At 37.3% G+C, this 66,615-nt stretch overlaps 3 protein-coding genes across 4 annotated transcripts in view; all 3 read left to right on the top strand.

Moving 5' to 3' along the window:
- Positions 1 to 10,450: 10,450 nt before the first annotated feature.
- Positions 10,451 to 39,495, top strand: LOC149812759 (Protein kinase superfamily protein). Of its 2 annotated transcripts, none has more exons than XM_089992474.1 (18): positions 10,451 to 10,615; positions 12,033 to 12,708; positions 13,245 to 13,388; positions 14,134 to 14,259; positions 14,768 to 14,855; positions 26,058 to 26,151; positions 26,584 to 26,677; positions 26,864 to 26,918; positions 27,102 to 27,193; positions 28,697 to 28,867; positions 29,077 to 29,133; positions 29,276 to 29,359; positions 30,630 to 30,714; positions 34,073 to 34,134; positions 34,234 to 34,308; positions 35,653 to 35,757; positions 36,063 to 36,204; positions 39,216 to 39,495. In XM_089992474.1, exons 2-18 carry the CDS (start codon positions 12,049 to 12,051, stop codon positions 39,287 to 39,289), a joined length of 2,208 nt encoding a protein of 735 aa, XP_089848600.1. In that variant the 5' UTR covers positions 10,451 to 10,615; positions 12,033 to 12,048; the 3' UTR covers positions 39,290 to 39,495. The 2 variants fall into 2 exon arrangements, with proteins under 2 accessions (XP_089848600.1, XP_089848601.1); XM_089992475.1 differs by lacking the exon at positions 10,451 to 10,615 and adding an exon at positions 11,340 to 11,469.
- Positions 39,496 to 50,409: 10,914 nt separating this feature from the next.
- On the top strand, positions 50,410 to 50,919 carry LOC149812758 (nuclear transcription factor Y subunit B-6-like). The gene has a single exon (XM_089992294.1). It carries the CDS (start codon positions 50,410 to 50,412, stop codon positions 50,917 to 50,919), a length of 510 nt encoding a protein of 169 aa, XP_089848420.1.
- A 4,214-nt stretch (positions 50,920 to 55,133) lies between these two features.
- The window catches only part of LOC149812757 (uncharacterized), a 14,328-nt gene continuing 2,846 nt past the window's right edge, over positions 55,134 to 66,615 (top strand). The window contains exons 1-5 of the mRNA XM_089992069.1: positions 55,134 to 55,538; positions 56,558 to 58,695; positions 58,960 to 60,460; positions 60,611 to 60,951; positions 61,052 to 61,246. Coding sequence (XP_089848195.1) covers positions 55,343 to 55,538; positions 56,558 to 58,695; positions 58,960 to 60,460; positions 60,611 to 60,951; positions 61,052 to 61,246 — 4,371 coding nt within the window. The 5' untranslated portion in view covers positions 55,134 to 55,342. The remainder of the gene's footprint in view (positions 55,539 to 56,557; positions 58,696 to 58,959; positions 60,461 to 60,610; positions 60,952 to 61,051; positions 61,247 to 66,615) is intronic.

Below are 66,615 nucleotides of genomic sequence, written 5' to 3'. Positions count from 1 at the left end.
AAAAATAAAAGAAAAAAGAAAACTTCAAAAACTCATTTAACACCTGCCCATTACTCATATAGGGTAATGGGTAGGGGTGGCAAAACCTGACACCACCCGCCAACCCGCCTCTTAGGCGGGTTCGGGTTGGGCTAAAGCCAACCCGTTTAATAAACGGGTCGACCCGCGTAACCCGTTTATTAAACAGGTCGGGTTCGGGTTGGGGGTATGCCAACCCGCCAACCCGGCTGACCCGTTTAATAAATGGGTTAGGCGGGTGGGTGAACCCGCCAACCCGACCCGCCAACTCGACCCGTCAACCTGACCCGCGAACCTGAGAACCCGTTTACCCGACCCAACCCATTTATTAAATGGGTTGGCGGGTTGTGTCGGGTTACCCGTTTATTAAACGGGTCGGGTTCGTGTTTGCCACAGCTGACCCATTTAATAAACGGGTCGGGTTCGGGTTGAGGTATGCTGACCCGCCAACCCGACACGATTGCCACCCCTAGTAATGGGTATGTGCCAAATTGATAAGTGTTAAATGGGATTTTCTGCCCTTTTAATGTTTTTTTGCGGTTCTGACCTCATAAATGTGTCGGGAATAGTCGACTTTGGCAGAATTCACACCTGAATCATGTGTCTTTGATGAAAAAAAGACATTTGAAGCCTAAAAAATTTACAAAGATTTTGGATCGTTGATTTTTCAAACCTTATAAAAACTCACCCGTATAAAAAATCAAACACTTCAAGAGATGATCCCTATAAAATCAAATACATAGATAACATCTGTATGGTGAAAAATTAAAAAAACCTTGAAAAACTCATTTAGCATGTATCATTTAGCACCATTTATTTCAGTGATTGGGCCGATTACATTGGAGACCCTAAATTTGTTCCCGACGCTCTTTGTTTGTATTGCTGAACTGGAGACGATGACCAAGAGTGGATTTGCTGCATTCAATTCCGTTTCATGCGTGGCTTGGTGCATTTAACACACGCATCTACCTAATTAAATGCTTTTCAATGCATAAACCCTTATTTGAAATGTAAACCCTTTACGCTCATAAAAATCCGATTAAGATCCATAAATAAAACCAAATCTAACTCCTAACCTAATCAGATTCTATCAAACAATACCGAGTAAATCCTCAGATGCTTGTTTTCCGACTACCAAACGGATTGAGGTTGGTCAGTTACCACCAGTCAACTAGGGATGGCAGTGGACTGAGGGACAATGGGGCCCGCCTCACCCCATTTGGACCGGGGATGAAAGGCATGAAACAGGGATGAAGGTTAAAATCTATCCCCATGCGGGAATGGAGGCGAGGATGGACTTATGCTTTCCCCCCGGCCCACCCCCTCATCATCTTAATCCCCGCCTTTCTCCACCCTGCCCTGTCCCCAATCCTTTAAGGAATGACTATAGATCGAGGGGAAATGGGGCCCCACCCCGCCTCACACCCATTTGGACCGGGGATGGAGGCCGGGGTGGAGGTTAAAATCCACATGAGAGGTGTGAATTGAAAAGCCTCAAGATTCGCGTAAATAAGGTCGTCCAAGCCTAAGTGAGAACCAAACAATTAAGTTGGCTCTTTGACAAGGAGACTAGAAGCCTAACACATGCCACTGTAAGGAGCAAGCTAGACCTTCATGAGAGGTGTGAATTGAAAAGCCTCAGGGAATGTTTTTTCTCTTTCAAAGAGCCCCATCTAATTAGTTAGTTATTATTTTATATAAGGTTTTTTAATTTTGTTTCTTAGTAGTTAGGGAGGTATGGTTAGTGTATGCCTCTCTTTTTTGTCCAATCTTTTGTTTCTTTTTCTTGATTGGTCTTTTGAGTAGTTACAGTTTGTTATGAAAAACTTTTACTCTATAAAAGACAGCTGAAAAAACATTACGAAGATTATTGAATAATATTGATTTATTCTTGAATTTCTTTCTTCCTCTCTTCTCTTTTCACACATTTGTACCTTCTTGACGTTTCTCAATCATGAACTATACTCAATTCTTTAGACAACATCAGGATTCGTTGGTGAGAAAAAATCTCATGGTAACTATTATGAGTATATCTTGAATTCTTTAACCATTTTGTTACACGATAAGTTCCTAATATATTGTGTATGTGTATATGTAGAGTTCTATTTGCCATAGTATTTGTCTCTTTTATTAGTTGATTTTCTGCTTTTATTTATGGGTTCTTTTCTTTTCTACATATTTTCTCTTCTCAATATCTCTATCGCTTGATTTATTGTTTTGCTTATTTCACAACTCTCTAAAAAAAATATCAATCTATAAAATCTGAATTTTTAAAACTATATATCTAAAGAGTTGTTTAAAATGCAAAAGTTAAAGGGATAAATTTCAAAAAATATCATAATTTATATAGATCTTATTATCTTTTTTTTTAACATCATGTTAAAATTATAATATTTTCAAAATATTAATGATATTTGTGATCATAGGAAACACACACCAACCAACATAATGATCATCATGATTTTGAACATCGAGTTATGGGTCCTTACAATTTGTCAAAACTGTTGGATCGAAATTCAGATCACACGGTTTCATAATCAACAGCATGAACGAAATCAGAACATGTACAAACATGATATTCATGATAGACAGTTGATCAAAACATAAACAAGGAGCAAACATGTCGGTTTCCGCATCATACCAAAATCCAGACAAAAGCAAAGCAACAAATAGTTGCATAAAACACAATAAAAACAACCAAAGCATGTTAATATTATGTAAAAGGCTAAGGCGTACGAAAGTACTCTCCTTAGAGAAGATTCGCCCCCACATACAGTGCAAACAGGGTTCGACGTCCTTCCCCCAGGATATAATAGCCTCGACGATCAGGATCGGTGCACTCTGACAGTTCGTCCTTCAAAGACAACCTCTCTGAACCACTGTGCAGAAAACTCTTTTCGGGATCGGTGCACTCCAACAGTTCGTCCTTCAAAGACAACCTCTCTGAACCACTGTGCAGAAAACTCTTTCCGGGAAAACTTAGGAGAGAGAGAGAGAGAGCAACAGGGAGAGAGAAAATGCAAGATCAGAGACTTCCTCAGAATTCTGTGTTTACAGCATATATGTGTAACCCCAACTCTAACCACGTTTTTATAACCCATAAACGCTTACAAAAACGTAAAAGGAACCCGTTACGGAATCCGAGGAGAGTCGAGACCCGTTAACAGACTCGGACTACGAGGAGTCATGATCCGTTATCATTCTCATAACCCATTAATGAATCCAAATAATAATAGAAAATTGAAGCAAAAAGGTACATTGGTCTTGATTGGATATGGCCCTAAATGGCCAATTACCCGAGCCTGAGACCGGCTCGGCTCGGCACAACGGGCGTGTGTGTGTGTGTGGTAGTCATTCCACCCTCTTGTTCTTAGGAACAAGTGTAAGAGTTTCCATATAGGTTATAAAGCCTATAACTTTCTTGAAACTCTTCAATATGGGACTATTCCACATCATCAAGTCCAAACTTATTCCAAAAAGGAAAAGAGCCCACGTTTTCTTCATTTGAATTCTCTCATCTCCTCTTCTTACACCCAACATTTCCCCACAAATTCAAAGAATGAAAACAGGAGGAAACCAAGATGTAAGATGAGATAATCTGCAGCAGAACATATCATGTTTCAGTAATGGTACCTTCCAGTTTAAACCACTACCTTAGTTGACTAACTTTATCCTCACAGGAACGAAGTGAACTAAAGTCTTGAACTTGAACCTTTGGTGTAGGAGTGTCCATTAGCAACAACACAATAAAGGTTCTGGTTGTAATCTTTAGGGGCGGTGCATTAAAGGCCATGCGCTTGAATCCTGTTTCATGAGTGACTTTAGGAATAACCCAATTCCTTAAACTGCGGCCACACAGTCACACTCACATAGATGGGCTTCTCCAGAGATGCACTACTAACATCTTGCCAAGGAGGCTTTGAACCCATTCAGAGTTTTAACTCTTCCTTAACTTGCAGCTACAACACCTTTTCAGAGTAATCAGGGGAACAAACACAGATACATAATATCATATTAAGAAGGTGCTATCCAGTTCACCATACAACTTGTTATTACCACATTGAATTTACTTTATAGGATCTCCACTTAGATATGTTGGGTTGCTACTGTAGATGAACTACTGATGGGTTTCAGTCCCATCTCCTCTCTGGATTTCAGAACTAATGACTTATCTAGTCCTTTCATTAATGGATCAATTGTGTTTTCTTTGGATCCAACATAGTCCACAATAACCACCAACTGAAACACCAGTTCTCTTACAGATTTTATTCTGACTTAGATGTGTTTTCTCTGCTTTTGATTATATTTTGTGTTTTTGATTTTTGCAATTGTGACCATATTGTCACAATGCATAGATATTGCAGGAATTGGTTTGCTCATTAAAGGAGTTTCTCAAGAAGTTCCTTTAACCATTCAACTTCTAATCCTGTGATATCTAAAGCACATAGCTCAGCCTCAAAAGTAGATTATGACAAGATGGTCTGCTTTACTAATCTCCAGGCGACAGCGCCACCACCCAAGATAAATACATACCCTGTTACGCCATAACTCCAGAGTTCATGACTATCCAGCTTGCATCACTATATCACTCAAGAACGATAGTGAATCTCTTGTAATGCAAACTCAAAGAAATAGTTCTTTTCAGGTATCTAAGTACCATGTCTAATACCTTTCAATGAGTGTGATTTGGACAACTTGTGTATCTACTTAATTTTGTCATAAAGAATGAAATATTCGGTCTCGTGCAATTTGCAAGATACAGCAAACTTTTAATAATCTGAGAATACCTTAATTGAGACACAGGAACACCAGTCGTATTCTTATGAAGATGAGTAGAAGAGTCATATAGAGTTGCTACAGATCTCTCTTGGTTATAACTAAATTTCTCAAGTACTTTCTCAACATAATGAGAATGAGAAATAGCTATACCATCAGCTGAACGAGTCAACTTTAAGCCTAAGATCACATTTGCAACACCCATATCCTTCATATCAAATTTACTACTAAGAAACGACTTTGTCTTATTTACAATTCTCATATTGGAACCAAACAATAGAATATCATCTACATACAGACATAAAATGATACATGCATCACTTTTAACTTTACAATAAACACATTTATCAGATTTATTGACAATAGAGCCAAATGATAAAATAACATTATCAAATTTCTCATGCCATTGTTTAGGAACTTGTTTTAGTCCATATAATGACTTAGCAAGTCTACAAACTTTATTTTCATTACCAGGAGCCACATTTGTGCGCCAGATTCAATATTTCAGAATCTCTAACAATCGTATGAAATAGTTTCTTACATTTTTTGCTTGCACGCAAATTTCATATTTTTTTAGTTTTATCTATGGAATGATCAGAAATCATTTTCAAGTTCATCATGCGTTTCACAAAATTGAAATTCACATGACCTAATCTATTATGCCACAAGTCAGATGATTCTCTGTTATAAGCAATATTAGACAATGAATTAAAAGAAACATCATTCTCTAATTTATTACTGCAAACATGTTTAACTTGAAGTTTAAACAAACCATCATCTAAGTACTCATTGCCAATAAATGTTTCAGAATGTAAAATAACAACTTTATTACATTTAAAGTTAAATTCATAACTCTCTCTAACAAGACATGAACCACTTAAAATGTTCTTTCTAACTACAGACACATGGTGCACTATGTATAAAGATAAAACTCGTCTTGAAGGCGATTTCAGATCCACGCGTCCAATCCCTAACACCCTTGCAGCTGTTGAATTGCCTATAGTCACGGATATGCCTGTTGCAGCCTGATATGAGACAAAGACAGACTTATCAGCACAAACATGCACATTAGCCCCAGTGTCAACCAACCACTCAGTTGGCTCACAAATGTGATAGATTTGCGGGTTAACAGAAACGTACCCAGTACTGGTCCCAATGACCTCAATCACCATATTGACTTGAGGCGTTCCATCTGTGCTCCCATGAGCCTTGGCCTTCTTGGAAGAACATTCCTTAGTCTAGTGCCCAACCTGTCTACAGTTCCAACAAGGTTTGTTCTTTGCCTTTTTTCTGGATTTTGGCCATAGGTTTAAATTGGTTTTTCATTGCAGATTTCGGTTTTTTGTCCCTTGCCCTTAAAAGATCTGGTCATCATATTCACTTTAGTTTATTCAGTTGGCATCACAACTTATTTCTGGCTCCTATGTTTTTCTTCAATGGCTATCGCTACCATAAGATCATCCAGGGAGATTTTCCCTCTACGGTGCTTGAGAGACATACCAAAGTCTACCCAAGACTTAGGAAATTTCTCCACGATGGTCATAACTTGAAACTTCTCAAGAAGTTTCATATCAGCCTTAGCCAAACTGTAGAGCAACAACAAAAACTTGTGTGCCTGCTCAGTGACCGACTTGCCCTCTACCATCTGATATTTAAAAAACTTGGCAACCGAGTACTTTTCAAGAACTTGGTTTTCAACATTGTACTTTTTATCAAGTTGATCCCATGATGCTTTAGCAGTGGTAGACGAGGAACAATATACATTGAACAATGTGTTGGACAAAGCCAACAGTATGCAACCACCGCATATACTGTCATTTTCCCCCCACTCTACAGCCGCATTGACCACAGCAAGATTAGTTTAAAAAATGGAAGGGCAGTCGAGTTCCAGAACATATAACAACCCTATCGTAATGAACCATATTTTCATGCGTTGTTTCCTAGGGATGACAGTGGGGCGGGGCGGGGCGGGCGATAAGGTCTCCACCCCCGCCCCGCCTCAAGATTTTATCCTCCACGCCTGCCTCCATCCCCGGCGGGGAATGGATTTTATCCTCTATCCCCGCCTTCATCCCCATTTCATGTCCTCCATCCCCGGTTCAAACGGGGATGAGGCGGGGTGGGGCGGGGATATTGAGTGGAAAAGTGGTCGGGGCGGGGATGAGGCGGGGATCGTGGCGGGGACGGGGCGGGGAAATGTGCACATCCATCCTTGCCTCCACCCCCGGACGGGGATGGATTTTAACCTTCATCCCCGCCTCCATTCCTGTTTCATACCCTTCATCCCTGGTCCAAACGGGGCGAGGCGGGGCGGGGCCCCAGTTTCCCCCGATCCACTGCCATCCCTATTGTTGCCAATGCTTGAAATTTTGTCCGACAAATTTTTCTGGCATATCGGACATGTCTACTTTAGGTACAAAAGTAGAAGTAGTCGACATGCCTCGAATCTTCTCTAAAACTGTTGTATTGAAATTCAGATCACACAGTTTCACAATCAACAGCATGAACGAAATCAGAGCATGTACAAACATGATATTCATGATAGACAATCGATCGAAACATAAACAATGAGCAAACATGTCGGTTTTTGCATCATACCAAAATCCAAATAAAAGCAAAGTAGCAAATAGTTGCATAAAACACAATAAAAACAACCAAAGCATGTTAATATTATCTAAAAGGCTAAGGTGTACAAAAGTACTCCCCTTAGAGAAGATTCGCCCCTATATACAGTGCAAACAGGGTCTAGCGTCCTTCCCCCAGGATACAATAGCCTTGACGATCAAAATCGGTGCACTTCGACAGATCGTCCTTCGAAGACAACCTTTCTGAACCGCTGTGCAGAAAGCCCTTTCCGAGAAAACTCAGGAGAGAGAGAGTGAAAGCAATAGGAAGAGAGAAAACACAAGATCAAAGACTTCCTCAAAATTCTATGTTTACAGCAAATTGAAGCAAAAAGGTACATTGGTCTTGATTGGATATGACCCTAAAGGGCCAATTACTCGAACCCGAACTCAAACCGGCTCGGGTCGGCTGGCGCGCACGCACGTGTGGTAGTCATCTCACCATTTTGTTCTTAGAAACAAGTGTAAGAGTTTTCATATAGGTTATAAAGCCTATAACTTTTTTGAAACTCTTCAATATGAGACTATTCCACATCATCAAGTCCAAACTTATTCCAAAAAAGAAAAGAGCTCACGTTTTCTTAGTTTGAATTCTCTCACCTCTTCTTCTTACACCCAACAAAAACACCAACTACCCATGAGACAAAGCTCCCATGAATTATAGAAAAGTTTTTTTTTTTTTTAACTTAGAGAAACTGCACTCGGCACGAAGACCTGGTCGCCTGCCATCCCTATAATTATTGTTCTGACAACATAAAACTCCTCCCAATCCTCGGAGCCTGCCTTGGGGGGGGGGGGGGGGGGGGCTAAGCTACGCATTGCCTTCCACACGTGGATGAGAATCCACCTTGACTGCCCCGCTAGCAACAAAGCCCCAACCCCACTAAGCCAACACCCTTGGGGCTTGAGAAGCTTACATGCTCAATAAACGAATGGTCCAGATCAAGCCAAGTAGAAACACTCACTCGTCCCAAACTTGGGGACCATAAAAGAGCACGGAACCAGATCGGACCGTCGATGTTCGAGATCAACGGCTGAGGTTCCATTGGAAGGTCAAGAGTAGGTGGTGCCACGTCTTTGACCATCGCGGCCCACGCCAACGGCACTCGTTAAAGTTGGCCCCACCGTAATCTTTTTGTCGTGTAGCGCCAGCCTCCTCCGGCCCCCTAACTTACACGAGCCTTCCGTGCACGCAAATGAATCTCTTGGGCCGGGCCCAGAACATAGGGACTATCACTGTCGAGATTTGTCCTTTATCTTTCGAGAAATTACGATCGTATCCTTTTTTGTCAACTGTTACTGCTATCCCTGTGGCGTCTGAATTGCAACGTTGCCATCCCATTGTGTGAAGACCCGAACTGGATCCGGTGGAGTCAGGTAGGGGTCGGGTTTGACGAAGACCCGACCCGTGCCAAAGAGGTCCGATCAGAATCCGAATCAGACTCAAATGGTACGTATTAATATTTGGAGCCCGGTATGGTTTGTGAAATTTCATACCAGATCGGATTCTCGACCCGAATGCTGACTAAGATCTGTAGATTTTTAATGGAAAAACAGGTAAAAAATATTGTTTTATCGGGTGTGTTTCAGTCTGATTCATGTTATCTTTATAGGATATGGGTATGGTTTCTCTTATGGTAGATCTGATTGGACCTGATTTTGGACCTAGTACTAGCATATCAAATCAAATATAGGTTTAGTCAGTCCTTCTTGGGTTGAACAAAACCTGACCCATTGACACCCCTACCATATGTCAACGGTTTTTTGACCCAGATTCAACCGGTTCAGGGTTTGATGATAAAGAAGGAACATGAATTAGAATTGAGACAGACCCAAAAGATCCGATTAGTATATGAAGTTGGGTATGGTTTGTGAAACTTCATACTAGACCCGGGTCTAACTCGAGTTTTGATTAAGATCTGTGATTTTCATACCAGACCATGGAGGCCGAGCCGAGCTGCGGTGCCAGGATGGAGTCTTTCCAGATGTAGCAGGCAGTGGAGAAGGCGGAGATGGCAGGCTGGCTGATTTATGCAATCTTTTTCTTTCTTGGTTGTGGTTGATTGGTTATTCTTATGTAGGGGTGGCAACCGAGTCGGATCTAACCCAGGTGAGTTCGAACCCAGATCTGACTTTGAGGTGTAGGTACTGGGTTCAGACTTGAGTTCGATGTGGTTTGCATAAGAGAAACCATACCTGGGTTCTATAAGGATTACATGAATCAGACTCCCTCGATATGCTATAAAATAATAGTTTTTATCCTTTTTACATTAAAAATCATGGGTCTTAATTGAAAATCAGATCAGACCCAGGTCTGGTATGATTTTTTATAAAAGCATACCCGGTTTTAAATCAGACCTCTTTCTTTGTCACCAAACCCTGATCCTATAGGGTTTGGTATGGGTTGCGTAGGAATGGCAGTGGACCGGGGGAAAGTGGGGCCCCGCCCCGCCTCGCCCCGTTTGGACCAGGGATGAAGGGTATGAAACGGGGATGGAGGCGGGGACGAGGGTTAAAATCCATCCCCGTCCGGGGGTGGAGGCGGGGATGGACATGCACTTTTCCCCGCCTCGCCTCATCCCCACCCCCAACCACTTTTCCCCGCAATATCCCCACCCCGCCCCGCCTCATCCCCGTTTGAACTGGGGATGGAGGACATGGAACGGGGATGAAGGCGGGGGTGGAGGATAAAATTCATCCCCGCCAGGGAGGTGGGGGTGGAGGATAAAATCTTGAGGCGGGGCGGGGGTGGAGACCTTGTCCCCCGCCCGGATCCGCCCCGCCCCACTGCCATCCCTAGTGTTGCGTCCAAGCTATTCTTATGATAGGGAGCCGAGTCGGAAGCCGGAACTAGTTCCTCAGAGTCGGATTTAGGTCCGGATGAAGATCCGACCCGTCCCAGTCCAAGTTGGTGCATTGGTGGTGCTGTAATTTATTATCAAAACAAGGCCAAAGTAGAATGATCCAATCGTACGGCTGAGCCGCCCCCGGGAGATGCGGAACCGACGCCCATTTATTCCCTCCATTTTATTATTGGGTCGTGTGTTCAATTGTTTCTTTGCCGCAGAATCTCTCTCTCTCTCTCTCTCTCTCTCTCTCTCTCTCTCAGCTGAAGGCGAGCTCGCTTCTTCTCAATTATAGGGAAAGGATTTTCGGTTTTCCGTTGAATCGTTTCGATCTCGATCTGATTGCTCTCTGTGAGTATCTTACCGTAATTCATCGATCCGATTTCGAGTAATTTTTTTCGACTCGTTTACTGTGATTTTTGTCTCTGATTGAAGCGATCTAGAATTTGACTCGGTTTTCATGGTTTGATGAAGTCTCTCTTGCCATCTGAGTTCATTTTTCCCGAATTCTCTTCAGTTATATCGTTATTTCGAGTTTGGAAGACACTAGGATGGAGATTTCGTCACACGGAGTGCGTTTGGCTGTGAAAATGAAATTCTGTTTTTTTTGTAGTTTGTTTGGTTCGTGGATTGTGAAATCCCACTTCAATTGTGATTATTTGGCGTCTTTGGCTTGTGAAACTGAAGGCAGTGTTCATGGAAATGAGAATTTTAATCCGTACTAAATGAGAAGGAAAATGCTGAAGGGATTTAGACAGGGATGCCTTTTCCTTATGAATTTTTAATGGACTCTGCGGAATTGTATTTCGACGCTGCCGATAAACGACGATACTAGGCTTTGAATATTAGAGATGTGGAAGCATTTTGGTATCGCATGCGTAGTAGATGGAGCAAACAGCCAAGTTTTTGGGGTCTTAACCATCGATTGTTTTTCAAGTTACTGAAAATATCTCCTAAGCGTAAATTTTAGCTTTTCAACTTCTTGTGTTTCTCATCATGTTCCATTTTCAGTTCAACAACTATCCTTTTTGGTTTTTTGTTGCAGTTTCTGTTCAATGCACTGCATTGGTTGAGAGAGATGGTTTTGTCTTCATTGATTCTGTGTCATTTCGGTTTTGAAAGGTTGGATTTTTTCAGTTGACTTCATAAGAGTTTTGGCTTAGATGGAGCATCTCTTAGTCGAAGCAGATAAAACTTTGTTTATGGTATATTACTAACTTCTCTACTTTGGGAGTGAATCGTTTTCGCGACGTGGCATTCCAAGCGTATTCATAGTTAAAATGATCCTATCTCAGCATTGGGCCTTCATATCTGACCCACACTGTTTAATTCTGGTGTCCTTGGTCTATGTTACCAATGATTTTGTTCTTTTATGGGAGCGGAAGCTTTTTCATGAAGTCTAAAAATCTGGATTTTGTTCAGTTTTCGGGAGAAGAAGCTTTTTCATGAAATCTAAAACTCTAGATTTTTTTCAGTTTGGACTATTGAAGCCATGAGATCCAATTTCTGATTTCATTGTGAAATATTGCATGTGGTCGTGTGTCTGGTTTCTCTTTCCTTATTTAATTGTGAGTGGCATGTACAATTTATTGTACATTTTGAAGAAGAAACATTGATAGTTTTTCTTCTTGACATGTCTTCTCTTTTGTCTTTTCTAATTTTCTTTCAAGTTTCTTTGCCTCGTACAATTTTCACCAGCATTCGAAGCTATAACTGATAAGTTGAATATCTCTTTATCTTACTGATCACTATGATATTGATGTTGCAGTTTGTGTGAAATTGTTATGGCAGCAGTACTGGCTTCTTATGGCTGTTACTGCTGCCATGGATTGGTAGGTCAAAGAAGAGAGACAGGTATTAGCTTTTCCAATTCAATTTCTTCCTGGAGATTCAGATCAAGAAAATGTGTCTGCGATGTCACAGAAGCATGGAGAAATTCAGTGGTTTTGGCCGAAGCAAGGCAGACAGAATCTAGCAGGCCAGAGCGTGCCTGGATGACAACAAATGGGAGTCCTTCTAAGATGCTCCCTGTTGAGGAAATAATGAAAAACAAGGTTGCTACTTCAGCTAAAGGGGAGATCTTGAATGTCCGAAAACCTGGGGAGCCCTCGAATGGCCGAAAACCTGGAGTGACCTTGAATGACGGAAAACCTGGGGAGACCTTGAGCGGCCGAAAACCTGGAACTTATGGAATGACCTTGGTCAAGGACAAACCTTCTATTGTTCTGTTCAAACAACCAAAACATGTGGATACCAAAGAATTTCTATTTACAGATGAATTAAGGATACTGCCTTCTGATGAAGGCTTCAGCTGGGCTAAAAATGATTATAATGCTTGGCAAAGGACTGTTGATGTCTGGGCATTTGTCCTTTCTTTGCGTGCTCGTGTATTTTTTGACAATGCGAAATGGACATATGTTGGTGGCTTCACTGAGGATAAACAAGTATATTTCCAGTCCCTTGTGTTTAACTTTTTTCTTGATCATACTAAATGACATACTGTCTTACTTGCCTTTCCTTTTTTTTTCTCATGCCTCCAAGTAAAGATGATTGCACCTCCTGTAATTCAGCCATGAAACCTGGTTGTAGGATTTTTATGTTCTGATGGAGATGGGTTCAATCTATTTAATAAAGCTTACTTTAATATACTATTTGATCAACGCATCAAGTTGTAGGATTCAATTCTTCTTTATGTTTTGTTTGCAGATGATAGTTTGTCTTTTCCCTTTAGAAACATGGTTCAAGGACCATACTTTTCAGCTAATATTGTATATTATTATAAAAGCATTGGTTAAATCTCATGTTTGTCATTTATGTTGTTTCAATTTAGATTTTTTTTTCTTGATGATGAAAATGTTCAGACATATCAATGGCAGTACCAAAGTACTTGAATATATCCGCAGCATGTATACACGAAAAGTGCTGTTTGATGATTTTCCATGATATTTCTGTGACAGTACTAAAGCTCTTTGTTGTGTAGAGATTCAGGAGGAGGAATACAGCTTCATGGTTAAGAGAAAGTGTACTGCAGCTTGGGCCAACTTTCATTAAACTGGGGCAGTTATCATCAACCAGATCTGATTTATTCCCAAAAGAATTTGTTGAGGAGCTGGCCAAGTTGCAGGTAATCATCTATTGATAATACAGTCTTGTGCTCATGTAATTTTTGCATTCCTTCAAATGTTGAGATTTTTCTTGGTCCTTTTCTTTTATCTCAGAACAATAAACAACAAAAATTTACTTAAAATAAAATTTATACAAAGACTATAAGTAGATCTTCCCAGATACCCTTGTACATTACTGCAAATTCCAGAGATCAGAAAACAGAAAAAGAAAATCATGCAAACTTCTGTTGCTAGCCAATTTTTGTAATGCATGCATATAGGCTATGTCACACGGACTCTTCTAACAGGGCACCACACCCGCGTCGCACCCGCACCCAGGCGGGTGCGACACTTGGACACAACTTCCTTTGTGTTAGGTGAAGTCAACCATACTGAGGTCCATTTCTATCCAAAAGTTGACACACATACATGTAGTGTTAAATTAAAACTGTTAAATATATATATATATATATATATATATATATATATATATATATATATATATATATATATATACTCATACTCCCCGCACCCCCACACCCAAGTTTTTTTAAAGTGCCGCACCGGCACCCGTACCCGCACCCGCACCTATGTGACATATCATATAGGATATGGAACTATCAATTTTGTAATGCATGCATATAAAATAAGGAGCTATCTTTTGAATTGACAGACGAACCTAAAATTATTTGTTTTGGCATGAGTGAGGAGTGTAATCAATTGATTTTTATACTTTCTTCTATAACATTACTGTACTGGAATCAGGATCGGGTGCCAGCATTCTCACCAAAAAAAGCAAGGGATTTTATTCAAAGTGAGTTGGGGGTGCCTGTTGAAGACATATTCAGGGAGTTTGATGATCAGCCAATAGCTGCAGCTAGTCTTGGTCAGGTGCTTTTTGTTAATCTTGTTTCATTCTTTTCCCCTTTTGTATACTCATTGATAGATTGGACTCTACTTGCTGCAAGTTGTAGTTCAGTTGACTTTAAACATTACCTGCTGTATATTTATAAATATTATGTTCAATATTGTTTATCAGAAGTGCACTTTTTTTAATCATATCATGAGCATACTTTCTGATACAACCTATGTAAATATTATTTTTTCATTATGCACTCAGCATCATATAGAAGACATTGTTCTTTTTTCTTTCCTGCTATTTTGTACTACCTATTTGATTGGCATTTGTTTCATTCAATCTTGGTTATTACTTTGTTTGTTATCAGTTTCATTTTTGTCATAAATAAAACATTTTTTGTTCATGTGTATTTTGCTGCTATTTTTGTAGCACTTACTTAAATGGCACTTGTTTCACGGAATCTTGATTAATACTTTTATTTCTTATTAGCTTCTTATTAACAAAAGGGTTTCTTATTAGTTTTATCATATGGATTTCTAGGTACATAGAGCCATACTACATAATGGTGAGATGGTCGTTGTTAAAGTTCAAAGGCCTGGCCTGAAGAAACTTTTTGACATTGATCTACGTAAGCCTCAAACTCTTGGCTTTATACCTTATGAATTTAGATCTGACTTCATTTTGAAAACATATACTTGGCATTTTTAGAATTATTTTACTTAGTTTTAATTCTGTAACTTTCCCTAAACTATGTGAATCTGTTACATTTTCTATTATCTTTTTTCCATCCATCTATTCTTTCCACTATATTCAATAAGGAACTGACATGCATTATACCAGAACTGTCAGCCCAAACCACACTGAAGGATTGACAAGTACCATTTTACACATTGTTTCTATATCTCAAGTACTTAACAATGTTGCAGTTTGGTTTTCTAAAAAATCAAGCCAACATGCAGGAAAGCTTTTTATTTTTCACGAATATATATTTTTTCTAAACATAAATGGTTTGCCAATACATTTTCTTATCTTTGAACTTTATGATTTCAATGCAGGAAGTAGAAGCAAGAAATGAAGGGTTTTATAAGTTACATGTGAAGCAAGAAGCATGAAGTGATCTGAAAGCATTTAAGAAGTGAATTAAAAAGTTTTTTGGAATATTTATAAGTTATTATGCTACATGGATACTACTAATTCGTATAAGGTTTATTAACTAAAATAATTTTGTTTTAAAAACATAAAGCATATTATACTATAACACTTATTGGATCTAAAAAATTCTTATTTTTACTGTAAGAGTATAGAATTAGTTTATTGTGTAATGAAACAAGTGAAAATACAAAAACAAAGTGCTTAAGCACAAATACAAGTCCACTAAGGGACAATACAAAGGGCAAAAGCCAATACAAGAACACACAAGCACAAAAGTGCATACAATGGCTGCTAATGGACAAACAAGAGAACACAAACAACATAAAAAATAAGTCTTTATTATTGACTAACAAATGCTTAAGAAAAGCATTAACCAAAGAGGGCAAAAACACCCTCTATATATACACTTATATGGCCTTGGGGATTTCCCAATAAAGACATTGAGAGATCCTAACGGCTATAATTATAGCCATTGGGATTGCTCCCAACGACTCTATTGTATTTTGACCATAGAGCTCCTACACAATAAATAAAAGACATAAAAATAAAATAAGAAAAATGTGCCCCTACTGGACAAACCCTATTACATAGGAAAAAAGTTCAAAATACCCCTGATGGGTATTTTCTATTACATTAATATATATATATATATAACTTTATTTTGACACCTTCCCTCAAACTTACAATGTGATTATCAAAAGTTTGTTAAGGAGAAAGATGAACCGAGGTACAGGACGAGCTTTAGTGAAGAAGTCTACAAGCTGATACTTAAAAGTAATATACGACTACTAGATAGTCCCTCTCAGGTATTCATCTCGTATATAATGGTAGTCCATCTCAATATGCTTTGTTCGCTCATGGAAGATGTGATTACTTGCAATGTAAATTACGCTTTTATTATTACAACACATCTTCGAAGGGTTAGAGATGTTTACATTTATATCTCTGAGAAGATTCCTTAGCCATACAAGTTTTATGATTGTCACAATTGCATGATACTCAACTTTAGTGGAAGATAATGAAACTTTTTGCTACTTCTTACATCTCCAAGAAATTAAAGAATTCCTTAACATAAATACCAGTTGTTGGGATTCTATCATTAGGGTTTCCTCCTCAACATGCATCAGTATAGGCAAGTAAATTTAAAGACGAAGATGAGGATAAAAAAAGCCCTTTAGTGATAAAGTTTTTAATGTATCTGATAATCCTTAACACTTCCCTCATATGCACAGTGGTCGGAGCATGCTGAAATTGATTTGTTGCATAAACAACATGAGCTATATCTGGTTTGGTGATAGACAAGTAGGCGAGTGATCCAATCAGTTGTCAGTTGTCTATAAAGAGTAGGATCTTCAAGCAATGTTTCATCTTCTAGCCTTAATTTCACATTGACAACTTCAGGAGTCTCCATCTTTTTATCATAAAAAATTTTCAACCTATTACAAATGTCAACAACAAGTTTCATTTGAGACAAGATATATCCTCTGGGTGAGTAAGCAATTTTAATACCTAAAAAATATCTCAGAAAGCCTATATAAGACATATAATTTTTTTTTTAAGATTTCATTTCATGAACTCTTTTTTTATACTTTCTTGTGATCATCATATCATCTACATACAACACTAGAATAACAAGGTTATTACATGTATTCTTGACAAAAAGAACATTCTCAATTTAACCAGAACGATAACCCAAACTGATCATAACAACACTTAATCTATCATACCAAGCCTTAAGGGTTTGTTTAAGTCTATAAAAAAATTTTTAGTTTAAGAGCTTTTCCTCTATCAATATTAAACCTCAGTGGAGGATCCATGTAAACTTCTTCATTAAGTCCTCCATTGAGAAAGACATTTTTAACATCTAATTGGTAAGCTATGTCACACGGACTCGGCTAGGGAGGTGCCGCACCCGAGTCGACACGCCCCGACACGGGTGCGGCTTCGGACTCGGCCCGGACTCGGTCAACGCCGAGTCGGACTCGGTCAACGAGTCAAGGCCGAGTCCATCCACATTTTGGACTCGGTCAACTTTGATCGAGTCCAAAAATGTCTATTTTTAAGACAAAAAACAAAAAAAAAACATTTTTTATATATCTTTTTTTTTAATATATAACCAGACTGTGCAATGCAGTTGCACAGTCACAGACTGTGCAACTGCACAGTCACTGCACACAGTCTGCGACTGTGCACAGTCTGTGTGACTGTTTCACAACTTATGTAAAAATATGTATAAAACACGATAAAAGGTAACCCAACCATTTGAGGTAGCTAAATAAATGCTTTTCCAGTTTAAAAAAATACTAGTTTCACAAGTATTAGAAAAGCTAGCTTAAGAACTACCATAAAGAAATGGGAGTGCCAAATTGAAACTTTCGAAAAGATTAAGGTCATAGTTTTGGCTATTTAATTTACTGCAGACTTAGAAGTTTACTATTACAAGTCAATTTAAATTATATCTGTACAATGATAATATCCTTTTATCTTATATAGTTTTGGCTACTTAATTTTAATTGTTTACTAGAATTATTGTTATATATATATAGCCGAGTCCCCGTATCCAAAATTTTTGAAATTGCGCCGCACCCGTTCGCACCTGCACCCTCACTCATGTGACATAGTTGGTAAGTGGGTCACTTTTGGATGAAGGCAATGACTATTAGGGTTCCTACATTAGTCATTCTCGCTACCGGTATAAAGGTTTCCTCATAATCAATCTCATATTTTTGAATGCACTCCTTTATCAACTAACCTAACTTTGTATCTTTCAAGAGAACCATCATTTTTAGTTTTAACCTTAAATACCCATCTATATCCTATGAGTTTCTTTTTTAATGGTAGGCTAACTATTTCCCAAGTGTTGGCCAGACGAAGGACATCTAGTTCTATGTTCATGACTTTAATCCAATGAGAATGGTTTTTAGCTTCATTGTAACGTGATGATGGTTCATGGTAAGAGTGGAGTGACATTAAACAAGCTCTATAGTTTGGAAAAAAGAAGTCATATGACACAAACCTATGTGGTGGCTTGGAGACTCGGTTGGATCTCCTAAGGGTTGACTCTTCAATGGGTAGACCTTGTGAATACCTTTCATAAGCACAAGGTTGATCTCTTTGCTCACACCGAGTATAGACATGCATATCATTAGAGGACCACATTATCATTATTATGAGATGACTCTAAATTATCCTCAACATGATGATGTCCATTATCAACATCATTATCTAAGAGTTATCACAAATAGAATTACCATCATGATTTATCTCATAATCATTTGATTCATAGGAACCATGCTCTTCTTTTGGCAAAAGATCAAACAAGAAACTATGGTCTACTTTCTCCTTTGTTATCTTTTTTATCAAAACCGTTTTCACTTTCTAAAAAAGTTACATTTTTAGAAACATATAGTTTATTACTTTTAAGATCAAAACACTTATACCCTTCTTGAGTTTCACCATACAACAAAACAACAACAACTACGCCTTCATCCCAAAACAATTGGGGTCAGCGATATGAACCAAAAAAGAAATTCATTTTGGGTCTTCCACATGAATCCTTTTCCTCCAATCATTTCTATCCAACGCCATGTCCTCGGTGAGGTTCAAAGCATTCATATCTTTTCCTATCATCTCCATCCAAGTCTTCCTAGGCCTACCCCGACCTCTTTTAACTAATATATTTTCCCATTTCTCCAACCTTCTAACTGGAGCATCATTAGGCCTTCGCCGAATATGTCCAAACCACCGTAAACGATTCTCTCGCATCTTATTTTCAATGGGTGCAACACCTACCTTCTTACGTATCTCTTCGTTCCGAATCTTATCTTTTATTGTATTTCCACACATCCATCTAAGCATCCGCATCTCAGCTACACTCATTTTTTGAATATGATGTCTCTTGGCAGCCCAACATTCCGTACCATATAGTAAAGCGGGTCTAATAGTCGTCCTATAAAACTTTTCCTTCAACCGCAATGGCATTCTACGATCGCACAGCACTCCAGTAGCACTTTTCCATTTCATCCACCCAACCTTTATCCTATGATTTACATCTCCATCAATTTCTCCATACTTTTGAATGATGGATCCCAAATATTTGAAATAATCATTCACCGGTATATCTTGCTCACCAAGCTTCACTACACTCCCATCACTACTTCGTTGCTTACTAAACCGACATTCCATATATTCAGTCTTACTCTTACTCAACTTAAAACCTCTAGCTTCCAATGTCTGTCTCCATAATTCTAACTTAGCATTAACCCCAGCTCTAGACTCATCAATCAAAACAATATCATCAGCAAACAACATACACCACGGTACATTTTCTTGAATTGATCTCGTAAGCTCATCCATCACTATCGCAAATAGGAAAGGGCTTAAAGCAGATCCTTGATGTAACCCAAGTTACCCAACCGTTATCGGAAAATTGGTTGTCACCCCTCCACAAGTGCGGACATTGGTTACTACTCCTTCATACATATCTTTAATTATACTAATGTACTTGAGAGAAACACCTTTCTTCATCATTGTCCACCAGAGAACGTTCCTAGGTACTCTATCGTATGCCTTCTCTAAATCAATAAAAACCATATGCAAATCTTTGTTCCTCTCTCTATATCTTTCAATAAGTTGTCTAAGAAGATGTATAGCTTCCATAGTTGATCTTCCAGGCATAAAACCAAATTGATTCCCCGATATCATGACAACCTTCCTCAACCTAGACTCAATCACCCTCTCCCAAAGTTTCATAGTATGACTCATGAGTTTTATACCACGATAGTTTGTGCAATCTTGTATATCACCCTTATTCTTATATAAAGGCACCAAAGTACTCTTCCTCCACTCATTAGGCATCTTATTTGTTCGCCAAATCAAGTTAAAAAGATTTGTCAACCATTCTAAACCTTTCTCTCCCAAGCATTTCCAAGCCTCGATAGGTATACCATCTGGGCCAACTGCCCTTCTTGATTTCATTTTCTTCAAAGCCTCTGCAATTTCTTTCTTTTGAATCTTGCGCATGAAGTCACGATTTATCTCATGAAAAGGAATGGAGAAGTCTCCAAGATCTTGAGCATGACTATCATTAAATAGCTTATCAAAATAATCTTTCCATCTCTCCTTAATCTCCTCATCTTTGACTAAAACCCTTTGCGTTTCATCTTTGATACATCTAACCATACCCAAATCCTTCGATTTCCTATCTCTCATCTTTGCAAGCCTATAAATATCCTTCTCGCCTTCTTTGGTATCCAACTTGTCATAAACCTCCTTATATACCTTAGCCCTCGCGTTTCGAACAACTTTTTTAGCTTCCTTCTTTGCTATCATATACTTCTCCAAATTCTCATTATCACGACTCTTACTTAGATTTCTATAACACTCTCTTTTAACCTTAATAGCTAATTTGACATCCTCGTTCCACCATGATGTATCCTTACCTAGTGGTGCACCGCCTTTAGACTCACCCAATACCTCCTTAGCTACTTTTCTCATACCACCCGCTATCTTATTCCACATTGATTCTGAATCCTCCTCGAGACACCAATCAACTTCCTTAACTACCTGCTCTACAAACATTCCTTGTTTAGCTCCTTTCAGTGCCCACCACTTAATTGTAGGATCTATCCTATGTCTATCCCTTTTGCGGCATTGTCTAATTCTAAGATCTAAAATTAAGACTCTATGTTGTGTAGCTACACTTTCTCCTGGTATAACCTTACAATCGATGCAACAACCCCTATCTCTCTTTCTAAGTAGGAAAAAATCTATCTGACTCGTATTAACCCCACTTTTAAATGTTACTAGGTGAGACTCCCTCTTCCTAAACCAAGTGTTTGCTAAGATCATATCATAGGACAAACAAAAATCTAAAATCCTTTCTCCACTTTCATTTCTTTCTCCTATACCATAGCCTCCATGGATATTCTCAAATCCATCCCTACTAATGCCTACATGTCCATTAAGGTCACCGCCGATGAAAAGCTTTTCTCCATAAGATGTCTCTTGTACTACTCCATCTAAATCTTCCCAAAATTGATGCTTAATGGAATCATCTAAACCTACTTGAGGTGCATAAACACTAATAATATTAATAATATCCGTACCTAATACTAATTTAATAAGTAAAATTCTATCACCCTTCCTACGGACCTCAACTACATTATCTATAAACTGACGACTCATAACAATCCCTACTCCATTTCTATTCCTATTTATTCCTGTATACCAAATCTTATATCCCCAAGGTTCTATCACTTTAGCTTTTTCACCTACCCATTTGGTCTCTTGAAGACATAAAATATCAATCTTTCTCCTACACATAACATCTACTAACTCTACCAACTTACCAGTTAAAGACCCTATGTTCCAAGTGGCTAACCTAATTTTATGGTCTTGGACTAACTTCTTTACCCCCACCCGTCCAACAAAGTGAGGGAACCCTTGCCTATTTGACACCACACCCGGGCGCCGGTGTGACGCGTCGCTTCTGGAGTTTCACCATACCCAACAAAAATACATTCAAAGGCTTTTAGAGATAATTTGTCATTTTTATGAGTAAGAACAAAACATTTGCAACAAAAAATTCGTAATCGCTTGAAATCAAGGGTTATGTTAAATAAATTTTTGAATGGAGAAATATTTTGCATAGATGACGAAGGCATTCTATTTAGCAAATAAATTGAAGTCAAGATGACTTTGGCCCAAAAATTTTTAGGAATATCTTTAGAAATATGTAGGGTTATAGCGGTTTCTATGATATGTCTATGCTTTCTTTCCGCCAACTCATTTTGTTGAGGAGTCCTTAGACAAGATTTTTGATGACGAATTTCATTTTGCTTTAAATAATTTAATTTTTTTTTGACATATATTCTTCACCTGAGTCGGACCAAAGTATAGAAATATTGCTTTGAAATTGATTTTTAGTAATCATGTGAAATTCTTTAAAACATGAGAAAACATCCGATTTGAAGTTAAGGAAGTAAACCCATATATATCTAGTGAAGTCATCAATAAATGTAACATAATACGAATAATAACCTTTTGACATGATCGGGAATGAGCCCCATACATCCGAATGCACTAACTCAAAAGGGTTTTTAGAAATAAAGGTTCTATTTGAAAAAAAATGATTTTATTTTTCCAAGAATGCAATCTTTGCAAACAATATCTTTTTCATTAAAAAAAAATCTCGAAAGGGAAAAGGTACATCTTAGATAAGCTTGAATGTCCATGTCTTTTATGCCAAATTATAATATTTTTATCTTGGACATAATTACAAAATGATTTGGATGGAAGAGACAAAAAATCTATAAAGTAGAGATCTCTTTTGCTATGCCTTTGCCCAATCAACTTTTCTGACTAGAGATCCTGCACAATTCATATCCATGCTGAAAAATTTATGAAACAGAAAAAAGATTTAAATTCAATTTAGGAACAACTCTAATTTTTGCAATAAAGAATTTTTGAAAATCTAAAATTTCAATATTGTTGATTTTTAAAGATGTCCCATCGGCATTTGAAACACAAGCTATTTTTGAGTTAGTGCATACATCGGAAAGAACACTTTCATTTGGAGTCATGTGAAAGGAAGCCCTTTAATAAAGAATCCAAGAGCATATACCTGGAGGAGATGATGAAGCAATAACATCACCCGAAGTTGAATAAGATGTCTTAAGGAATTGGAGTGCCTCCGTTAGTTGACTAATGAAAATTTTAATATCTCCTCCATTTGTCTTTTTCATTCTTCTTGGATATGGATTCTCTAATGAAAGCTACCTTTTTGTTGAGTTTTAGACATGCCGGTTTGATATGCCCCGGTTCATTACAATATTGGCAAATGATTTTTCGTGATCCTCCATTATAGTTTTGCCTCCCAAAATGTAGAGGTTTATATGTTCTCATATTGTTATCGGGCCTAGCCATGATCGATACTTTATCTCCTTCTTTCATAGTCATACTAAGACGAGTTTCCTCTTGGCATATTTGGGTAAGAGCCTCTTCAAAAGGCATAGCGGAGGATCTATGAAAAAGGAAAAATCTCATTTGTTCGAATTCTGAGCATAGATCATGTAAAAATTTTAAAAATGTTCTTTTTCCATTTGCTCATGCTTAAGTTCTACGTCCACGACAACTACCCATTTAGGTTCAAGAAGTGCTAACTCATCCCAAAGAGGAGATAAGGCACTAAAATAGTTTTAGATACTCATGCCCCCTTGCTTAGTGGTTCTAATATTTTCTTACAAGAAATATTGTCTTGTAAGGTCTTTTTGGGTTATCCTTCATAAAGAAACAAGTTTCAATTGCCTTTCTAAATTTGGCAATATTGTCACATATCTTAATGTTGACATTGTTGATTGTTCATGAACCAAGCTAGAATTTTAGCATGGTTACTTTCCTAATACTCTACCTTGATTTGATTATCATAGATGGCGTTGGTTTGATCTTCTCCTTCAAGAATTTTTTTTATGCTTCCTTTAAGTCTGGTGAGTTTTAGAAATGGCTCAGGAATGATATTCATCACTTATCTTCAAAAGCTTCTTTCCTTTGACGTGGTTCTTCGTGGCGGAAGACCACATCATATAATTAGTTTCATTGAGCTTGAAGGAGAGTTCAACTTTTGATTCATGCTTCATGACGAACAAGAGAAAGAAAGAGATAGTGATAGAGAGAAAGAAGAAGGAAGATGAACACAAACTCTTTAATCAAGAGCACATGTTCCCTTGATCACCACGGTCCGAGGTCCAAGAACCCAAGAAACTCTAATACCATGTAATGTAACAAGCAGAAATACAAAAATAAATTGCTTAAGCATAAATAGAAGTCCACTAAGGGATAATACAAAGGACAAAAGCTAATACAAGAACACACAAGTACAAAAGCGCATACAATGGCTACTAATGGCCAATCAAGAGAATACAAACAACATAAAACATGTCTTTATTGACTAACAAATGCTTAAGAAAAGCATTAACCAAAGAGCAGGGAAACACCCTCTATATATACACTTATTGGCCTTGGGGAGCTCCCAATAGAGCCGGTGGGAGCTCCCAATGACTCTATGGTCTTTTGACCATAGAGCCCCTACACAATAAATAAAAGACCTAAAAATAACATAAGAAAAATAAGAAAGAAAAAAGACAAATCTTTCCCTACCGGACAGACCCTATTACATAGGCAAAAAGACCAAAATACCCCCTGATAGGTATTGCCTATTACATAAGTATATACAATTGCATATATATATATATATATATATTATTATATATAACTATATTTTAACATATTTTACATATATAAAATATCAAAACAAAATTTAGCCTGATATAAGCAAAATCATTATTTGTTAATATTATAATAACTAGTAAGTAGCAAATAATAGGTCAAGATTACCAAAGCTTACTTATTAATCATACACAAAGGAGTACATAATAGCATACTTTTTAATGAAGAACCTCAAATACCTTTGAGTTTAGTAAAAACAAAAACTTTTTCATTTAAGAATCATAGGAAATGTATTGCCATTTAAGGTTTTTATTCTTTAATCTAATTAAAATAGACCAGCTATGGTATTGTTATTATAAAAGTCAAAATTCGTTAATTATGTAAATGCGTTTTTTGTAAAAGCTCAATTCTCATGTTGAAAATCTGATGTCTTTGGAAGTGTGCTTCCCATGGTAGGGGAACTAACTGTCAGGGGTGCTTAGCTTCCACCTTTTGAAGTGGCTTCTTAGGAAATTAGCTTTCAAGATGACCATGCTTTAGTGGTATGTGAGGTTATAAACCATAGTTCTTCTTAAAGTGATTCATCAATAGGCCTAATAGAAACTTTTTGAATAGGATGGTATAGCTGTAATGAAATAGGCTTAAATACAAATAACAAGTGAAAAACACTGGTAGGTCCAACAATGGACAAGAACCAAGAAGATTACACAAGCACTTTAAGTGCAAACACATAAACCCACAAAGGGGAAATGCCAAAAGGCAAAAAAGAAGAAATATTATTGAGAGAGAGTGAGAGAACTACTAGAGGGGGAACACCCCTCTTTATATAAACAAAGAATGAGAGAGGGAGGCCTTGGGGCTCCCACAATGTAGTCGTTGGGGAGCCCCAACGACTACAAATGTGGGGTCCCCAAGGGTCCCAAAAAGAGAAAAAATAAAAAATAAAAAAGTAAAAAGTAAAAAGCCTAAAAAATAAGTTATTTTTAAAGAACAACTTATATTACATGTGAAAAGACCAAAATACCCCTGTCAGGTATTTTGGAATAAACAGAATATATATATATATATTATGTATATATATATATATATATATTTAACAATATCATAGGTGAAATCTCACTTAAATAGGTACAATTTTAGTTGGAAAATTGACCAGGTGCTAGGAAACCATGCATATGATCTGTCTGTATCCATCTCTCATAGGTATGTTCTGTTGAGTATATTTCTGCTTTTTATAACTATTTTCTAACTTCTAGATCCATCTCGTTTAGACATGATTTGGTGAAGTCATGTTTCAATGAAAATGGTGCCAATTGGATGAGTGACTCAAGTTTGATTTCTTCTCTAGGACTAATGCCTTTGTACACTATTGTTTTTATCAAATTCATTTTTTATGCACTGGGTTTTTGCTGGGATCAGTGGAATTTATTCTTTTTTATGTTGAGATTTTCAGGAAACTTGAAGCTGATTGCAGAATATTTTCAAAATAGTGAAACTTTTGGAGGTGCTTCAAAAGATTGGATTGGTATATATGAAGAATGCTCAAAGTAAGTGCTTCATATTCTCTATTTCTTTGGTACTCTACTTGGTGTAGCACCCAGACCTTTGTGACAGTTGTGGACAAAAGAATGGAGTGAATTAGAAAGAATAATAAGTGAAATTTAGTTTAACAATTTAATAAAATAAAAAATATCAATTGCTCATCAGTAATTACATCAGCATAAATAATTTTTTTTCTTTTTATGGTATCACTTCGATGCAAATTCTCTCCAGAGTATCTTTTTTTGAGTTGCTACAAATGAAATTATTTCAAATAGATAGATTGATCACATTCAATTGGTTTCAAGTGCAATGGAATTTCAAAAGTTTTTGATTGGCTAAATCAATGCATGTAAAGTTAGAATCCCGAGATATGTTTCTATCCCTCGTGCAATAGAAATTTTTTAAAATGAATGCTAACAATTGAACCTAATTGCCAGGATTTTGTATCAAGAGATTGATTACATAAATGAAGGGAAGAACGCAGACAAATTTCGCCGGGATTTTCGGAATGTAAAGTGGGTTCGGATCCCTGTATGTGTCTTAGATAGATGACCCATCTACTAGTGTATTTATCTTTCTATCCTTTCCTTCCAAGTTTTGGGCCTCTCATACTGTGTTTTTTGGATTATGGTTTCAATATTTTATTGCTGAGATGAAACTTTGATGTATTTTTCTTCAATTATCAATTGATAACACCTTGGGACCCTTTTCTTGTAGCGAGTATTTTGGGATTATACTTCCAGAAAGGTGTTGACTTTGGAGTATGTTCCAGGTTAGCATTTGAAATTTAATTACAGATACTTAGATGAATTCCTTGAATTTAGCTGTGTGCTGAGGATTGGACTATTTGGAATTAATTTTGTTCATCTGCAGATCTACTTGTAACGCATATTTTGAAAGAATAGGTGCTCTAGGTTTAATGAGTTTGTGTTACTGACTGATTAATGGTGAACAGGAATTAAGATAAATAACTTAGAGATTCTAGATCGTCAAGGTGTTAATCGGTCTGAGATATCATCGCGTGCAACAGAGGCATACTTGATACAGGTCAGCATCTTCCCTTCTCATGGCATTTACATTTTTACTTCACATGGTCAATGTTTCATCCTATAGCAAATTCAATGAAGTAGGTTAAACTTGAATTCACATTGGAATATAATGCTTCAATCTATTATTATATGCAAGTGAGGTTATACTTTCTTATAGGTCACCTAGTCTTTATACTGAATGAGATTGATGACAGTTTTAACTTATATGTGAAACTGCACTACTTGGGTTGGAAGACACTTTAATATATACTTCAATATGGTTATTTCTCTGTCATAAGTATTGCTCGTATATGAAATATTGTGATTCTTTAACTAAGCCTTTTAAAATTTGAAAATTTCAAAAATATCCTGAGAATTCCAAAATATCTCCTTGATTTGAATTTATCACAATATTATCATCATGGGATAATCTTGATGTTGTCTTCAAGAGTTTGGGAAAATAATTGAAATATATTTCCACATCTTTTCAACTTAAAATTTCTGGTGCCACTGCCTTTGTTGCAATGTATATCTGTTGCCTTCCTTACCAATAGGATGCCATGAGCATAGTTGGCAAACCCGGTGAGTCAACCTGGATCGGACCCCAACTGGATGACCGATTCAGGACCACCGATCCACATGCCTCATATGTGTTTTTTGTCATGCATTTTGTTGTTTTTAATGTGTGATGTTCATAAAAGAGTACTTATTATCGAGAATCATATTTTTTTAAACCAATACATTTTTAACAATTATGTATAGTTGAATGCTTATGGAGCTTAGTCATTGATGTCGTGCTAAATTTAGTAATTATACACTATGGGGTTTGACTTTTTCTGTATCTTAACACTAGAAAATGCATAGTCCTAACTCATGCGATTTACCGAGTCGACCTGCTGACTCGCGAGTCAAGGGTCAGGTGATCCGAATCACGATTTGCCAAGTATGGCCATGAGTACAAATAAAAAATCCAATTGAGAAGCAGAACTACCCATTTTGTGGTCATAGGAAGAAATGGGTGACATTTCTTTTATTAAAAATTAAGAAATGATGTCCTTTCATCATGTGAAGCAAACTAGGTAAGTAGGTATTCAGTTCATATTCAGAATAGTGTTCCCCTACATGTTCCTTCCTTCCAATTCCAGTGCAGGAGGTATTGAATGAACATCTTTTATTTCTGATTCATTCATGTGCAGGACAGGAATGGTATTTATGATGTAGGTTTGCACTTCTTTAAGGTGCAATGACACCCACCGACCTGCTCAATGGCTAAAACATCTCAAGTAGTCATTCTGGCATCAAACTAGGATGTAGGAAGTTTGGCATGTTTACACTCTTTTGACAAGATTTCATTATTCAACTTCAGCATTGTCTACTGTTATAGGTGTTCACCTTCTTTTGTATTGATCAGGGAGCAACTTTTAGTCAGTTAACTTGATAATGCTTCAGGAACCTCCATTTCTATTAAAAAAAATCAATAGTAGCAGTCTGTACCATTAAATGCTGAATTGTATTCATGCAGATACTTAAGACTGGCTTTTTCCATGCTGATCCTCATCCTGGAAATCTCGCTGTTGACAATGATGGATCTCTTATCTACTATGATTTTGGCATGATGGGAGAAATAAAGTCATTTACACGGGAGAGACTGCTTGAACTATTTTATGCTGTTTATGAAAAAGATGCAAAAAAGGTGTGAAAGATTTTAGCTTTAACTTAACATTTTCTGCATTATTCTATACATCTTGTAACTTTGAACAAACAACTAGGCCACTTCTGAGCATTTTGTGGTCATAAAAGTTCATATTATGATCATAAAATAGATTAATAGACTTTCTATGCTTATCAATAAAATTATGATATCCTTTTCACAAATCTTTTTATCCGGACTGTCTTTTATAGGTTATAAACTGCCTCATTGACCTAGGAGCACTTCAACCCACTGGCGACATGTCATCAGTATGTATTACTCTTTTCTGCATGATGTTAGCATAATTTTGTTAGATGGAAAGTTTTGTGGTACTGGAGAACTGTTTTGGCATAAATTTGCCATTCAATGTTTGCTACCTGAATGTTGATTAACTGCACAATGGGTTTCCAGGTTAAGAGATCTGTTCAGTTTTTCCTTGATAATTTATTAAACCAGAGCCCTGATCAGGAGCAGACTCTGACTGCAATTGGCGAGGTCAGTCAGTTATTGAATTGTTCCAAGGGTACTATTTACTTCAACATAAAAAAATATTTTGTTAATAATTTTTTTCATGCTATGTTTGGAAATTGAGAGATGCATTTTTATCTTGAGATGTTCATTTTGCGACTTTTAAGCCATTTGTGCGGTAGTAGTAGAATACCCAAGTTGGTCCTTATGTAATCAGGTGGTGAGTTTAAATTAAACAGTATGGAATGCAAGGAGTGGTGAAATTAGATCCAAGGGTTGTTGAAACGTGTTCCTTTCCAAGGAAACTTAACATTTTGATGAAGCAGAGTAAACAGCTTAAATAAGATCCTAACAAAATGTATAACCTCATCTTTTTTAGCTTGAATGACTAGTGTTCTAGTCCTAGACATATCATAAATGGAAAGCCATGTTATGAAGATCGATATTGGTATTCAAAATTATTATAAGGTGGTGCTATCATATGCATATTGGAGCTGATCTATGATGGGCATGATGAAAACATTCTGTCAATGTACTGACATTATTGAATATGATGTTAGTTAGTTCTTTGTATTTGCATTGCCTTCCCATATTTATTTACTAATTTTGTTAGTGGTTCCTTTTTACTTCAATGGAATTAACATTAGATGTTCATTTGGTAGTGACTGTGTAGAGACCTTGGTAAATAGTGATTCGGCAAATTGTACTAGTTAGGGAGGAAAATATAACAAGAATAAATAAAATGGAGTGGATAAAGTAAAATTGTAACCTTATGTATGAAATTTCAAGAAGCGACAGAACATGCATGATGATAATAATGATCACAGGCCCAATCAAGTGCACACTCACAGACGCGTGTGGATCATGCAGCTTCCATTATCTATATGATTATATCTGTGTTTTTTTAGCAAGACAATATCTTAGAACTCTAATAATTGTTTTGTCTTGAAACATTGGGAAGTTTGAAAAAAAATTGCAATCAAATAAAGATAAAAAAGTGCTTATTGGTATATTGCGCAATGATATAACAGACGAAAGTAAAACTAAGAATAAGGAAATGATATAAATAATTAGATTTTTGAACTAGCAAAATGTCTTGATAATTTTCTATAATAATAATAGTATTAACTAAAACACCATAGCTAAAAAATAGTTTCCCTTTAACTATGAAACTATCATAATAATATTAATATACTTGAAAAGTACAAAATATTTTGGGGGTGCATGTGCATGTCGCCAAAAGTATAACTGTTGGTATATGAGGTTGATTTCTGTAAAATAACTCTCTTTCCTGCAGGATTTATTTGCAATAGCAGTGGACCAACCTTTCCGCTTTCCTTCGACATTTACATTTGTTTTGAGGGCATTTTCAACATTAGAAGGTTCATTTATTATTTTCATCAGCTAAATTCCACTAGAACCATTACTTTCAATTATTCATTGTGATGATTTGAGAATACTTGCAATTTAAGGGAATCTTGAGTAAATATGAAGCGTGAAGTTCAGTTATGTTCTATTCTAAGTTTTTGACAAGGAAATTGCATTGGAGTTCTAAATCCTTTTTGAGTTTTAGTGTAATGTTAGAGTCAATTATTTATGAGTTGACTTGGTGGTTGCATTTTTCAACTCAACTTTTGAATAACAAGTCCATTTTTTTGTGCGATGCTGTTGGCACCTTAAAACTAGAAAGAGTGTAGATGATTGTTGGGGTTATTCTTTGTATTTTGCTTATCTAAATATTGATTTTCTAGTGCCTTAACCTAGTACTCTCTCTATATATATGTACATTATATATATATATATGTATGTATGTGTGTATGTATGCATCTGGCTGCTTCCTTTCTTCCAGTTGCATTCTCAAAGAGTCAGGGCAATAGGAAAATAAACACAAACAACAAATAAGTAATCTCCTTTTTTTTTAAAGGTGGTATTCTTATGTATTTTTATGAAATTTTACAAAAATAAATAGAAATTTTACCCAAACAGCATTTAAGTCATTTAAAATAAATATAAACGGGAATGAGTTATATATACTTACATCAAAACGTGAAATGAGAAAGACTAGAGGTTGCTGGAATAAAGGTAGCATTGCAAAGTGCAAATCTAGTGGCAGGATAGTGTGTTACACATCATGACTAAGGTAGAGGAAATTGTATGCCATAGTCATCAAGTTTTACTTCTTTGATCTATTTTACATCAAGTGGGTAGTTTTACTAAAGAAATCTACATTAGGATGATGAATGACATGGGAACAAGGTAAAGATAGCGAGTTGTACCAATGAAGAAGAAATCAGAAAGTGACATCTAAGATGCTTTAGACTTGTTTCATGGTGGTTCACAGCTGTATTAGTGTGAGAAAGTGACAAAATAGGTGGATAGGGGTTTAAGAAATCCAGGAGAAAAGGGATGCCAACAAAGAATTGGAAGGGAAAGTTTGTTGGGACTTGAAAGATTGTCATAAAACTTAGATATGGATGTAAGGAGAGGTAGTTATGAAAACAAATAATGAGGATGAGATAAGATGATGGTATGCATGTGAAAATATCTCAAAAGAGATAATGTGCAAAATAAGCACAACCTCCACAAAGGGAAATGTGCACAAAGGCACAAGAACACTTAGAACAAAATGTACACAAGGTACAAATAGAGAACACAAATGCCAAAATATAAAGAATTTTATTGAACAATGGAGAACAATGCTCCAAGCATTGAATAACATTTAAGAGCGGGGTTCACCCCTATTTATAATGAAGAGGAAGCCTTGGAGGGGCTCCCACTAGACGTTGGAGCCCCTCCAACGGTTAGAAATCTAACCGTTAGAGGGGTCCAACGTCTAGTGTTGGACCCCCTCCAAGGAGTTGACTAAGTCAACAAAAAAGAAAAAGAAAAAGGAAAAAGAGGAAAAGAGAAAAGAAAAAGAAAAGTTACAAACATATTCACTAACGTGGATATGCATAAAAAAGGGGAAAAAACAGAAATACCCCTGGGGGTTACATGATGTGAAAATAATATATATATATATAATGATAGATACATATACATATATGTATGATACATATATGTATATGTATCTCTCTTTATATATATATAAATATATGTATACAAAAAGGAGATACAATTTAACAATGCATGCATAAACATTGAAGTATGTGCATTCATGCACAAAACGTTTTCATGCATATATGAGCACATATTTACGTATAAAATCAATTTTACCCTATGAAAGGTTTGATACTTGATGTTAATTTTGGTAATGAAACATAGAATCAAATAGTCTTCTCATGATTTCTTTTCAAAGATGAACTCAACAACAACAACAACGTCTTCATCCCAAACAATTGGGGTCAACGATATGAACCAAAAAGAAAATAATTTTGGGTCATTCACATGAATCCTTCTCCAATCATTTCTATCCGATGTCATGTCCTCGGTGAGGTTCAAAGCATTCATATCCTTTCTTATCATCTCCATCCAAGTCTTCTTAGGCCTACCCCGACCTCTTTTAGCTAATATATTTTCTCATTTCTCCATCCTTCTAACTGGAGCATCATTAGCCCTTCGTCGAATATGCCCAAACCATCGTAAACAATTCTCACTCGTCTTATTTTCAATGGGTGCAACGCCTACCTTCTTACGTATTTCCTCGTTCTGAATACGTGAAAGTTATTTATCATGAGTGAGGAAAATATGCTTAACAAAAATATTCAAAAGGCTTTAGGCCATGAGATTTAGCTATTTTGTTTATATGCAGTTATGGAATCCTACTGGAGACCAGTGTTGTATGTATTGTACCGTAGTGTACAATATGGTACAATACACATCATTACTTTTGGGTTTTGTGATATGATATACACTCATATCGCGATACGAGTGTATATGTACTCGTATCGGGTGTATCGTACGATACACCCCTTATCATACGATACACCTTTAACACACTTTAAAAAGGTTGAAAGTTATTTTTTTTCATTTTGGGTTTTAAATATCTTTTGAGGGCCGACTTCTCCATTTGTCTAGAGGCCATTAGAAGTGCATTTCCACCATTTTTTAGCCTAAAGAAGTGGGTTAAGGTAAAAAAAAGTGTATTTTCACTATTTTTTCACTTAAGAAAATGGGTTAAGGTAAAAATTCTTTATTATGAGTAAAATTACAAAGCTACTCTCCAAAAAAAAGTTCACCTCGAAAAATAGATCCACGAAAATTAAAGATTTATATCAAGGTAGAAATCAGGTTCCACACTCTTCTAACAAATATGACATAAGATGATCCAGCATGGCAATGCGACACTCAAGTAATGAGTGAAAACCGATTGAAAATCGAGTGCAACTATTGCTATAATATTTTTGTTTATGTAATATTAAAGTATGAGTCCTATGGCATGTTCTTAATTGCAAGATATTTAATATTTTGCATTGTTCTTGTGAGATAGTTGATGTTTGATGATGTCTTATGTAGACCATAGAGACAAATGCTTCATATGTGATTTTATGGTTTCATGTGATATGATTTTTTAGAATTTTTGCTATTTTTTATTTTTTTATTTTCTTATTTTTTTTGGATTTTTTGGAAATTTTTTATTAAAAATTTACAATACGGTGTTACTTTGAGCCCGACTGATACGAGTAACGATATGATACTTACAACCTTGCTGGATACAATGAATTTACTCTTTCATTATTGTTCCTATGTACCTTTGGTTTTTTTACAATGATATTTTATAGATTTACTTTTCTCCTGTAGGTATTGGGAATATGTTGGATCCAGATTTTTCATTTGTAAAAGTTGGAGCTCCTTATGCACAAGTATGTTTGTTTATCTTATAATTTTATGTTTTCACTAGTCATGTTACAAAATTATTTCAAACCATTAAAATCTTTCTTCCATAATTCATGGTGATGTAGGAATTGCTTGACTCTAGACAAAAGCGGGTAAATGGAGCATATCTTGTTGAGGAACTGCGGAGACAAGCTGATGATGTAATGAGTTCTATGCACATAATTTTGTTTTTTTTTTCTATGTTATTTGCATGATTGGATTTTTAATGGCATGTAAACCTTATTTTGAATATAGTGCGTAGTCTTGTCATTACTATGTTTAAGATGCTGATATATTTCAAGGTGGAGCTATCAGCACCTTATTGAAGGTGATTGTTTTGCAATTTTCTTCTGATCTACATGAAAACTTGCCTTTATGTTACACAGATCAACCTCAATTTCTCTTTTGTTGACTATGAATCCAGTGGGCCTGAGATTTAGTCTAACTTGTTTTCTTCTTAAATAATTGAAAATTCTTAGCTATTACAGTGACCTTATCGTCTGTGTAACCTTACTGAGATATTGTTCAATTACTCTCACATGACTTCTTTCATCAAAAATCCCCAAAACATTACTGAGATATTGTCCAATTACTCTCACATGACTTCTTCCATCAAAAATCCCCAAAAGCAATCATAGTAAGGCTACACTTGTCCTCAGACAAGTTGCTGTATGCTCTTCAACCTCATTACAGTAAAATAGAAGGTTCTCCATGAAGCGTCAAAGGTTTTTGATGTTATTTCTTGGTGATATCAATTTTATATCCTTTGGAGTGTTAGCTTTTTTAAATTATGTTTCTAACATTTCTTTTAGCGTGCAGTAGTTTATCAAGGGGGTTTACTACTTTTTATGTTTATTAAAGTTGGAACTTTGAAGCACTAATATTGTTTTGTCAAACTTGATCAATTTAGTTAATGTTTGACAATTGCAATATATACATTTATGTTGCTTGATTTTTGAGCCTTGCCTTGATTACTTGGTCAATTGATTGAATACGAACTTAAGTACTTGGTGCCTGCTACTGAGGATCACATATTTATAGCTGTAAGCAATTCATTGCAAAATGGGCTTAAGCAGAAAATTAGTACGTATATATATATATATATATATATATATATATATAGAGAGAGAGAGAGAGAGAGAGAGTCCCCCATGGATTACCACTTTCCTATTGTCTTAAAGCATTCGAATGTTGGGAGTAGGATAAGTAGCATCTTGGTTCCAAATTAAGGTTGCATGCTACAAGGCAATTTAAAATTTAAAAATAAAAATGTTATCGTATGTTGCATATGCTATTCTCTATGTTTGGTATGATATTTTGCAACAAGTGTCAGAAAGACTTCTATGCACGATATGAGATTCATATCCTTGGTGTGTTAACCGGTTTGAGCCATCAAGATTTAGTTTTCATTCATAAGGATGATGTATAGTTAAAAATCAGTTCTTGATTATAGTGACTTTCTTTATTTGATAATCAGTTGACATGAAAGGTGATGTTTATTGCAGGCTAGAGCTTCCACTGTTTCCATGCCTTACAGAATTCAGCGAATAGAAGAATTTGTGAAACAACTTGAATCTGGTGATCTTAAACTTCGAGTGCGTGTACTTGAGGTATGTCTGTTTTTTGTACAATGGAATTAGAAAAAGTATAGATGGTATCTCTTTTCTGCTTGTAAGAAAGAAATAAAATCAAGAGTTTAGGCTGTCAGACATGAACCTGTAATCCTGTTCTTTGGTATGTAGGCCAAACCTCTTAATGGTTTTCATGTGCAAAGGTACAAGTTGATGATGCATTTGACCCATTGTATTACACTGTGTGGGTTAATTTAGAGTAATTCCTATATAGTACAAGGTGTCTTGAACCATATCTCACTTTATTTGATTTAGTCTCATTAGTTGACTAACTAACAATGCAGGCTGAAAGAGCAGCTCGAAGAGCATCCATAATGCAAATGGCCACAATTTATACAGTACTAGGAGCAACTCTGCTGAATGTCGGGATCAGCCTAAGCTTCCAAGGGAATCAAGCAGTTGCAAATGGGTCCTTCCTTGGTGCTGGTGAGTGATCCTTCGCTTGATGCTTAAGGATATGAACTGTGCCCAGCATTCTAAATTGTTCTGGATTACTGCAGTTTTATTATTGAGGGAATAAGAAGGGGGAGGTCGCCTTGTGTGTGTGTGTGTGTGTGTGTGTGTGTGTATATATATAGAGAGAGAGAGAGAGAGAGAGAGAAGTGAACATATTAGGCCCTCTTTTCTCGTTCTGACCCATTAGGCCTCATAGTTTGAAGTGTGTTATGATAGATCTGAACCGTTAAATGTGTTCAGCGTGCTCGATTGAGTGGGAATCTACTCTTGGATCATATTTTTTCGACAAAAAAATATTGTTTTACGGGCCGGCTTTCATAGCCATTGATTTTGGATCACCAGAAAAACCTGTGTACAGGTTAGATTCTGGTGATTCAAAAGCCGATTCCCACTAAACAAAACCTATAGATCACATCTATGGTGTTAGATGTGAGAAAAAATGCCAAAAACTAAAATTTTTGAAGGGGCAGAACCAATGAATTTATATATATCAAGGTTGTAAGTATCATATGGTTATCCGGATTGGTCAGGCCCAAAGTAACACTGTATTGTATTATATCGTAAATGTATCATAAATTTTTAATAAAAAATCCAGAAAATCAAGAAAAAACAGAAAAAATAGTAAAATTTCTAAAAATATATATCATATGAAACAATGATGAATTGCATAAAATACAACCATAAAATCACATATGAAGCATTCATGTCTCTATGATCTCCATAAGACATCATCAAACATCAATTATTTCACAAGAACAATGCAAAATATTAAATATCTTGCAATTAAGGACATGCCACAAGACTCATACTTTAATATTACATAAACAAAAATATTATGGCAATAGTTGCACTCGATTTTTACTCATTATTTGAGTGTCTCGATGTCATTTTGGATCATCTTATGACATCTTTATTAAAGGAGTGTGGAGCTTGATTTCTACCTTAATATAAATCTTTAATTTTCGCAGATCCATTTTCTGAGGCAAATTTTTTTTTGAGACTAGCTTTGTAATTTTATTCATAATAAAGATTTTTTTACTTTAACTCATTTTTTTAAATAGAAAATGGTGAAAATGCACTTTTTTTACCTTAACCCATTTTTTAGGGCGAAAAAACAATGAAAATGCACTTCTAATGGCCTCTAGACAAATAGAGAAGTCGTTCCTCAAAGGGTATTTAAAATCCAAAATAAAAAAAAAATACTTTCGGCCTTTCTAAAGTGTGCCGAAGGTGTATCATACGCTCCAGGGGTGTATCATATGATACACCCAATACGGATACGATGTACACTCGTATCGCAATATAAGTGTGTATCGTATCGCAAAACTTATAAGTAACAATACATATCATATCGTACCGTATCATACAATACGTACAACACTGATTTTATATATATATATATATATATATATATAGAGAGAGAGAGAGAGAGAGAGAGATTGATTTCTCCTGACAATAGCAAGGTGCAGACATGCTCATTTATTTATTATTATTATGTTTTTTTGGGAATCTGACCTTACAGGTATGAATCATCTGATTATAACATGTAAGTAGGTTTTTTTAAGGCTTCAAAAATTGATAACTCAGAATTTTTATAATTTTAATGAGTCATAAAATCATATCATTTCAGCGAAAAAACATGATCCAATGGTCAATCTTAGCAAATGAATCATGCTAAAGACATCTATGGGGTCAGATTTGGCATGTCTTGAAACATCAAATATCAGCATTGTCAATACTGTATGGATGATACTGATTTTCAATGTTCCAAAGCCATCTTTGATAAATCAGAACCCACAGGTGTTCAACATGATCCATTTGTTAGGAACTGACTCTTGGTAATATGATTTTATGAGCTTTAAAATTTAGAAATATTTGGAGCCATTAATTTTTTAATCTTTATAAAAACCTGCTCACATGTTATAATTGGATTATTCAAAAGCTGATTCCTACTAAGTGAACCATGTAGGTGACATCTGTAAGGACAGATTCCAAAGCAAGTATTGAGAAAATGAAAAATTGAGAATGTCCACAGCCTCCTACTGCTACGAGGAACCAGTCACTATATATATATATATATATATATATATATATATATATATATATATATATATATAGGGGGGGGGGTGTATGTGTAGGTTTCTTTATTTCAAGAGCTCTCCGTTAGTAATCTAGGATACACTCTGTATCACATGAATTAAAAAAAAAGTTTCCTGTTTAAAAGCCCGTTGAAGTTTGTCCGTCTCTAAATAACACTAGGAATTATGCCATGACAAAATAAGCAATACATGCCTTTCCCTACTATAAAATATGTTCCTTTTAGTTCACTTATAAATAATAGCCTTGAATCAGTTGAACCTCTTTCTGCATCTATCAAATTACAATTACCAAGGAGCATTTGTTGTACATCTGAATGTGTGAACTACAAAGTTACGCAGCGTTTATAACCAGTGTCTTCGTCTCTGAAAAGGGGCACTACCTTTATGGGAAAGTTCTGTAAACTATATAACATTTTGATTTTACATCAATCTTATTTTCATTGTGTTCAAAAGCTGCCCATGTCTTATATATTTTCCTGAGCCAGGTGAATCAACTTGAGTAGCTTCGGTGGTTGATCATTTTTAATGTGCTAAATCCAAGTAAACATCTGTGTCATCTTTTATGGACTGATGGAAGTTGTTTGACTGAAAATTGATAATCAGTTTCAGCTCATAACTCCCAGTTAAACAGTGATGATGATGATGGCGCTGGCCTTGAGTCCCTTATTCCTCTAATGTGTTGAGCATGCACTATGTCATGCATGTACATGCACTATGTCGCACATGTTCCCTATGATAACAATGATCACAGTAAAAAAATTTGACAGATTCAGTTCGGGTGCGGTCTTGGTTTGAATATAGATGAAGTTGGCTGTCTTTAAAATCTAGTTTCTCTGAATTGTTTCCTGAAATACTGTTTCTTGCTGGTTATTTGGCATCCAGGCATCTTTATGACGTTGTTTGCTCGGTCCATGCAAAGGGTGCAAAATCTGGACAAGTTTGAGAAGATGATATAGCTGTGTATCTGTATACCTTTGTATTCTTTTTGTCATATCTTGTATATGATGATTTACCCATGCATTGGCACGAAATGCATGAAATTCATCCTTGAATTTTGAATTGTGCCATTCTGCTCTTAGGGTATCTGATTTATTGTATATGGAAAATAACAAGGGAAATTTTCTAATTGATTAATGGAAATAGCGAAAAGTGAAATTTTTTATTCCTGCTGTGTGAGTCTGTGCATGTGTGTTTTTTTTTTTTTGCATGTTTAAGGTTGTATGTTCAGTTACCATGTCTTAAGATTTCATGCTGAACCGTATAGGTGCCTCGGACAGTTTTTTGCAGTGTTATAAAAAATGCGCCTTGAGGCGCAAAAGGCGAGGCCCTCTCCGCCTCAAGGCGCCAGCCTGATATGTGAGGCGCAAAACAGAAAAGAAGAAGAAGAAGATACTTTTATATGTTAATCTCATATTTTTTAGTACTACTTATGGTTGTTACTTCATCAATAAAGCATTTCTTTATTTAGGCTTACGCTTTACGCCTCAAGGGTTTATTTTACTTTTTATATGTTCATCTCATATTTTTTAGTACTTATTTGAGATTTTCTATTGCTTATTGGTTGCTGTTTTATAGGACATTATATTTTTCAATTATATAATTAGTTTTTCAGTTATATAATCAGTTTTTTAGTTACTTTTATATATTAATCTCATATTTTTTATTATTAATTTGAGATTTTCTATTTCTTATTGGTTGTTGTTTTATCAATAAAGCATTTCTTTATTTATTTGTTTTTTTAGATATTTTTTTATAAATTTTTTAAGTTTTCAAAAAAAAAATTTGAGGCTTATGCTTTAGGTCTCGTCTCAGTTTCTGGTGGGGCACCTCAAGGCTTTTCACAACACTCGTTTTTTGTCTAAGGTCATTGGACTTTGATCAACTCTCAGCATAACATCATGGCAACCTGACTTAGCTGGAAATTATAGGTGCAATTTGTATTGTCTCAATTAGACCTAACAAAGCATGGTCTAAATGTTATGGATTGGCTCTTCGATCTTGTTTTTTTTAAAAAGACATGATTTGTGAGCCGTAAAAATATTACCTATTATGAGCTGTTAATTTTTAAAGCCTTTTAAAAACCTGCCTGTGTCATATAACTGGACGATCGAAGAGTCCATCCCCACTAAACAAAACATGTAGCCGTCGGGTCAACCCAGTGATTGGGTTGACTCTGTCATTTACTGGATCAAAGCAGTGAATGATCCAGAAATGAACAAAACGTAGCCTGAGTCAGTTCATGACTTGGCTGAGTTATATATATATATATATATATATATATATATATATATATATATAGTAGGGTGTAATGTGTACTCTTTGTCAGTTCGAGTGCGTGATCCGTGGTGCACATTTTTTTTTGCAAAAACAACTGCCGCTAAAGAGTAGCTTTCTGCCCAGACATTTAGCAGTGGTCCATGACCGCCAAATGTCAAAAAACAGAAAAAAAATACGTTAGGAGTGTCCGACAATTGGGAGTTCGATGATCCGCCCAATCGTGTGTGTGTGTGTGTATATATTACATGAAATACAATATAAATATTATGTATATTATACATTAAACATGTAAAAATATCATATAATGCATATTATATACAATGTATTAGTAATATCATCAATCATGGACCAACCGAGTGACAAGTCACTGGGTTTCAAAACTATGAGGTTAGTTTCATGAAAATTTTAAAAAAAAAAACTTATTTGCACCTCATAGCAAATATATATATAAAGTAATGATAGGGTGCTCCCTGAGTACATACTACCACCTAATAGAAGCTTCAAATTTTCATAATTATTGAGTTTTTTTTATCCGACCCTATATATGATCTACATGCATTTTTTAGTTGAAAACAGTTTTGGATCATGTTATTATGGCATGCATGTAGGTTTTTCAATATCTTCACAAATCAAAAGGCTCACAATGTATCAGAGTTTCATAACTTAAAAAAAAAAACTTAATTTTATGTCCAAAAAACATGATCCAAAGCTTGATTACTATCAAATAAACTATGTTCAATCCATCTATAAGGTGTGATTGACAAGATGCAACTTACACTTATGATTTCTAGTAGGTGGGTGTAGGTGCTCCCAGAGCACCCTAACATATATATATATATATATATATATATATATATATATATATATATATATATATACCACAAATGCCAGTGTAACAAAGCCAAGTTGCAGATTAACATTAATGGAGATTAAATGATGAATGACAGGGAACTTGGGTCATGGGTTGCTTAAGTATGAAAACTAGGACTTGGAGCTGTGAAATTAAGTCAGCTTTTAGACTGCGCATTTTCTACAACCGTTTTCATATTAGCTATAGAGAATTTGATATATCTAAAATACGCTAGACAAGAAGCTGATTTTAATCTTCATGACCATCATAAACATAATTTATCATTTAATAAAACAAATTAGGTAAAGCACAATTATCTATTTTGGGCAGCATTCTGGAACATTGTAATCCCATTGAAAATAAAAAAACAAGTTGATGATAAGTCATGAGTTCGAAACCCACAGGAGTGTCCCTTGTCACAAGGTCGAAGCTGAGTGTACTTGCCGGTTGGCAGGGCAGACCTCAAGAGTTTTGCCAACTAGAAGCCTCCCAATGGGCTGTCAGTGATTTTGAAGGGGGTTTCTTTTAGCCTAACAAAAAAAATGAATTTTATATTCTTTTATGTAAATAATTTTGCAAAGTATTGGAATTATTATAGTATGTAAATGCATCTTCACTTTTTTATAATTGTAAATACCCAAAACAGTTTGCAAAATATTACATATTCGGCAAATGTCTCATCCTAGCTTACCCAAATTGCATCACACCAAGTTGTTTTAACTTCTATGGGCTAATATGTACACCAGCAACATTAATGGTGATGATGATTGTTATTTATTTTAATAGGTACACCACCAACTAAAAACCTCACGGGTTTTGATTTTAACCTTCATCCCCGCCTCCATCTCGGTTTCATGTCCTCCATCCCTGGTCCAAACAGGGCGAGGCGGGGCAGGGCTCCATTTTTTCCCGGGTCCACTGCCATCCCTATGCATGTGCACATTTTGCTAGTAAATTCAAATTGGATCCTTTACAGATATTATTGTTCCAGAATTTTAATTTTTATATATTCTAACAGCTAATTGGCATTTTGGCTCCTATAGCAAGGTCTACTCTTCTCATTCTAGTACAAAAATCATCTTCAAAAGGGCATAACATTTTTCTTTTTTACTTAGCAAATTGAAGATGAGACCTCTTGATTGTGAAAATCAATGTTATAAAAAATCGAATCAAATAGGCCTGAATCATGAATCGAATCACTTCAGGGTCGAGTTGGGGCTTGCTAAAAAAAATCATCCAATTCAACCCCAAATCCATAGAATTGGCCTGACTCGGCCCGATTCGAGCTAAATCAGGGTTGAATAAGATTTTTATTTTCGTAATTTATATTTTTTGAATATTTTAAGGTTTTATTTCAATAAAATTATATTTTAAATATTAAATTATAAAAAAAAGTCTTTTATTAGTTAAAAATTTTAAAAATTTTGTGTCATCGTGTTCTATTTTCCAAAAAAAAAAATCAAAATTGTTAGTCGAACATGCGTCACGCTTCCTTGTGTCCACGTGTCCTTGTGACATAGCTGATGATAATGCACAATTTGCCTTTCCATCGAAAAAAAAGGCACAATTTTGCCAACCTAGCTGATTCATTGGATCCAACAGACCAGGCCAATACAAATTAAGGGCCGTCTACCCATATCCATTTGTGCAATTCTAATGCATCGGTTTTTCTTAACGAACGGTTCAGATCTAACACAGTGCCACGCCTCCTCTAGCTTCCCTCCCATGTGCTGGCAAATAAACTTCAAAATTTGAAAATAAAATGCAATTTTCTTTTTCCATCTTTTGTTTGTGTGTGGAAGAAGGTTTGTTTGTAAGTTTCTGAAAAGTTGGAAGCACTTAAAACCCTATTCTCCTTCATGGTTCTCAAAATTTCATGTTTCTCAAGAATTTTGAACCATGGTTACAGTAGTTTCGGAAAGAACATAACCAATGTTCTGTCCCATCTTTTTTTTCATTTGGTCTAATCATGGACAAGCCATCAAACATACCTTAAGGGTCGCCCTCACAATTACAATTATGGGTCTCCCTTTGTAGGCCCTTGGGTACGAGTGAGATGGAGAGCGGATATGGTTAAGGGTAGGTTGCCAATGGATCATTGTTTGTATAAAGTACATAGACCCGAACTCTTGGGTTTATGCATAAAAAATGCTAACTTAAATATTGTTTAGGTTCAATTCGAACCTTGGGTTTGGGTACATTTTCTTGTTCTGACATATCCTATAACCCAAACCCAAACTTGGTAACTTGCTATTTGGGCAAGTTCAGGACTCTTTAAATATCATTTATTTTGAGATGAATAGTACCTAAAAATCTCTTCTTCTTTTTGGTTTAAGAAAAAAACCCATTTAAGATAGGGCCACATTGGATCCCACCCTGGGTAGTAAACCTCAGGAGTAAATTTAGCCTCTTGGTCAAATCACATCACACCTAAGCCCCAAGGGATTGGGATGGGGTCTAGGTGCTAGGCAAGTGGTCTAGGTTCAAATCTTATGATCATCACACCTTGCGCAAGATGAAGCATGGTGACTCTTCCGGGGTGAGGAGTAAGCTCTCGGAGTTTCACGGTCAGCGCTACAAGAAATCTGTGTTTTACTGGCGCACCTCGATGGTACTGGTGCAGCTTTGAGTTGCGCCAAATAATATAAGGTTTCACGTAGGACCGCAACCGTAGGTACCGCAGGCAGAGCCAACACTACTAGGTCTATGATTTTGAGGCGGTTTTTCGAAACAACAACAACAACAACTACGCCTTCATCCCAAAACAATTGGGGTCGGCGATTCACAACAAGGCGGTTTTTTGAAGTAAAAAAAAAAATCACATCACACCCACAAGTGGTTGAACCTTGACAAGGCTAGGTCTCACCAACTCTCAACCCTTTCTCTCAACCAGGGAGGTGTGCCCATCATCTAAATGGGCATTATCTTTTTTTGTGATGTCATTATAATCTAGATGGACCGCATGGGAAAGTTATATAAAAAGTGGGGGTCTTAGATGAAATTTACATGTTAAGATGAACGGCATCTAAGTCTCCTCTGACGTAATTCTCTGTAAAGGACACGGTTTTGAATCTTTGATGATTAACATCTTGCAGGCATGCTGCTTCATTAAATCTGAACCATCGATTTTCAAATCCAACCGTCTAACTAGAAGGCTCACTCGAGCAATATAAGCGCCTAATGTATGGCAGCTTCTCTTACATGAAAAGGGAAGGAACCGTGATGCCGTGTTCAAGGGCTTAGGGTGAGGAAGTGAGGACCCTCATACGAACCATTAGATCTTCATAATCAAACGGTCTCTATCCATTACCACCAAACCGCCATGGTGCTTTTAGAAAAAAAGTGGGTCCCACTTTCCTTCAGAGCCATCAATCTTCCGCGTTCGACGGTCCAGATGAAGATATGCTCTTCCAGGGTAAAATAATCAACATTTTCATCAGTCATTCAAACAGATTTACTGGACAATAGTGTATGGCATAGACGTAAAATATACAAAAGAGGAGGGTCTTTTCGTAGCCGAGCGTTTCGTCGGATACCGGATTCAAATGCAGTCTCTTGTTTCTACCGCCGACCTTGCCACGTGTGAGAATCCTGAGAGTTTATAAATAAAGAGATAAAGGAGAAAGGACAAAGAGAGAGAGAGAGAGAGAGAGTGTGGTGATGGAGGGACGAGGGTGGCTGCAGCAGCTGCATGGAGGAGGAGGAGGAGGAGGAGGAGGAGGAAGGCCATCGTCCGCCACCAACCACCGGAAACAGAGGCCGATCTCCGACGCCGATGGCTGGAAAGGTAACCCTTTTCTCTCTCGTGTGTCTTTAGTTTAGCATTTTAGCTTTAAGAGGCTAAAGCGGGGGTTCTGGTCTCCGAGTTTTAAGTGGCCTGCACGATGACAGTAGATACAGCAGGCTGAGCCACTGCGACTAGGTGTTCGTGTAGGCTGCGGTTTCTTCAGGATATAAATCGAAAGAAAAGTAGGCTTAAGCGGCAAGATTGGTTCTTCCCGTTTGATAGAGAAAATACTGACGAAGCTATATTTTTATACCACCTTTTGCTCTACAGGAGAGAGAGAGAGAGACGCATGCAGTCCGTATTTATACGTTTAGCTTTTAGAGGCTGAGGCACTAGGATTTCTTCTTTCATTTTCATCGAGACAACATTAAAAAAAAAACTAGAGCACCCATTGAGAGAGATAGAGAGAGATTTTCTCTTCATCTTCAGAAGAAGAGAAGAAAAGGAAAAGTGCAGTGCATGCAATCCCTTTGAATCAGATAATGTCTGAGATTTTTTTCCTACTTCTTCAAGGTTTCTTTAGTCGAATAACTAGCAATATTTCCAATGTTTTGGCTAAACATTTCAGGAAAAAAAATTGACAGAAATTTGAGAAATGGATACCAAGACATGCATTTATACTTTATAGGTTCTGATTCAAGGGTCTCCTTCTCAAGGATACCAAAAAATTTGAGAAACATAGTTTTCTTCTCCATATTTGCCTTTGTTTTTAAGCATTACAGACAAAAATGCATGCATTGCTTCATCTTTAAAACCACCATCTCTCCACGCACATTTTCTTATTATTTATCTAGAGAAGAGGAAAGTGCATTTGCATGCTTGTTTACAGTTTACACCGTAGGATATCTGAATCCTACGGTCTCTTTTGGCTGTTCTGCATCGTCTTCGATCGCTATCATTATGCTGAGTATGTGTGCATGAACTTATTTTTCATCTCTTTTCCCATGCATTTTTTCTGATTTCATGGAACAAAATTAAATAAATTTGTAAATGAGAATGTAAGGTACGTGCATGCAGCCCCAAGGGGGTTGTAGTAGTGGGGTGGGGGCTTTGGCTGCTAGGCCAGCAGTCAAGGTCCTATTCTCATGGTGCATAAGCCCTTTGGGCAAGGGTCCTAGCCTCAGAGTTTTACGCTGTCCTCATCCTCCCCGACTGCCATCCCTGACCAAAAATCACTACCAACCCAACTGTATTTAAAAAAAAAAGTTTAAAATAATTTTAATATTATTTAATATTATTTTAATATTTTAGTAACATGCGTCACCTACTGCTTAAAAGTTGCCCGATTCAGCTCAATTGTCTTCAGAGTCTGAATCAGCCGAATCACTGAATTGTTTTAAAAAATGTTGTTAGTATCGGTGCAAATGAGCCTGAATCGCCCGATTTGTATCGTATCAGCATAAAATCAATACGATACTAACCTGAATAGGCTGTTTTTTAATAAATATAAAAAACTGCTTAAACTTAATTTTGTAATATTATCTTGATAGTTTTTCTGATTGGCACGAAATATTCTTTAATTATTTTTAGCTGATTACAAATGATTCACTTGAAAATTGGTATCGGCCAATTCACCTGAATTGTTGGCCAAACGATTTGATTTAGTCTCATGGAGGATTGTGGCATCTGTTCATTCGGACGAGTACCCCCATCTTAGGATCCCAGACAGAGCCTCAGATCTGCTCTATGAATTGACATGACACGCGTCCTTCCATTTTTTTTACTAGCAATTTTTTTTTAGAAAAATCGCTAAACAGCTCAATGATTTTTTAAACACGCACATTACCTGGTACAAAAAATAAATTTTCTACATAAAAAAATTTAATTTGTGAAAATGTTAAAATAAAATGTAAGCTGTGGGGCTACCATGGAAAATCCTCGATATTTCACCTTTTATTCATCAAAGGCCTTTGTATGGATTTTCCTTTTTCACCAATTTTTTCAACATCCTTGTCTACATGCTCTCTCAATGCTCTATATCATGAACCTGTGATATAATCGTGATGGCTTTTCAATTCAGGTTTCAGTTATTTCTTAATTTTTTAAAAGGTTCTCTTTATTTTAACTTCAAAAAATTTTAATTTCTCCAATTTTTGAGAGTTTTTACAAAATTTAAATGTTTTTAATTCTTTAAAGAAAACCCATCTCTCTTATCTAGGCTTTACTTCTCGTGCATAATATTAAAAAAAATGCCTGTTGTTGTTTTGAAGAGTGGCAAAGATCACCTCTTAATTTCTCTTTGTTTGTTATGGTAATACTTTTATTTTGGTAATATTGTGAAAAAAATTCTGTGGGTTTTTTATTTATTTAGAGAGAAAGAGAGAGACCATTTTTGTTTATTTTGGTAATATTTTTGACAAAAAAATTCTGTGGTGATAAGCAATGAAATTTTTTCTACCGATCGATGGGTTCTTTGGAATTTGAGCAGTTTTATTTCTAGGGTTTTATGGCAAGCATGCTCCTGACCGATGAGTTCCACCAACCATGCAACTCTTGCATTCAAATTGGGATGACAAACTACAAAATCTGGTTGTGGTTGTGAAAAATAAATACAAGGACACCCTACAAGACTCGTAGGGTATACCTACTTTAGAAGGAAGTCTAGGGCAGCCAGCACAAAACCAACCAATGAACCAAACCATCAGTATGATGTCATGCCTTCATTTCTTGTGGGGAGCCCCATTCGTGCATGGCTCAACTTGTACATGTGTCATCATGCCTTCATGCAATACATGCCATTTCTTTGCCCTTAGAAAACCAATATAATTTTTAAACCTTTTACACAATGTCATCTCAAGTGATCACATGGGAATCGATACGCAACACTTTTGAATCGGTTATATTTTAATAAAATGCAGAATATTAAAAAATAAAATTATAAATTTTTTTAACATTATTTTAATGATTTTAACCAATGTTGTGAAAAGAGTTGAGGTGTAGCGAGGCGCTTTACCAAAAAAAATTATAAAAAAATATCTAACAATACAAATAAATACTTAAAAAATATGAGATCAACATGTATATAAAAATAACTGAGAAACTGATTATATAATTGAGAAACTAATTACATAACTTAGAAACAAATTATATAGCTGTGAAAAAACTGCACAACATAACAAGATTAAAAACACTGATTAAAAAATTTTATAAAAAATATCTATAAATACAAATAAATAAATAAAATGCTTTATTGATGAAGCAACAAAATAGAAAATCTCTTCTTTTTCTTCTTAAAAAAACTATAAAAAATATCTACAAATACAAATAACTAAATAAAATACTTTATTGATGAAGCAACAAAATAGAAAATTTCTTCTTCTTCTTTTTCAAGGTGATGCCCACCTTCTTTTTATCAACACTGGTTTTAACACATGTCATGTTCTGATTGTCACTTAAGGTTTTTTTTATTAATTATTTTTTTGCCAATACAGAACGATTCACTTGAGTATCGGTATCAGCAGATACAGCTGAATGATTGGCCAAAAGATTAAGGGCCGTTACCGATACTGACATCATTGACCAGGTCCAATATCATAATTCATTTAAGCCATTCACATTGCATTGCATGATAACTACGACAAACCTTGTATGCCAAGGGTCTAGCCACGGAGTTTTACCTCCCCTTATAGGGTCGATCTAGGATCTACCTGCTACGGGACTCGGGTTTCTCCACGTAATAAATTTAAAAAAAATGTACATAAGCAAGAAATTAGTCTTGACCAACTTCATAAACTCTGGTACTGAAACTGGTTTTTAATAACTGTAAACTTGATCTTGCAAATGACCAACTTCATAAACTTTAGAAATAATACCAGTTTTTAATGAGCAGAACTTGATCTTATACACGACCAACTTCATAAACACTAGTACTAATACCAGTTTTTAGGATAATCATAATCTTATACATGACCAAATCCATAAATTCCAGCACTGCTAAAAGTTCTTAATGAACAAAAACACGATCTTATACATGACCAAATTCACAAAACTCTAGCACCCTACCTGTTTTTTAATTAACATAAACATGACTTTATAATTTATATGTCACCAACTTCACATATAAACTCTACTAATGTACCAGTTTTTAATGAACATAAACATGACCTTACACAAATTTGAGACATGGAATCAAGCACTAGAGTTCATGGACATAGTCAATCATTATGTCAGGCTAAAAGCCTAAGGGCCTGTGTGGAATCTCGGCGCTGGGATGGACGTTTATGCATTTGGTAGTCCGAGTAGGGATGGCAGTGGACCGGGGGCAAACGTGTCCCACCCTGCCTTGCCCCATTTGGATCGGGGATGGAGGACATGAAACCGGGATGGAGGTTAAAATCAACTCCTGCCCTGTCCCCATCGTCGATCCCCACCTTACCCTGTCCCGGATTCTTCTTTAGAGATGGCAGTGGATCGAGGAGAAACGGGGCCCTGCCCTGCCTCCTCCTGTTTGGACTGGGGATGAAGGTTAAAATCAAAACCGGTGTGGGGATGGAGGGTAGGATTTTGAGACGGGGCAGGGGTGGAGACCTTGTCCCCCATCCCCTGTCCGGGTCAACTGCCATCCCTAGTCTCGAGGTAAAATCTTGGTTAAACTACCTTGTGGTCCTGTTTGGAATCTGGGTTCTTGGATGGGTGTTTATGCATTTGGGCTGGGAAGTGAGGCACTTTCTTCTTTGTATTTACAATCATGGATTTGTCAGCTATCACCTCTAGGCAGCTGCTACTTCTTCAAATGCATAAACTCCATAAATGCCTATCCCAGCCAAAGGCGTAGCGGGGGGGGGCAGGTGCCTCCCCCAAACAATTAAAAAAAATAATAATTTAAAAGTCCTAGCCCAGCCCTGACTGCAGCAAATAGTTTGATTAGTCCATATGAAATAGATTTTTATTAATAATTGTAGCCATTTTTTATTTTATCTCAAAAAAAAAAATTGGGGGCGCTGCCCTCGAACCCCCGACTATCACACACATTTTTTTTTTGCTACACCCCTGTTTGCCCCCTCCCCCCCCCCCCCCCTCACATGAATCCTAGCTACGCCCTTGATCCCGCTACAGATTCCAAACAGGCCTAAAACTATTTCATATCTCTTGGTTGTCCCAGTGTATCATTAAAGCCAAGGCTAAAAAGGACTAGCTTCGTAATTGCAGGAACTGCATCAGAAATGGGGAGCCCCCAAGGTCAGGATGGGAAGCCCGCTGAGGATGGTTCTGCTGTTTCCGAGAGAGAGGCGGGGTGCATGGTGAGGGAGCAAGACAGGTTCATGCCCATTGCCAACGTGATAAGGATCATGAGGAGGATCCTTCCAAGCCATGCAAAGATATCAGATGATGCAAAGGAGACCATCCAGGAGTGTGTGTCAGAGTACATCTCTTTTGTGACCAGTGAGGCCAATGAGAAGTGCCAGAGGGAGCAGAGGAAGACCATCACAGCGGATGATGTCCTGTGGGCTATGAGGAAATTGGGGTTTGATGACTATGTTGAGCCCTTGACTGTGTACCTGCAGAAGTTTAGGGAGGTGGAAGGAGAACGTGGTATTAGGGTTGAGGCACTTTCTGCTAGGAAGGATATGGGGGCTCTCAATGGGTACCACCATACTCATGGAATGTATGGTGGTAGGTTCTATAAGGATGGAGGGAGGGGTGGCCCTGCAGGTGGCGGGTCTCTCTATTGACCTGTGGTTTGTGCAAGTAAGAGAGACAGAGAGAGAGAGGGGTATTGGTGCCTGTTTCACTTGATAGATCAACAAATGGGGAGTGCCTCTGGTTTTTGTGGTCATGAGTATCGTGGTTGTCATGCTTCTTAATTTTTCTAATGTCAGTATCCTTTCCCTGTTACAGTTCTTTGTGCCACTCTCTCTCTCTCTCTTTATATATATATATATATATATATATATATATATATATATATATATATATATATATATATATATATATATATATATATATATATATATATATATATTACCAGTTGTCTTCGCCTGCCACCAATAAAATTACCAAAGTTTTTTCATTTTATAACCGCTGAAAAAACTGCCTTAGTTCATACAGTTCAATAGCATAAAACCGCAGTATTCTTTTGCCAATCAGAAAGTGCACTCACCTTCAGCCTGGTAGCAAAAAGATATGCATCGGTGGGCTTCAAACTCGTGACGTATCTTAGCAAAGTCAACTTGGTGGTGTTCACAAGTGGCTTCTACCAAATCTAGAAAGCTTTAGGAAACATTTTTTGTTACACATATATACATATAGAGAGAGAAAATATATGGTGATTATGCAACATGGTATCTTATGGTGGTATACACTTGTTTGTATCTGTCCGGCCCTGTCTTGCCCCGTCCCCACCCCATCCCCACCTTGCCCCACCCCGTCCCCGTCCCCAATCCTTCTTTAAGGATGACAATGGACCGATGGAAAATGGGGCTCCTCCCCACCTCGTCGCATTTGGACTGGGGATGGAGGACATGAAGCAAGGATGAAGGTAAGAATGGAGGTTAAAATCAAAACCTGTGCCGGGATGGAGGGTAGGATTTTGAGATGAGGAGGGGGGAGGAGACCTTGTCCCCCCAGGTCCACTGCCATCCCTTATCACAATCGACAATCTAATGATTTAAGAGCCTATTTCTATTAAAATAAGATACTTCTTTTGGGTAATGAACCAATACAATATCACGAATATTTTTATATTAACTGATTGGGTATGACCTAATCCCAACCCATACCAGATTAACTATTCCGGTTGGACTCATGAGATCTGATTATTAAATGGGTCGGTATGGTTTATGAAATTTTATACCAAACTGAGGTCCAAGACGAGTTCTAATTAAGATCCACAATTTTTCAATGTAATTTTACCGGGTATGAACTGGGTCTGGTTTATGTAATTCTTATCGGATCCGAGTATGGTTTTTCTTATGAAAAAACTGATTGGACCTAAATTCGGATCTGATACCCGCATCACTTAGCTAGTTCTGGGTTTGGACCCACCTATTTTAGCTTGGGGTCTGACCCATTGACACCTCTAGGTGTGTCAACAGGTAGGACCACAATTGTGTGGGTCCAGGCCTATATTCAACTAAGAGGTGTTGGTACCAGATCCCAGCCTGGATCTTCCATAGAAAAAAAAGTACATACCCATGTTGGATAAGGATTATGCTAATCAGACATGGTCCTTACCCAGTAAAATATTAATGTTTATGATTTTTATATTGAAAAACTTACCGATCTTAATTGGAACTTAAGGTCAGAGCCAGGTTTGGTTTGAAGTTTCATAAACCATACCCCAGCTCCATATGTTAAATAGACCTCATGGGTCTGATCGCGATAGTTAATCAAATATGGTGCCCTTTATTATCAACCCATGACCCTGTATGTGGCGTTTGAAGCGCCGTCCACCCACATCCAAGGTTGCCCACTGCGAAATCAGCGTCCGGGACGTGAGATCACTGTCCGCCGTTGTTCCGTGCCCCCCATTGAACAGCGGAGCACTGGATACACCCGGATGCTAAAAAAAGTTCAGGGCGCATGGACAGGATGGGACAGCACATCCTGTCCTGTCCTGTCCTGTCCTGTCCTGTCCTGTCCTGTCCATACAAGTCCATGAATCAAGCGCCTACTTAGGATCCGGTATGGTCAGGAACCGGGCCATGCCTACAATACTTATTGATGATGGCATGTGAGGCTGGAGTAGGGATGGCAGTGGACCGGGGGAAAGCGGGGGCCCGCCCCGCCTCGCCCCGTTTGGACCGGGGATGAAGGGTATGAAACGGGGATGGAGGCGGGGACGAAGGTTAAAATCTATCCTCGTCCCGGGGTGGAGGCGGGGATGGACGTGCACTTTTCCCCGCCCCGCCCCGTCCCCGCCATGATCCCCGCCCCAACCCCACCCCACCCCGACCACTTTTCCCAGCAATATCCCCGCCCTGCCTCATCACCGTTTGAACCGGGGATGGAGGACATGAAACGGAGATGAAGGCGGGGGTGGAGGATAAAATCTTGAGGCGGGGCGGGGGTGGAGACCTTGTCCCCCGCCCCGCCCCACTGCCATCCCTAGGCTGGAGATAGCAGAGGGTTCTAGCTGGGGGATTTCCTAATTGGCATCAGCAAACCAAATCTTTAGCATACTCAAAGAAGAGACCCGGTTGTTGTTTTCAGCAAACCGTCCAAGACACCTTGGATGCCGTCCATCAAGAAGATAAACGGCACCCAAAAGCACACTAATTCATTTTCGAGTGTTTGATGCTGTTTATCTTTTTTATTCGGAGAAACCGCTCCAATATCTGATACCTAATCGTGTTGGCTCTGCCTGTTGTACTTACGGTCGCTGTTTTGGCAAGTGTATAACACTGAGGGATGGTACGAAATTCTAGTGGGGCCTATGTATATAGGCCACCTTATTTGATGGATTTTGGGTACTGTTTGTCTTCTTGTGTTGGGACGTTGCAGGTTCAAAACCTAATGGTATACTTGTATTACTGGTAGGGGTATGCCTAAGGATGGCAGTGGATCAGGCTGGGGCCGAAGGACAAGGTCTCCACCCTCGCCTCGTCTCAAAATCCTACTCTCCATCCCCACCTATATCGCTGCACGAGTTTTAATTTTAACCTCCATCCATGTTTCATGTCTTCCATCTTCTGTCCAAACAGGGCGGGGCTCAGTTTCTCCTCCGTCTACTGCCATCTCGGCCTAGGCAAGGTGGGGATCGAGGACGGGGATAGGGGCGTAGCTAGGATTCATGTGAGGGGGGTGGGGGCAAATAGGGGTGTAGCAAAAAAAAATTTATTTGTGCAATAGTCGGGGGTTGGGGGGCAGCGCCCCCGAATTTTTTTTTTTTAGATAAAATAAAAAATGGCTACAATTATTAATAAAAATCTATTTCATATGGACAAATCAAATTATTTGCTGCAGTCAGGGCTGGGCTAGGACTGGACTGGCTACAAAAATAGATAAAAATCTATTTCATATGGAATCAGGGCTGGTTTAGGACTGGGCTTTAAAAAAAAATTAACTGTTTCGGGAGGGCAGGGAAAAGCGAAAGTCATCCCCGCCTCTATTCCGGCACGGGTTTTGATTTTAACCTTCATCCCTGCATTCATGCCCTCCATCCCCGGTCCAAACGGGGCGGAGCTCCGTTTCCCCCTAGTCCACTGCCATCCCTAGGTCTGCCTAACCCTAGCTTGCCTATAAAAAAAATAACCAACTTGTCCCCAAATGTGGGCTTTGTAAAATAACACATCTTCCGATGTACAAGTTGAGGATCCAGCCGTCTAATAAATCAAGCAAAATCCAGACAATCTGACCCAATTACATATTAAACATATCTAATGAGCTAATTAGATCTTCATGCTCTATTACCTGTCCCCATTGAACTTTGAGTCTGGATCCAAATCCACTTATACAGAATCCAATTTGGTCCGATTCAATATTCTATAATGCCTCAACCCAAACTGAGTCCGACCCATTCACGTCCCTATCAATGAACTGCTCCCAGATACAGGTTATGGCTGGTGCTCTTAAATCCCATATCCATACTTCATCTTAAGTGGATCTATAAACCGAGACTAGGGCTGTCACGGAGTCATCCCATATAACTAATAACCAGGTTCCAGTTCGGGTCGGGTACCCAACAAAAATCATGGCCCAACCCCAGCCCGTATATTGCTGGGTCCTGTTCATGTCCGGCACTTTCCATGCCCATACCCGAAAATTCGGGTTCTGTTCGGGTCGGGTATCCGACACAAACTGGACCCGTTCACAGTCTTAGTGAGACCTCACCCGACCTGTATCCGAGCCTCCTACTGCACTCGTCTTTCACCCATAAGGTCCGTAAAAGTGAAACACCAAAGGAGAAATTTCAAACATTTGAAAATCGGAACAAGGTATCCGTTATGCCGAACGAACGATGCCCCTCCCTCTCTCTCTCTCTCATGGCGTCCCTCCCTCTCCTTCCCACTCTAGGGTTTTACATTTCTCTGTATCAACAAGATCCTTGAACAAATTCTCAGATCTCTAGCAGATCTCTTCTTCTTTTCTTCTTGGGGTCGTTGTTGAATTCCTTCTTTGGTGGAGACAGAAAGGGCGGCAGGGAGAGGCAAGGAAATGGCGAGTGACGAAGAGATGTTGATGGGGATCTTCGACACGAGGAATCGGATCGTGAGGCAGCTAAAGGAGCAGCAGCAGCTCTTCGATCACGCCCTCCATTCCTCGCTTCTCCTCCGAGGCATCCGCCTCCCTCCGTGGCTCTCCGACACCAGTTCGGCGGCCGCCGTCGCGAACGGCGATGTCCGTCACCAGGGTATGTCGTCGCTCGATTTCTTTAGGAAACTCTGTCTTTTTCTCTTACAATTGGTTTTGTGGGAATTAGGGTTAGGGTTTCTGTGTTTTCTTGAAAATGAGATGTTTTTAGGATTTTAGAGTTTTTCTTTGGGATTTTGTGTTTCACAGTCAGGGTTTTGTTTTTTTAGTTTTTTGACCTATTTTATTTTCTTGAACTTTGCTTTCTTGGTGTTTGGGGATTTTGCTAAAAGGCAGTTGGATGATGGTGGGATTTTTGTCGAAATTTTCAGGATATTGCGAAATCTTAATTTAGTTTTATTGTTTTCGTATTTGGGATGCGAAAATGCTGATTTGAAATTGGAAATGGTGAACATTTTTTTTGGTTCTAGGATTAGTTGGAAAAAACGGTCTCTGTTCTTTTTGTTCAATTGTTTTGCTTTTCCTTTTCCCTTCACTTGGTTGCCTGATGTTAAGGGGTTTATGGTTCCAGCTCTTGGGATGTTGCTAATAAGTTAAATTTGGGAAATATATATTCTGTTTCAATGTTGTACTTCTATATTCCATTTCTACCATAAATGTCTTCCTTTTTCTTTTCCTTCCTCTTATCACACCTGCTAAATTTCTTCTTGTAGATCAAATTGATGTTTTTCGGTGCATTTCGGCTTCTATGGATTAAGTTTGGTTCAATTCAACTGATTTAAGATGTTAGGTTGATTCTAAGAACTTTAATTTATGATTTTTGAAGAATAGTTTTGACATTTATAAGATCGCTCAGAACATCTTTGCTATCGTGGGTATTGAATGGCTGAAACCCTATTTTTATTCTTTTCCTTCTCGGTTAATTTCCCGCTTTCTTTCCTGTTTTCATCAAAGTTTAAGTTTCTCGAACTACTTCTGTAGGTTCTCTTCAAAAGACTCAATTCTCCAGTGCACCATGATTTCTACTGTATCTGTTTGATATACTTTTTCTTTTTGTGCATGTGTATGTGTGTGTATGTGCCCATGTATTTTGTTAACTTCTTACAATTGTCTTTGCAGAAGTGAGGAAAGGAGATCTGATCCCTGGTCTACTCATCCCTCCTCATAAATGGACTGCCACTTCCTCTGTTGGTTTCTACACCCAGAGGAATATGCCAGATAACATGTGTTTTACATCAGCACATGATTTTAATAAAGAATTCGTTACAGATAGTATATCAACAGTAGTGAAAGAAGACTGTCAGAAAGTCAATGATAACGAAATATGCAGCCATAATCCAATTACTGATCCTCCACTCGATACTGTTGCAATGCCAGTTGAAGTTTGTGTTGCAACTGATCGCTCCTTGGAGAGAATTACCCGATCAAGATCAAGGCAACGAGCATTAGAGAAGCGTAATAGTGAAAAGAAAAAGCAGAATAATGAGAAGAAAACTGCTGCAAATATTGAATATACAGGGATAATTGCATGCTCTAAGTTTGCTTCTCAGCAGTCTATCATGGACTCAATCAATCCGATGAAACATCAAAAAATTTATGGAACTGAAAAAGTAGAGTGTTCATCGAACCCCAGGGAAAGCGAAGTTGATCAGAGAACTGGATGTGGAAGTTGTGGAAATTCTCTGAAGAATGGGTTAAACCTCACACAGGAAGTGCACGGTGGAGCTGTTTCTCCACCTTGTGTTTTGCCTTCAGTTGAAGTGGTGGAAGCAGTAGAAAGACAGCCCATTCATAGAAATGCTTCAACAATTCAGCCCAAAGAACTCACGTTCGATGATGTGGAAGAATGCAGTGTGAAGGAAATATGTGCTGATTTAGACGAGCAAAGCCCTGAAAGTGGGTTTCTGAAGAAAATGAATAATACACAGTCCAAATCAGCTCATTCGCCAATCATGGAAGAATTCTCTGACAATACCCAAAAAGAAACAGTTGCATCTGCTCCAGAGCAGTCGCAACATAATACAGTTCAAATTGGGGTTACTGTTACAGATACTTCAGAAGGTAATCTGATGTGTGAGGCATTATCTTCAGGTAAGCAGTTAGCTAAGGTAGGGGAGTTGGTCAATTCACCAAATGTCCAGCTCAGAGAAGGAGATAGTAACTTTTTCCTTCAACAAGGGGTGACACAGTCAATGTTGTGTTATTCACTAAATGATGAGGAAGTTAGTGAAGTTACTCAAAGAAAATCAGCCACTTCAGCTCTGAAATGCATGCAAAACAAAACAGTGGTGCAAACAGAAGTCATTAGTGGTGTTAGTGCTGAAGTTTACCAGAAATTTGTTGATTTTTCATCATGCAAACAGTTACTGAAGGTAACAAAGTCAGCAGATTCAGCAAATGTCCAGACCAGGAAACAAGGTACCTCTCTTGTCACCCAAAGGAGGATTACACGGTCAATGTCAGCTTGCTTAATCAATGAAGGCAGAAATACCCAGAGAGCAGCAGTTGCTTCAGCTGTGAGACAATTACAAAATAAAACAATAGTTCAGATAGAAGCCATTGGTCATGATTCTTCAGTTGATAACCCGAAATGTGGAGTTTACTCTTCTAGTGAGAAGTTACAGAAAGTAAATGAGTTTGTGGATTCTGAGGTTGTCCAGATCAGAGAAGCTGATTCTTCTGTTAAGGATTTGGAGCAAGATATCAAGGGAGATGCTTTGTGTGATACTGTAGATGAGAGTTCTTTGATGTTGAATTTATCTCCCAATCATTGCAGGAGAGGGAGTAAGTCTCGTTACTTCCTGCGAAGTCACTCTTTAATTCATCAAAGAAATGTTGAGCCATCCCATATAACTGGTCACCATAATGCAAGCAAGCCTCGGCATTCTGCGGAGAATGTCTCAGTTTCTGACTTGGATAGAAAAACCATGGGTTATGTTTATGATATGTCATGGCCTGCGTACAGGTCGCAATGGGATAGTGATAGCCAACTGAAGCCTAGAGCTATTACTCCACAAACAATGATGAGGGACAGCCTGCAGATTCAAAAAGACAATGCCGGATCTGTAATAGGTATTTCAGAAGTCATAGAAGAAATGCATAATTGTGCATCTACTCAAGTGCTCTCTGAACTATCAAATTTGGGTGCTGAGTTCGATGGTGTTAAAATCTCTCAGTCTGTGGAGCCATCTGAGATAGATGGACTTGAATCTTTGCCATTGTTGCAAGCAACCTACTCGACAATTTCTGTTCAAGAGGTAAGCTTTTCGTTTCTTTCTTTTTTCCAACCATGTTTATGTTCTTTCAGAATCTAAAATTTGTTTAAATTTTAAACTATTAGAAAGAAACACATAACATTCTTTTTCAGCTGAAATTGATGGATATAGAATTTGCGTGACTTGTCAATACATGTGCTGCTCATGCTTCTTGTTGTTTTGTGTGGAACAGAAAAATCATTTCTTCAATTAAGACATTAATATTTAAGCAACTCAGGTGAACTGTGATGTGTATGTGCTTCACAGGGTGAACATAATTTAAATGAGAAAGATCAATCCGCAGCAACACCTTCACTATTCAAGCAAACTTTTCTAGATTCATCTCATAGTTCTCAAATCAAGGGTCAAGTGGATGGAACTTCTGATCTTCTCTTAATGAATAAGGAAGGATCTGGAAAATATTCTGGGACTGTTCTTAGCAATGGCAAGTGCTTAGTTCTGAAAGATGGTCTGCTCCATCTTGATGGGGCTACAACTGAAGCTATGAGTGTGGGTTGTTCTGTTGTGGAAAAGGGCAATGTACTTGGGCCTCAAATGCATCAGATCAGTGATGTTGAAAAAGATTTGGAGGTAAAAAAGTGTCATTCTCAAGAGAAAGAATTTGGTTCGCCATCATGTTATTCAATTCAGACCTTTTTTCATGATCCTGTTGATTATTCTGGTACACATTCATCTTCAGTCAGTGTTCATGAATCATTGCCAATGTTTGAAGGATTCAGTATGGGTGTCCCAGTGATCGATGGACAACCACCAGTGGTGAGAGATGGTAAGTTGTATGATTATTTGGATTTTTCGAGTTTTAGGAAAACAGCTGTTGGCGGCCTTCAGACATGCAAGTCAACCTCTTCTCTAACACCATTGCCAAATACTTCTACAAAGTATAAGTTCTGTTCAACTCCAGACATCTACCAATCTCTACCTAATGGACTCCTGGAACACATGGATTTGAAGGGTTCATTTCTTTCTTTTTGTGAAGACCCTAAGCCTCTTGGGATTGGGCCAGGTGAAGATGGCAGCTTCCATGACATATGCAGCAATATGGGTTTGGAATTTATGAATGGTTCTTTCTTGAGGGGGTCTTATTCTGACCATACCTTTCTTTCAGATGGTAAACTTGGGAGGGGTATGAGGAGCCCTGCTGCTTCTACCCCTGATACTGGAAAATTTTCAGAGAGGACTCTCTTGAAATCTAATGGTAGCGGTTCAGGGAAGCAACTTCTTAAAAACCCAGAACTCACCTGTTTCCGTATTGAGGAAGAGACTAATATAAATGAAGAAAATGGACATGTAGATGTAGATGATATTTCTGAAACATCTCAGAAGCGAATCTGCTTGGGGATAAAGATGCCAGATGACCACAAAGCACTTGCAGATGTTGTGATGTCACACTATGACTCATCTGATGTTAATGCCGCTGACCAGAAGTTCTTCGGCAGAAACAGTGGAAATTCAGTTAATATGAAAGTAGCTTTTGTTGAAAAAGAAGTTGGTGTTAGCCAAAAGCATGGTGATGAGCAAAAATATAGCATTGATGACAAAGAAAACCGTGTTCCTTCTCTTTGTTCTAACAGATCTGAGAAGGCTTCTCGCTTTCCTAATAAGAGGCCCAGTAAGCCAAAATTATCAGGGAATGTGGGAAGGGGGAAAGGAAGCCAGGCCTTCATTGGAAAGGACAGGAAGCCCAACAATATTGTGTCAAACATTTCATCTTTCATCCCTCTTATTCAACAAAATAAGCCAGCTCCCGGTAAATTTTCCTTCAATATTTGTGTAATCAGTGTTGCAACAGAATTTTAATTAATTATACTTCCCTGTGATTTGAAGTGTTTCTACATTATATGCAAAGACAATCACATAGTTTACTGTGTTACCTGATTGGCACTGTTTTCACTTTCAGCCAAGAGAGACGTAAAAGTAAAGGCCTTGGAGGCTGCTGAAGCTGCAAAACGCCTTGAAGAAAGAAAAGAGAATGAACGGAAAATGCGGAAAGATGCAGTCAAGATTGAGAGAGAAAAGGTGATGCTGGAAAATCTTAAACAAATAGAAGAACAGAGAAAAAGGGAAGAGAAGAAAAGACAGAAAAAGTTGGCTGATCTAGTAAGGAGGCAGCAGAGGGAAGAAGAAGAGAAAAAAGGGAAGGAAAGGAAGCGGAAATTAATTGAAGAATCACGCAAGCAGCTTAGGTTACAGGAGGAGAAATTGCAGCCTGAGAAAGAGGATAAAGAACTGAGGCGCAGAGTAATGCTAAGCTATTTCAATTTTGGACATGAAAGTGTTTTGAACTTTGAAGTAATTGAATAATACTTTTAGGTGATCTGATTACCATTATTTGCTATAGGATAAAGATGTATACAAGAGCAAAGAGCTAGGAAAGGAGGCAAAAAGGCAGAAAATAGAGAAAGGGCAAGAAGGAAGTAGGCAAATGCAAATGACATATTCAGAAACAGGGAACGCAGGTGCTAATGATGCTAGACCATCTGATACTGTTCGTGCAGAATGTGAACCTGTTGACATTCACATTGGTAACGGAAAGGTAGCATCCCAAATTTGTCAGCATGTTTCCTTCTGTTGATTTTAAATGTTTAATTAATCTGTTTGTCAACTATGAATCATAATAAATTTACTAAATTGCCTCCCTATACCAACTCAAATTTATGTTTTTTCCCAGTGTGGTCAGTATCGGTGCGTATCGGCCTATATGTATCATATCGCCAGAAAATCGATATGATACTGACCTGAATTGGCTACTTTTAATCAATGTAAAAATAGCTTAAAATTAAATTTTAATGCTATTTTAATGGCTTTAACACGTGTCACATTATGATTGGCACGTAATATTTTTTAATTATGTTTTGGCCAATTCAGAATGATTTGCTTGAGAATCAGTATCGACTGATTCACCTGAGTCGTTGGCAAAACGATACAGGTCTGATTCCGATACTGACAACATTGTTTTTTTCCTTCTAAAATAAATATACCCAATTGCCTTTCCTATATAGTTCTATAGTACCCACTCAATTTAGATGCCATTTCCTTCCTCTACTTGCAAGTACATGGATGGCTCAAGTGACTTCTCCTCGTTGAATGTTGTCATTGTGAACTACAACCCGATGCAACCCTTTGGGATGCGGTGGCATCTTGGCTTGACACACTAAACTCACATCTCCTTGGAAAGAATGCTCTAGCGCCCCCTGATTAGAATCTTTTCTGTCTGATTCCCTCCCCCACATAAAATTAGAATCATTTATCTCATTTTTCATGTGGCTATCTTTATGAAATAACTTCAGGCTAACATAAAAATAAAGATGTCTGGCAATGAAAGCTGGGTAGGCATTTCACATGCATCTTAGCAGTTTCCTTTTGTATTGATCATTAAAATCAACTTTATGTCTTGTATATCTTTTGAAAACTTTAGGCATTAGTCCTTAAAAAGTGCCTGTTTTCACAAGGTCAGACTCTTTTGGGGATAATGGACAAAACATGGATCTCTGTAGATAATCTTCCCATTTTTTACTAAATGGTGCCCATTACTGTATGCCAAAACTACATGCATTAGATACCCTTAGTGGCACTCCATCAAGAATACCAAATAGACACATGCACTGAAAATAACCGAATGGATTGGAAATTGTCATTGCATATTTCTAATGATTGAATTGGTGAAAGTCCATCTCTTTTGACAAATTTAGTCACACACACACTTTTATTAGCATTCCTCAGAAAGGCTAAAACAAATGTTCATCCACGAGCATATAATGTTTAAGTTCATTTTTAATGCTTACTTTTATGCTATCATAATGAACGTCACACGTCCGTTTATGAAAGACAAAAAGTCTTCTAATTTTTCTCTCTTGACGTGAGGCAATTATCATTGCCTTAAACCATCATGTTCATCAGCATGATTTTCATAATACTATTTAACAGAGGCTGTTTTTCATAACTTTGATGATATCAGAACTTTACCTTGGTTACACTAAATGTAAATGGCCTTTCACTGTGAGATTGCTCTGGCTCATACAACTATTATGTTACTTGGCACACCTACAAATCCTCCTAAAGTAGAGATCTATAGATGGTAACATATGAACTCAAAGATTCTTTTGAGAAAGTTCTTTCTTCACATGATGTTGGTGCATGAGTGGTAAGTGGTATTAAGTTGGGCATAACCATTTGCAATCAGCCCTTCCATTTGTCTCTCTACTCTGCCTGTATCAACTTATAAGTGTGCAAGTAATTAACTCCAAGGTCTTGTACTTTTCAAGGACTTCCATTGCAGATGCCTTTGCTTACTTCAACTTTTGACTACCCAACATATTTAAGCCATTTTTGTTGGTTCAAAGGCAAATATGTTTGTCAACTTTCTGTTCATTTAGTCTTGCTCACAGTCACTGGGATCCTACACTGCTTTAGTGCTTTTATGGTACTAAGAACTTTTTATTCAGATTTAGAGGATAATTAAATACTTTACTATAGACCAAATATAGTTGCATTATTTACCATGAATAGCAACCACAAAACCCACCAACAACTGTTTTTTGTGCTGCATTCATTTCAATGATGTTAGTGGGCTAAAGGTTCCCATCTTTAAAAGGTTAAAACTGAAAAATGGATGCAGCACAAACTTGTTCTGCATGGATGACCATTCATGAATATGCAAGCTGTTCTTAGTATATTTTCATGCACTGAATGGTGTGTAATGAAACGAGAATGTGCACAAGATGCCCCTAAGGGCTACAAAGATACACAAGTGTGCACAAATACAATAAGCTACTTATGGTCAAGATGCAACTTCACAAAAGATATCACAAGCACAAGACATCAAAGTGCTACAACACATAAAAATAACTAATTTTATTTAACATAAAATGCTCAAGAAAGCATGACATACGATATGGGAGAGATCCCATATATAGAGAGAAAAGAAGGGAGTAAGGGGCTAGTCCAACTAGTCGTTTGGCTATTCCAACAGCTAGTTTAACGTTGGGCTAGTCCCAACGAATAGAAATGAATATAAAAAAAATTTACAAAACTGCTCTTAATGGGTAGGGCTTATAACATAAGGGAAAAAATGCCTCTAGATGGCATAACCTATTACATATATGTCATAATAAAGATAAAATATACATACATATATATATATATATATATATCATACAAATTAACACTTCCCCTCAAACTTACGGTGTGATAACCGAAGATTTGTCTAGTTAGCAGTGAAATCAAGGTGACGAAAGCTCGTTGGTAAAGAAATCAACCAACTGATATTTGGGGGGCTCTGCTTGTGTGGCAGGAGCAATTAGTGCTTGTCACCTTGTATTGGGACGTTTTGCAAGTTCGAATCCCTATGGTATAGTTGTATAACCGGCAGGAGCCTACCTAACCCCAGTTTTCTCTGTCAAAAAAAAAAGGAAAAAAAGTGTCTTCTTCAAAAAAATTTCACGCACATAATGACAATCCATTTCAATATGCTTTTAATCCTTTTGTGAAATGTACTCTCACTAGTTATGTATATTGCACTTTTATTGTCACAGCATAGTCTTTAGGGCGTTTGCAAGCAAACCCACATGTCTTCAAGTAATCTCGTTAGTCACACAATCTCTAATGTTGTAGTAACCATCACATGATATTCTGCTTCAGTAGATGATAAAGATATTTTCTTTCATTTTTTGCACTTTCAAGACACCAGAGAATCACCTAAAAAGACACAAAAACTAGTAGTTGAGCGTTTGTCATTAGGATCTCATCCCCAATCTGGTTCAGAATAACCAATTAATTCTAGTGAGGAGGAAGGTTGGCTAACCCCCTATTTGTCTCTATCAGTAATGATTATGTCATCGACATAAAGAAGCAAAATAACGATACTTGCATCAGATTTCTTAATAAACATAGCAGTATCAGTATAACAAGATTTAGATCCAAGTTTAATCACCACAATATTGAACCTATCGTAGCAAGCCTTAGGAGCCTGTTTTAACTCATATAAGGCTTTTCTTAAATGAAGGACCTTTCTAGATAGAAAATCTCATATCTGGGAGGTGAATTCATATAAACTTATTTTATTTTCTTATTTAAAAAGGCATTTTTAACATCCATTTGATAAATGGTCAATCCCTTGACAACAGGTATAACTATGAGAGTTCTAACAGAGGTCATCTTGGCTACATGTACAAAAGTTTCATCATAATTTATACCATATTCTTTGGAATAATCTTTACCTACTAATCTCACCTTATATATTTCTACTGTCTCGTCACTTTTAGTCTTGACATTAAAAAAAATATATAACCTATGGTTTTCTTCCATTTAGGTAAATCTTTTATCTCTCAAGTTTTAAATTTCTAATGTGTCTCTAATTCATCATCCATAGCTCACATCCATTCATGGTAATTTTTGGCTTGGTCATAGGTGGTTGGTTCAAAACATGATAGAATCTTGGCTAGATAGGTTATATATTGGAGAGAGAATGATTCATATGATACAAATCTATCTGGAGGTCTAGAAATTTTGTCAGATCTTCTCAAGTCACTTTGTTGTTGTCCTTCTAGGTTGGAATATTTTTCTAGGGCACTAGGTTGTCTATCATTTTTTTCACCTACTAGATTTGGTTATTGTGGGTTCAGTTATATCAATATTTTCACCATTTTGGATATTGAGTTGTGGTTCTTCATTAATAGCATCATCAATCACACATTCATCATTACTCTTAGGCAATAATTCTAACAAGAATGAATATTCAGTAGCTTCCCTAGGCACATTTTTATCAAAGAAACTTTATTTTTTTATAAATGAGACATTTCTTGAGACATAAAGTTTGTCATTTTTTAAAGTCATAACAACTAAATCCTTTTTTGTTTTCACCATACCCAAGAAATACCAGAGTTACCAGTCGAGGAAGTGGGAGCGGGAAGCGATACGGGAAGCGAGGCACTTTCAAAAATTTAGGAAGCGGGGAAGCGTGGGACCACTTGGAAGAAAATTCTGAACCGTCTCGGAAGCGACCTAGGAAGCGAACCGAAAGTCGAGGGGGAAGCGAAAAAATGGGAAAAATGGGGAAGCGTGGGGGAAGCGCGCTTCCCATAAAAGGGAAGCGCGCTTCCCAAAAAAGGGGGACGCTTCCCCTCACGCTTCGAAAGCGCGGCGTTTCGCGCTTCGGGGAAGCGCGCTTTCCCTTTTGCTTAGGCGCTTCCGGTAACTCTGAGAAATACACATGGTATGGCTCTAGGTGAAAGTTTGTTATTTTTTTTTTAACAACAAAACATTTACATTAAAAAATCCTTAATCTTGAATAATCAAGAGAGATTTTGAAAAGTTTTTCAAGGGGAGAGATGTTCTGAAGTTTGGTAGAAAAAATTCTATTTATGAGATATACGACAATAAGATAAGCTTCGACCCAAAATTCTTTTGGAACATGGTTCGAAATGAGAATAGTGTTAAAATATGTAATCTTTTTTGTCTTTTTAGTCTAGTTATGTATTCTAGTTAGGTTAGGTTAGAATCTAATTATGTTAGACTTTATTTTTGTTTTTTGGACCATTTTAGACATTGTTGTTTTTTACCAAAGTCAAAAAGCAATGTACTAAGAGAGTTGTTGTACTCTCAACTGCTCTATTTGGAGTCGTTGGGAGCCCAATAACTCCCTCTAAAGCTCCTCTTGTGTGGTATAAATATAGGGTTTGTTCTCCCTTGTAAAGCATTAATTTTGAGGGAGTTTCCATATGAATGAAAAGATATTTTTCTATTTTGCTTTCCATACCCTTTTCGGGTATATTGTATGAACCCTAGTGGTTCTTGTAGATATTTGTTTATGAATCATTCATGGTTCTTATGAGAAATCTTTTGAGTGTATGATTTGAAGATTCGATCGTTGATCTCATCTTCTTACATGGTATCAGAGCTCGGTTG

Source organism: Nuphar pumila, chromosome 16, assembly GCF_984573655.1.
Source record: "Nuphar pumila chromosome 16, dmNupPumi1.hap1.1, whole genome shotgun sequence".
NCBI classification, from domain to species: domain Eukaryota; kingdom Viridiplantae; phylum Streptophyta; class Magnoliopsida; order Nymphaeales; family Nymphaeaceae; genus Nuphar; species Nuphar pumila.
Note: the sequence above shows the minus strand (reverse complement) of the source record. Positions and strands in the feature narration are given on the sequence as shown.

Coding starts and splice junctions, on each gene's coding strand:
- LOC149812759 (XM_089992474.1), top strand. CDS start 12,049: ATGGCAGCAGTACTGGCTTCTTATGGCTGTTACTGCTGCCATGGATTG. Junction 26,678..26,863: donor TAAAGTGGGTTCGGATCCCT/GTATGTGTCTTA, acceptor CTTTTCTTGTAG/CGAGTATTTTGGGATTATAC. Junction 29,134..29,275: donor CCACTGGCGACATGTCATCA/GTATGTATTACT, acceptor ATGGGTTTCCAG/GTTAAGAGATCTGTTCAGTT.
- LOC149812758 (XM_089992294.1), top strand. CDS start 50,410: ATGGGGAGCCCCCAAGGTCAGGATGGGAAGCCCGCTGAGGATGGTTCT.